A 72,089-nucleotide genomic window follows, 5' to 3' on the forward strand; every position below is an offset into this window, starting at 1 on the left:
CTATGAACGAACTGTTCTTAAGTTTTTAATTTAATACTGTTACCATAATTTCCTTCGTCTTTTATTATTTTATAGAAACGGCGGAGAATACTTTGATCTTTGAAAGGAAATGAGGCATTGTACTTCAGTGCTATGTCAGTTTTTAAAAATATTTCCAGGCTAGGGTTGGTGCCATTCTGCAATAAAACGGATGTCCGACAAAGACAGCGAGAAGCCACCGCACAGATCAGGTTGGGTTGGGGGTTGTTTTGGGGAAGGAGACCAGACAGCGAGGTCATCGGTCTCATCGGATTAGGGAAGGACGGAGAAGGAAGTCGGTCGTGCCCTTTGAAAGGAACCATACCGGCATTTGCCTGGAGTGATTTAGGGAAATCACGGAAACCTAAATCAGGATGGCCGGACGTGGGATTGAACCGTCGTCCCCCCGAATGCGAGTCCAGTGTCTAACCACTGCGCCACCTCGGTCGGTGATCAGGTTGGGGCAGGGCTTGCACGCTGCACGCACACGCGAGCCTTAAGCCACGACACGCGGCAACAGGAACGTTATTGTCTCAGCAATACTGTACTGTACTGATTCTTATGCCACTTTGGCTCAGAAAAAAATGTGGTGTCACCGCCAGACACCACACTTGCTAGGTGGTAGCTTTAAATCGGCCGCGGTCCATTAGTACATGTCGGACCCGAGTGTCGCCACTGTCAGTAATTGCAGACCGAGCGCCACCACACGGCAGGTCGAGAGAGACGTACTAGCACTCGCCCCAGTTGTACGACGACTTTGCTAGCGACTACACTGACGAAGCCTTTCTCTCATTTGCCGAGAGATAGTTAGAATAGCCTTCAGCTAAGTCCATGGCTACGACCTAGCAAGGCGCCATTAGCCTTACAGTGCTTGTATTTAAAGAGTCTCATTTGTATCGTCAAGAGCGATGTACCACAATGATGGATTAAAGATAAGTATTATAGAAGCAACGTACTTTTCTTTATAGCATTCATTACGTATCCTGTTCCAGACCTCACACCAGCCGGCGTGTGCGTACGCGTGCAATTCGGCTACTTCCGAGTGGCGTGGCTGTCTTGCAACGCCACAACAAAAATTCTTATGCCCCTGTTGTTAAAATAGCACTGATCGCTTTTCTCATTTTCTGCTATAACGCAGTATTTCAAACCAATACACACTTTATAGATAAAATTTCTGCTTCTCTTTTTTTTTTTTTTTTTAAAAAAGGAAATATTTTAGCACAGCCGCTATGGCTGATATTTCTGCCCGCGTCTCGTGGTCGTGCGGTAGCGTTCTCGCTTCCCACGCCCGGGTTCCCGGGTTCGATTCCCAGGGGGGTCAGGGATTTTCTCTGCCTCGTGATGGCTGGGTGTTGTGTGCTGTCCTTAGGTTAGTTAGTTTTAAGTAGTTCTAAGTTCTAGGGGCCTTATGACCACAGCAGTTGAGTCCCATAGTGCTCAGAGCCATTTGAACCATTTTTGCTGATATTTCTGTTCGTCGCTCTGTTGATGGTAAGAAATAATAAAGCACCTGTCATAACCGAGATCAAAGAAATACAGAAAAACACAGGTTATTCAGATCGATATACTGATATCGGTTTTAAAGGGGCGATTTTCCCATCCCTACCTCAAATGTCATAAAACATGACCCAGACTTCTACAACATACTTAACGCAGCGACATGGTCCTGAAGTTTTGTATGTCTGCTCGAAGACGCTTCTTGAAAACATTATGGACAGATCATCATACGCCGAGTAACAGGCGACCTCGTCGGAATCTGAAGCGACTGCTACGTTCTCCGATCACAGAAACGGCCGGCGTTTTTTTTTTTTTCCTCCCCTGGCATTTAACGGTTGTAACAGATTCAACCGTCTGGCTAACCTAAGTAGCGTGCCGGTTGAAGATTGACCCCTTTGTGCGAGGTCGGTATATCAGTGCAGTGGCCTCGCTACGGCACGCAAGGCCCACCCTGTTGCTCCATCCAATCTGCCTGTTACTCCTCTCCCTGGTGCGTCGTGCACTGCTCTGTTCCTTAGCCACGCCACATGCGGAATAACACTCGGCCACGCTACGGCCGCACGTGATCTAGACCCTGCGCTAGTTTGGCGAGACGCTAAAACACAGCCACACCCTCTTCGTTTGATTCTAACTTCTACGTCTTCCTCAGTTTTCTGTTTCATTATGTTAGAGTGAGTTAGAAGAGCACACGTGTTTAGTGATCTGTCGAACGCAACACATAATGGCGCTCACGATAAAATAGCGTTTGCTCGTTGTCGAGTGTTATGCGTAGCACTATTCCTGGAAAACATGTGTGAAACTGTCAACGTAAGAGGTTAAGACTGGAACTGCTTCGGCAAAAACCTCCAGCAATGTCTGCAATGCAAAACGTAGTGCCAGTATGGCGCGAAACGGACTCTGTAGTAAATAAACACTGACTGCCCGAAAAGAGGTCGAACACCAGAAAACCTTTCTCAAGTGAAAGAAAGACTGGTACAAAGTCTGAGGAATGTTCAAAGCTGTTTAGCAGTACAAGTGGAAATAAAGAGATCTTCGTGACGAAACATTATCAAAAAGGACCTGCATCTATATCCTTACAGGTACACTGTTGTCCAGATGTACTTTCGCGTGTTGAATTCTGGCGGTGGTTTCTGAGTGAAATGGGATCAGGAGTTCTGGATCTTCAGTTTTGTCAGTTCTTCAGATGAGGCCTTGTTCAGCCTGTCAGTGTACGTGAAACTCACAAAACATGTACCATTATGCATCAGAGCCAAGCATAATCTCAAGATCGGCGTCTGGTGCTCAATGTACGGTGTCCACATCGTAACAAGATTCTTTCACCAAACATTAATGATAACTAGTATTTCCAGAAACTGTTTAATCCGTATGTGCATCAACTCACATAAGATGAACGACTATAAGGATACTTTCTGAAAGATGGAGCAACAGAACATACCACCCTGACAACATTGTCATGAGTGTGTGAAGTATTCGTTGAAGGGAGAAAAGTCAACAGAGGAAATTAAATCTTCTGGCCAAGTCGATGGCCTGATCTCTCTCCCTGTGATTTTGACCAGTTAGGGCAAATTGCACGGTCGGATTTATTCAGGTTTACACAAATCAGTGGAGAAATGCTCTTCCCGGAGCACAAAAAAGGCGATTATGTTCCTGTTTATTTTAAAGACTCTGCCTGAAAAGCCGGGTACCAGTTGCCTCAGTCTACATTCCTCACAACCTTTAAAAATTTTCGCAAAAATTTTGGATGCAAAAATTTTCACGTTTTTTTAAATTTTTTATTTGTTTTTGACATGAAATTCACCTCAAACTCCTACAAGCTCCTCTAACTGTAACTCACTCACACACACTGATCCATCGCTCTAAGTCGCTCGTACCCATCCACTCCCAGTTCCCCTTCTCACTCATTCAGTTCAACTTAGTTGTTATCATTTTGTGTCTCTTTGTCACTGTCTCCTGTATCACAGTCACAGTTCTCTTTGTTCGGTCCTATTGCTACAGTGTCCTCTCATTGTCACTGTCTTCCTCATACTGCTGATACCTCGATCCTTCCATTCTGCCGCTGATGTCTGTTCTCGCTGCCACTGTCTCTCTTCCTCGTCGTCATTGTCATATACTCTGTCTCTCATTATCTATGGCTCTCGCCCACTTCCTCTTTCTCTGTGGTGCTCCCCTCCCCCCACGGCAGTACATCCTTCACTCTTTTCCTTCCATTATTTTGTCACTGTCAATTATCTTCCACTCTGTCCCTCTTTTTCTCTCGCACTGCTATTGTCTCCTTCGCTCTTCCTATAACAACTGTCTACTATTTTCCAGTATTTATTACATTCAATCTCTTTACCACTGCCACTGTCTTTTCTCTCAACATAAACAAGCGCGAATATGTTCGCATGCCAAAATCTTTTTGAAAATTTTGAAAGGCGCTGAGGGAAATAGAATGAGGCAGCTGGTACCCCACTTTCCAGTCGGTCTTTTAAATACATATTCGCATATTTTTATGCTCTGATAGTAGAATATTTTCGTTGATTCCCTTCTTTTCCCTGCTGTAGTAGGACATGTAACACATATGAAAAGAAACATATCGGTCAGTAAAATAATATAGTTTAAGTACGTTAAATTGAAATAACAGAAAATTAATTTTATACCTCAGACCAGATTTTGCTTGCACAAAAATTCTGCATATGCTTCAGTTCTACAACGTGGAGTTCCCAGATAATAATTGAGACATTTTACAGCATATTTCTCAGTGCTACGTCACATTATAAACTAAGATTACGCTACACACAGGATTTTACGTGCTTATTTTACGTAGACATGTAGGGCAACTTTGAACTTCTGTATCCCTTTCAGGGATAGGGATATCAATAACATTTTCGAGATTATACGAGAAGGGGGTATTAAGAATCTATCTTAAAAATTACACACATTTGCTGCTGATAGCCGTCTTGGAATCCGCGGCTCAGTTTTGGTACCCAAAAACCGTGTTTTTAGGGTGTTTCTCGATAACGGGAAAAGATTTTTGAAAATGAGAAACTGGCTCTTCTACAAAAATGCCTAGAGAATAACACCGTTAAAATTTGAGCAATTTGCTGCAGTTTTTCATTATTTAGATTTCGCGTCATACCGGATTTTTCGTGTAGAAGTAGGGTAACTATGAACGTCTGTATCTTGGAAACGGCTAAAGATATCTAGGAAATTTTCAAGGCTCTCCGAGATCGGAAACTTATGAATAAAGCTTAAAAATTTCAGAGGTTGCTGTGCATAGCTGTCTTGCAATCCTCGGCTGGGATTTGGTCCGCTAGTGACGGCGAAAATAAAGTAAAAAAGCCCTTTCTAAGGGGTTTTCCGAGAAATAGCCCATGAACTAATGGTGTCTCCGCACGTCCCATCGAGCCCACCGTAGACTACATCAAATACAAAAAGAACCGACCGATTTGTCCCATTTGCCTAAGCAGGAGGAAGTGTGTAATATTCATACCTTGACCCTGTACTGTACGATAGTGACTCCAAGATGATCCTTCCGTTGGGCATGCAAATGGCCCCCAGTCCAAGGGCTATCAAAAATACTGGATCCTGAATTTGTATGACCAATAGACCCCGAGGTATGAGCACCGGAAAACCCCGTTTTAATGAGCGGAGTTTTGGAATATATAAGGACGCATGCTAGTTCATGCATAACGATAATCCTCAAACGTTGGAAGAGCTACAGAGAACATTGATGCGCTGTTGCTGCTGTCAGTCAGGTAGAGCTGCTTCGCCATCAACGGTGTCAATTTCCAGCAGCTTCTGTACATAAATGAAGGTCAGTCCCGCGTCAGTTTAGTGGTAAGTATGTTGCGGGCCGGTCTTATTTCGCCCATCAGGTCCACAACATTACCTCAATGCCATCGGCTAGCTAGGTGGTAAAGAATCAGTGTACTCATTCCAGTATGTTGCAGCTCAGTGTTGGTCCGAAAAACTGTAAACGTTCAAAATGATAATGGTTACCGCTGTTAAGCAGATTGTGCGATACTTCTTGCACTTGTCGGCTCTTGCAGTCTTGGGCATTGTTCGGGTAATCTTTTTTTCGAAACTCTGATGTATATCGCCAGTCTCACACAATCTATACACTGACGTGAATAGCCGGCCGGAGTGGCCGAGCGGTTCTAGGCGCTACAGTCTGGAGCCGCGCGACCGCTACGGTCGCAGATTCGAATCCTGCCTCGGGCATGGATGTGTGTGATGTCCTTAGTTTAGTTAGGTTTACGTAGTTCTAGGGGACTGATGACCACTGCAGTTAAGTCCCATAGTGCTCAGAGCCATTTTGAACTGGCGTGAATAATTTTTAGTTCGACTTCTCTCAATGATTTTAGAAATTCCAATGGGATGTTATATATCCATTCTGTCTTATTTGATATTAAGTCTTACAAACCTCTGTTACATTCTGATTCTAATACTATTACTTCTTCATCGACCCCTGTTCCTTTTTCTATCACGTCATCAGTTAAGTCCTCTCTCGAAGAGGCCCTCAGTGTACTCTTCCCACCCATCCAATCTCTCCTCTGCATTTAATAGTCAGTCAGAAAGACTCAGCGGAGGAGCGCCTCTGAGGATGTCCAGCGCAGTCCTGGAAGAAATGTCAGGAACAGAAGAGCTCTTGGACCACGACCTCACATCCCGAAAGGTTTGACCAGCACCTATGTAAGAGCGGAATTCCCATTGCGCCCCTAATGTTACCACCTTTGCCTTAATTTCACCTAAGGTTGTTTTGACTTTTCCATATGCTCAATCAATCATACCGACAAGCATTTCTTTTTCGATTTGTTCATATTTCTCGTGTAGCCATTTCGTTGTAGCTTCCTTGCACTTTATGTTTACTTCATTCCTTGTGTATTCCAGAATTTCCCTGAAAAGTTTTGCACTTCCTTCCTTCGTCGGCCAACTCAAGTATTTCTTCTGTGAACCATGATTTCTTCGCAGTTACCTTCATTGTACCTGTGTTACTCTCTCCAATTTCTGTGATTGCACTTTTTAGAGATGTCCATTCCTCTTCAATTGAAGTGCCTTCTGAGCTACCAGTAGCCTCAGAGAATTTCAATCGTATTTCTTCATTCCTTAATAGTACAGTATGCCACTTCTTTCCGTACTGATTTTTCCTGAGTAATTTCATAATCTGCAACTTACTCTTCATCATGACCAAATTATGATCTGAGTCTATACATGTGCATGGGTGCACCTTACAATCCAATACCTGATATCGGAATCTGTGCCTGACCTGCCGTAATCTAATTGAAATCTGGCTGTATCTGTCGGCCTTCCCCAAGTAAAACCTTCTTCTTGTGATCCTTGAATAGAGTTACTAGCCGAAATTTATTGCAGATTTCATTCAATCTCTCTCTCTGTCTCTTTCATACTACTAAGCCCATATTCTCCCGTAACCGTTTGTTTTGATCCTTCCTCTACAACTGACTTCCAATCACCCACGACTATTAGATTTTCATTTCCTTTTACGAACTGAATTAACCGTTCGAAATCCTTACATACTTTCTCTGTCTCTCCATCTTCTGCTTGCGACGTCGGCATGTATATCTCAACTATTTTTGTCGGTGTTCGTTTGCTGAATATTCTGGTGAGAACAAACCTATCACTTAACTTGTCACAGTAGCTCACTCTTTGTCCTACCTTCTTATTCATAACGAATCCCACTCCCTTTATGCAATTTCCTGCTGCTGTTGATATAACCCTTTACCCATCTGACAAGAAATCCTTGTCTTTTTTCCATTTCACTTCACTGACGTCAACTGTATTTATAGGATTTCCCTATTCATTTCTCTGTTCATTATCAAGGATCAATTCGGAGACTAAGTGTCTTCCGGTTCATTTTACCCGTAATGTATCTACAGGGTTATTTTCTAAGTTGTTCCCCTAAAATATTTCTACAACCCTATAACGTAATTCTATTTTCAGCCATATTAACTGCGAGAAAGGTGACACTAAACGAAACATAGTCTCTTTCCATTCATATATTAATTATAGAGACACAGGTGTCAACTTTTTTTAAATAGAACTGTAGTAATTTATGCCACTAGTATCGTAATTCTAAAAGAGACGAATTCAACGGCGTTTCTCTCTACAAAATAAGCTGTTTGCCTATCACGCCAGCTGTAATGACGCCCTTCGCGTTCTGGGACACGACCGTGTCGATATCTGGCAGTGAGCAGAGATGCTTTTTGCGCCGCTTTCAGTCCATTAACGCAGCGGCGGTCGTTGACTCCAGACGCCTCGTGCTCTTCGCAACGCTTCGGCCTTGGTATCGATTGCGCGCCATCCTCGATATTCCGGTCGTTACAGCTACACTCGCCGTTGCTCATGGTTAGCCGAAGCTCTTCGCGTGTAGAGTAGCTTGTGACCGCAATGCGTGGCGCAATTTATGGCGCTATTTATTACAGAGAACAGTGAATGTGCATTTCCCTTTACGGGTCCGAAGGAAGAATTGAAAGAAATGTGATTTATGGTTAGATTAAAATTTCTCGGACTTTGTAATATATCACATCACCCCTCTTTCCGTTTAGTTTCGTTGTTTTATGTAGCGATGTAATCTTTTTCCTCGTCAGGTATACCTTACTATTGATCAGGCTCCCAACTGAGCAAGTTTATCTGCCGTTTCATTTTCAGTTGTTGAAGTAAAAGAAAAGTGGGTGACGCGGACCAAACTTGTCTCCCACTGGCGGATGTTGAACTGAGCGGAGGTAACCGAGACAAATTCACTCACATTTTGTTAATAGTTTAATTAAGTAAAAGATGAGACTCAAAACACCTTGGTGTGCACTACTTTAATTAAGAAACTTGTCAATTATTTTACAATTACGTTATTAGAAGGACAGTAGAAGAAAGCACATCCATCTAAGAAACCAAATATTTCTTCCGACAGTCCCACACAATATGGTACGAGAACTGGCAGTGGAAGCTTTTTTAATGTAGATTTTTGGACAACATGGTTGTGGAGAGAAGCAGCGATTAGTATGATTAATCAATAATTCAAAAACAGTCTTAATCACATTTATTATTATTATATCGCCAACCGGTTTCAACCCGACGTAGGGGTCATCTACTGGGCGTTTACACCATTGGTTGATTGCTGGTGGTGTCTCTCCTGTCTACATAACGGCAGGAAACTATGTTATATAGACAGGAGTGACACCATCAGCAGTCGACCAATGGTGTAAACGCCCAGAAGATGACCCCTACGTCGGGTTGAAACCGGTCGGCGGTAAAATAATAATAATAAATGCGATTAAGACTATTTTTGAATTATTATTTATTTTTTAATGAAAATTCTCTTATTTTTCGACGTAGTCACCTTTTAGGTTGGTTGATTCGTTGGTTGATTAGGGTGAAGGGGACCAAACAGCGACGTCAGCGGTCCCATCGGATTAGGGAAGGATGGGGAAGGAAGTCGGCTGTGTCCATTCAAAGGATCCATCCCGGCATTTGCCCGAAGTGATTTAGGCAAATCACGGAAAAGCTAACTAAATCAGAATGGCCGGACGCGGATTTTAACCGTCGTCCTCCCGAGTGCGAGTCCAGTGTGCTAACCACTGCGCCACCTCGCTCGGTCCTTTTAGGTCGACGTTTCTTCAGTGCCAGAATGTGGCATGACAATTATTTATCTGTCTGTGTCTCAAATCCCGTAAGTGATATCACTAGATATTACACTTCCAAGGGACGTACGTGACCTCATACGGTCAGAACTACACGAAAACGTTTTTAGAATATAAATCGCTTATCTCAGAAATTGATGATGGTCGAAGTAGAGAGGATATAAAATGTAGATGCCAATGGCAAGGAAAGCATTTCTGAAGAAGAAGTGTCAGGAAGTGTCAGGAAGTCGTTTCTTAAAGTATTTGTATGGAGTGTAGCCATGTATGGAAGTGAAACATGGACGATAAATAGTTTGGACAAGAAGAGAATAGAAGCTTTCGAAAAGTGGTGCTACAGAAGAATGCTGAAGATTAGATGGGTAGATCACATAACTAATGAGGAGATATTCAATAGAATTGGGGAGAAGAGGAGTTTGTGGCACAACTTGACTAGAAGAAGGGATCGGTTGATAGGACATATTCTGAGGCATCAAGGGATCACCAATTTGGTATTGGAGGGCAGCGTGGAGGGTAAAAATCATAGAAGGAGACCAAGAGATGAATGCACAAAGCAGATTCAGAAGCATGTTGGTTGCAGTAGGTACTGGGAGATGAAGAAGCTCGCACAGGATAGAGTAGCATGGAGAGCTGCATCAAACCAGTCTCAGGACTGAAGACCACAACAACAACATCTCCGAAACAGTGGTACCAATCATTAACATGCAAAACTGCACATGTTGCCGTGACATGAAGTTCTAAGAGAGGGACATTGATAATGCAAACAAACATAATACTGATATACTTGTATATCATGCTCAAGATATTGCTATCGAATCCTAGAAAAAACTGTCAACTTGTTCATGTGTTCTTCTTTAGGGAGTGCAAACTATACATGTGAAGAATCTTTGATTTTATAAGATAACAATGTGAAAAACCACAAGTAAAGTTATACGATTGTCATCATCAAAACTCCCTCTGTGCTATGCAATCAACTTTGTGGACCGGAATTACCATACGCCTGGCAAAAGGCAGGTTGACGTTGACATTGACGTACGAATATCATCATTTCAAAAACTAATTTGATTGACGTTTGATATTGGACTACTTGAATGCAGAAGATGTTGAATGTGAAAAAGTGACTTTTAGTTAGATGTGCACACTTCTCTGTTTCACTTTGATTCGAACACTTCATCTGCCTCACATCTGCATTTCGAAGACAACGGCGATGCAAGACTACCAGGTCCGTAGGAAAAGTTTGTTATTGAGATGGTGTAATTATTTTAAGCGGAGGCGGTATAACAATAAGTCACGATATTGAAATATCTTGTTTCTTCACATTGCCGGAATTCCTGTCTTAGACTAAATGGTGGTAAGACGCGCAGCTTTGCTTGTGAGTGGCTCATGCCACTGTTTTTGGGATGAGCGATTTATATTCTGAGCACATTTCTCAGCTGTTCGGAGCGTTCGTGGTCACGCAGTTCCCTTGTAAGTGGCCAAGACTCATTGGAACGCGTTGGATGTGGTGACGACCGTCGGCCACTTAAGCCTAAGCGGTTCATGTGTCTCCCTATAGTTCTGGTGAAAACGGATTCCCAAAGACCCATAGTCAAATCGGAAGCGACCTGATTCACAAGAGACCGGCGATCGTTCCGCATGGCTCTGGACAGGCGAATTGACGTCCGCTCTTCAGACACCTGTGGACGTCCTACGCAGTGGTTTAAACGCATGAAAATAATGTCTTTGCGACACTGAGACCCAACGTAGATATAACTGACATCGAAAAATCTAATTGTTGTGTAATTTTCGATATGGTGCCTTGTATCATACACTACGTGCGCTATGTGCCTTCCTGTAACGGACTGCTCAGAGAAAGTGGACAAAATGGTTCCTTACGGCGCACCTTGCTGCAACATTCGGTCGTCATACGCGCCACATTTTTAAATGATATATCGCTTCACTGTGATTTTTAGCCACTCACACGTCAGTTTACTTCTGTGTTTACAAGGACATATCGACTACACCTGGCGATATAACACACCAGATTAGATCGTCCTGTACAGGGCATTTCTCCGCAAATGCTACGTAATTCGCAGAGATCAATGCACACTGCAGATAACAGGCATTACACGGAACTCACAAAGTGTCCGTGCCGCTTGTAATTAGGTGTACGTCGCTCAGAGAATGTAATTAGGATCTTTCAAGAATTTCTAGAAACCTGCAGGGAACAACATGGCGATGTGAATCACCTCTGGTGTCAGTTCCGCAGTGAACAGAGGCAATAGTCTGTGTAATACGTAGTGCTTATTTCTGTTAAATATCTGTTCCGTTGCTGTTGGAATCACCTTGGAGTGTAAATTTCTGACCACAAGTCTGCATTTACATTATACAGACTCTTTCCGTAAGAGCGTGGAAACATTTAACAGGATGTAGAGGCACTGAACAATTTGAGGTGGAGAACCTGTGGTCAGAGAAGCCATCTTAAGGAGATAATAGGAATAAAATCACATGACTGTGTACTTTTTATTTACATTATTTACAGTTAACGGCAATTACCATCATTGTCACAATGAACGTACCATTTGTACTGCATCTTACAAAATGTGCTGAAGCTGACAGCCATCAACCTCAATGCAAGCGTGACACGGCGAACAAGATCCTGACGCACCCTGACAAATACGCCTGGTGTGTTTCGAATCGTATCACAGGCAGCTACAATTCTGGCAACTAATTCCATCTCATAGATAGGTGACTTTAGATATCCCAGCAGGGAATATTCAAGGGGATTCAGGTCAGGTAACCTGGCAGGCCATGGAATAGGAGCTCCCGTTCCAATCCACCTACAACAATCAGTTTCATCCCTCACCATTGGTCAGAGGCTAGAAGCAGCCGGACTATGGAATTGTCGTCCTACGAGTATGTTGACCTTAACGCCACAACGTAAGTGGCTGAGTTTGGAGTGTGCCGTGATTGGGATGCATGGACTACTCATCAACAGCATCTCATTGCGTTCAGCGATGAATTGCGATTCTGCACATCTCCAGATGGCCATAATCGGCGACTACGGTGGCGACATGGGGGAAGGTCCCATTCATCCATTGTTTTGGAGAGGAAAACGATGTTATTTCTGGTGCCGTGATCTGGGGTGTCGTCGGGTATGACTTAAGGTGGCGGCTATTAGTGACTGAGGAAACTCTCACGGCACATCGGTAGATCACGGATGTCCTGCGGCCTCACGTGATACCTCTCATGTGAAACTCTCACGGCACACTGTTACATCACGAATATCCTGCGGTCTCACGTGTTAACCCTCATGTGAAACACTCACAGCACACCGGTACATGACGGATATCCTGCGGTCTCAGGAGTTACCTCTCATGCGAAACTCTCATGGCACACAGATACATCACGGATATCCTGCGGTCTCACGTGTTACCTCTCATGCGAAACTCTCACGCCACACCGGTACATCACGGATATCCTGCGGTCTCACGTGATACCTCTCATGCGAAACTCTCACGGCACACTGGTACATCATGGATATCCTGCGGTCTCACGTGTTACCTCTCATGCGAAACTCTCACGGCACACAGATACATCATGGATATCCTGCGATCTCACGTGTTACCTCTCATGCGAAACTCTCACGGCACACTGGTACATCACGGATATCCTGTGATCTCACGTGTTACCTCTCATGCGAAACTCTCACGGCACACTGGTACATCATGGATATCCTGTGGTCTCACGTGTTATCTCTCATGCGAAACTCTCACGGCACACAGATACATCACGGATATCCTGCGAACTCACGTGTTACCTCTCATGCGAAACTCTCACGACACACTGGTACATCACAGATATCCTGTGGGCTCACGTGTTACCTCTCATGCGAAACTCTCACGACACACTGGTACATCACGGATAACCTGTGGTCTCACGTGTTACCTCTCATGCGAAACTCTCATGGCACACAGATACATCACGGATTTCCTGCGATCTCACGCGTTACCTCTCATTCGAAACTCTCACGACACACTGGTACATCATGGATATCCTGCGATCTCATGTGTTACCTCTCATGCAACAGTCTCATGGGGCAAAGACAACTCTGCTATAAGCATGAGCAGTATCTCCAGGAACTGTCTGCTTGATGATGAGGTACTCACGTCGGCAACAAGATACCCAGATCTGGCCCCGATAGAACGTGGTTCGGACCATCTCGAACGTCAATTCTGATCCAGTGCCAGTCTAGGATACCAAGCAGTTGTGGGTTCAAATGGTTCAAATGGCTCTGAGCACTATGCGACTTAACTTCTGAGGTCATCAGTCGCCGAGAACTTAGAACTAATTAAACCTAACTAACCTAAGGACATCACACACATCCATGCCCGAGGCAGCGGTCGCTCGGTTCCAGACTGTAGCGCCTAGAACCGCACGGCCACTCCGGCCGGCAGTTGTGGGTAACTTGCCTCAGGAGGGGAACGATTTTATGACAACCTTCCCAATTGAATTAGAGCATGCATCCAGGCCAGATGGGGTGCAATATCATAGTGATATGTGGGGTCATACCGTCATATATAAATTGGACTTCAATACGTAAATCACTGAAATAATATTACATAACTTCTCAACGAATGAAGTTTCAGTTCGTTTCCTCTTCCCCTTCTGGGTGCTTCACTTTTTTTGCCAGACAGTGTATTTCACACATGACAATGCAAGAGACCACGCAGTCAACAAATCTATGATAGTATTATAAAAAGTTTTTAACAAGAGGACAGTACTGCGCCAGCGTCATCGAAAGCTGGAGCCACTAAAGTGCCAAATGATGGAGTTAAGCTTCAATATATGACCGTTAAAAACAGCGCTGTTAATGGGTAAAATATTTGTTGATAAATCAAGTGGATCTAAACCTCGCTCCCAGATTTCACTACATTTAGCTCGCTACAAGCCGTAGTGTAGCATTTCCTGGTATAACCACTGCTATCTCTGCATAAACCACAGAAAAATCCATGCACTAATCTTAGGGAGGACCGCCCAGGCTTTTCTTCCCCGAGATTCTTACCTCGCAATCCACAACCGTCCAGTCACCCTCTAAAGCTAGATCAGCTCCTCACCTGAAATCCCCACCTACTAATCATCGAGAAGAAAGCCCAATGAACTGAAACAACCAACAAGTCGCATGTGTAAACTAAATCCCCCAACTATTCCGCATACCTATAAAATATTCATCCGCTCCATTTTTAACCACGCCACTGTTGGATGGCCCTTGTCCATCCAAAATTTTACGATTTCTTCCAAATCCTTAAGTGTCGCGGACTCTACAACACCTTCCCTTAAGCTCTTGAGACCATGAAGTCTGCCCAATCTTCGAGAACCCTGACCTACTGCGGTGTCTCTGTCAACATGTTTCACTTTCCCTCCACCCCCATGCATTCCGTATCCTTTCCCAACCGAATTACAGTCGATCCCTCTCCCGTCCCTCCAGCTATAGCTTTATAGTACCTATCCAGTCCCAAATGATGGCTCCCAATCGCTCATTCCTCGTTAAACTGGCATCTCACTGCGATCCTGACGCCTGTATTCCAGTATCAGTTCCTTCTCCAAGACATACCTCATCCTTTTCCCTCCAAAATACTTCCCAATAGCTCCCACATTCCAATGCTCACTCACTGTACTATGAGTGTACATCATCCTCACGATTTTGTCGATTCACATCACCATCATATTTTCATAAACATCATGATCTAGATATTAACTTCATAAATGTTGTACTTTAATCTGAGATTTTAAGTATCTGAGGATGAAGAGCACCGACATGGGCACTACCAGTCCACCCTCCTCCATTCAACAGGAGGCGATGGGTGCCACGCGGTGGGGAAGGGGGAGGAGGAAGACGGGAAGAGCTGAGTACTACTAATGGAAATAATACCTGAAGCTTGGATGCCAATAGCATAGTCAAAGGCTCTATAACTCGACTTTTACATAAGAGCATGATAGCAACCTATTAAACATCGCATACTTGTATGCTTTCGATTATTATATTGAAACCTGCGCAAAGAAGAATTTAAAGTTTACTTATAATTAAAAAAGTTCAGGTACAGAGGAGGCAAAATAAAGCTGGTCCAGAAAATAACGTAATGCGTCTTAAGGTAGGTAACCCAGCTCACATCATACTTCCCGAGATAGATAAAGTAACATAAAATGTTAACTACTCGGTGGAAATGAATTAGTAAGTGTGGGAGCGAGTGCCAGAGATCTATCAGTCGTGCTCAGAGAGTTGGACGTCACATTGTAACGTTGTTGCTTTAAGTTGCTATGAAAGCGGTGCTGATAGACAATAAAAGCGGGTTAAAAGCTGTGAGCTGTCTGGGGAAGTTAACCTTGCATTACTGCGCAACTGTTTCACCAGGTATGCAGTCTAGCTCACCAAATTCCCAACCAGACTAACATTAATTATAATCTTTTAATAGTCATATGACAACCGGTGATATATATATATATATATATATATATATATATATATATATATATATATATAAGAGAATTTAAATAAAAAGGAATAAATCAGTTTATATTTGGAAATTTATTTTAACATTGATCATTGAAATTTCAGCATATTAAACTTGATTCATAACTAAACGGGTGCCTTATTTAGGATTGTGAAAATGTGAGATTGTAATCTTATGGAACACATAAAATATGGAGCCAAGATTGGGAGACTGCATACAACACTGCATTCATAAAATAACACACGAAGAGCGTTGAAACATATGCAAGAGGAAATTAACCACAACCAACCGATTCAATTTTCTCCCAAAGAAGTTACGTTTGTAGCACAATCCTGTCTGTCATGAAATTACCACACACTGGTATACTAAATTCATACTAACTCTCTGTGAAATCTTCCTGAAAAGAATAGCTGAGGGCTACTTTGATGTGTACACTACATGCTTCACGTGGTCAACTTGGTTTACACAAAGAGTGTAACTCCACAATAATTTTGATAATTAAAATAAATTACATCGAAACGCAATTTACAAAAGAAAAACCTTGAACTGGTTACTATCGTCTTACTATTAACCTGATGGGTCAAACAATTGTATAAGCACGTGGTACTGGTCTCACAAAGTACACCCCACGTGGGTTGAACATAAAGAAAAGTTGCTATATTGAAAAATATTGTCAAGACGAGACGTTATAACCTCACGCACATTCGCATTGAAGATTGATGATGCTAGTTAGAGTTGCTGATCAACACGTGGTTCCACTTTACTCATAAAGTAGTGACAAAGCAACTACCGGAATATATTCTGAACTTCACACTCGAATTACACTGTGTTGCAATTTAAGATAACATTAGATATTTTAGAGCTAAACCTGAAATAAAGGTGATTAAATTTTCAGTTAGACTGAACTTAAGAAATCCATTGTCCTACGGACTTAGCAGACACGCGCTTAGCCGGAGATCTTACCACTTCAGACGCTCGCCACGGACAGACTGCCGTGGTCCCCTCCTGAGGGAAGCTCACAAATACAAACGGAAGTGGCCAGAGGGGCAGCTTCCTATACCAACATGACAAGGGACGGACAGGACCATACTAAGAATAGAAACCTCTCTGATTTTAGAAAGCGTAGCTACCTGTTCCGACGTTGGTCCTACTGTTCTCTAGCAGACAGGCTTGTCTGCTACCCTCAAGCATGCAACTAGAAATACATTTGCTCATTCATCTTCTCACACAGAAGGGAAGGGGGATGACAGTATCTTATCATATACAGTATATAAAAGAAAGTGGATGTAGGTTCCGTATGAGACTGTGTGACATGAATTACATATAAACTGTGTTTTAAAGTGTAGTAGTGTGACAGATCGTTCTTGTTTATGTGTAAAAGTAACACGTTCCACTACTCAGTCTCCTCCCAGATAGTCAGGAACGCCACAGTAAATTTAGAAGAGGAATTTATGCCGTAAATGACAACAGATTTGAGAAATTAACATGAAAGGAATCCAACAGAGACCTTTCAACATGACGTGAGAGCGTGACCGCAGCACCAAATAGGTCCGGTCTCGGAAAGCGAGGCAATTGAAGTAACGAGGTGAGACAGTGCGTATCAACCAGCAAGCAGCTACAGTCCACTGTGGTGGTGTTCTTCACTACAACATGACCCCGAGGTAACCTTTGGATGACTTCACACGGGGAAGAATCACCGGGAAACTGGAAGAAGGACGAAATGTGACGAGTGGGGCCCAGGAGTTTGCTATTGCTAACAGCATTGTTTGACGCGCAATAGCGATGGACCCATTCGAGAGGCGCTGATGACCAAGGGAGAGGAGGTGGTAGACCATAGTCAACTACAGAAGCAGATGACCGCTACGTTATGCAAAAGGCAAGAATCGAATCAATCTGTTGGTCCATCATGGACAGGGGACATCGGCTGATTAAGTAACTGTCAATGTCAATGAAATTCACCAACAGTCGTGTATCTTAAGATGTTATTTTTATTTTATTTTGAAGGCGATCAGTTTCAGAATTTCTCTATGCCATCTTCAGACCCCATATGCATCTCTCCAAATAAACGAAAATGTCGTATAGAGCCTCAAATCTCTTGACGTGATGAATTCAGTCGTTACACTAGTGCTAGTCACCACGTACGAAAATTTATGGCTCTATGTGACATTTTCGTTTATTTGGAGAGATGCATCTTGGGCCTGAAGATGGCATCGTGAAATGCTGAAAGTGGTAGGCTTCAAAATAATATAAAGTAACATCTTAAGATACACGGCTGTTAGTCAATTTTATTGACATTGACAGAATCGAGTCATGTCAAACAGTGGATGCAAGTGCAACCACATTCAACTGGACTGCAAAGGAAACACGCTATCTCAAGATCCACAGTGACACGGCAACTGTGTGGGTGGGGTTGAGGGGGAGGGGTGGAGGGAGAGGAGGTCTCTTCGTCCGGCGAGCAGTAAATTATATTCTGTTGACAACCCGCTCATCGGCGGCAACGTTTGCGGTTTTGGAAAGAGTGTAAGGACTGAACCAATAAGGAGTGGAGTCACATACTCTTCTGTGATGTGAGTTGACTGAGTAGTGATTCTACATGTGCTGTCATATTGCGTGAGCTGTGAACATTTAATGTACCCAGAAAGACTGTCGAACAAGATAGTCCAGGTGATACGGCATGGGGGACACCATGTTACATCGGAATCCTGACCTTCAAATCTTTGAACGCAGCACGCTCACCGGTCAGTGTTGTTGTGACACTGTACTACTTCTCCATTTCCAATTTTTATGTACAAAGGAGCTTGATGACAGCGCAGAGTGTCACGCAAACCGGTCAAATTTGAAAATAGATTTAAACACACGACTGAAAGTGTTACCATTAATTCTCATACTCCCTGCGAGCACATTTTACAGATTGAAACACTGAATTTACAGACTGAAGGTAGCAGGTTTTACCGTTACCGAGGAGCTGCAAATGATCTTCTGTTTGACAACGTTTATGTGTGTCTAAATATTAGGAACTGAATGGTAAGAGTCATTGCATATCAGGGAGCATTCACCTTGACTTCATTTTAACAAATGTTCTTTGTATGTATGATCCAAGTTTCCTCGAGCTATAATGCGAAAAATTACATTCATCTTTAAGTTTTGCATAACAGTCTGTTTTCCACCCTAGTTTTATTTTGATATTCTTTCGTGTTGGTCGATGCAACGGTAATTGTAGCCAAACGATAAGATAAATCAGAATGGCAGCAACTGGATTTACGGTCCTTTCTTTTCGCATCCGAGACATTACATTGACCATCGCGCCTCTTCCCTCGCTGCCCGTCACCCCACGTGGTTAACGTTGTGTCATACAGCTCGACTGGTAGATTTACAGTTCAAAGTGACGAACGCTGCGAGCCATTGCTGCTGGACAAACTGAACGGCGTTTGCTTTCCACTGAAACAACGCCGTCTATGATCTATGCCCCCGGCTCGGATTCCGTAGTGGCGAATCGGGAACAGTCCTATTCAAACAGAGAGAATACCGAGAAGGGCTCACAAATCGCACCAAATAGAGCCCATCAGCGCACTCCATAACAGAGAAGATAATCGCTTGCGCTCTACTGGTGTCGTATGTGACAAAGCAACACCAGAACTTTGTGGATGTAATTCCGCATACCAATTATATGAAGATGATGAAATACGCTATTTTATGTGAGAGGCTGCTGAGAAACCGCAGTCGCAGCTGCATGACTATCTAATGAACACATATTTGCTGACGAATAAACGCCTTTGCAATCATTTCTCTGATTATATGCCGAGGTTTAATCGCAAGGAAATTATTCAGTAGAGATGCAAAGTTAAAATTAGAAGCTAGATAAGTGCTGAGAGTAGATATGGTGGTTCTAAGTCGTGTGACTGAACAAAGTAGCGAATTTCCGTCATAGAATGTAACTATTGTCTATTTTGCGTTATTGACGAATTTCATACATTATGATCTGAGACCACAGATGCGATAGTTCGCGCATGACGTCATTGTGTCCAAACTAACATCTCTATCAGTTGACTAGGGGCGGCATCCAATAAATGTAGACGTCTTCCGGAGTAGTGTTTAATACATTTTGATGACGGCAATTCTAGTACAGGATTATTTATTACAACGGTGAAATATTAAACAACTTTTACTTGCACAGACCACTGACAGGTACATGTGAGGAAGTAATATTCCTTTCAGTTTGCAAAACTGTTGTATAAAGCGAAAAAAAAAGACATTGCGAGCACATTTTACAGATTGAGACAGTGAATTTACAGACTGAAGGTAGCAGGTTTTACCGTTACCGAGGAGCTACAAATGATCTTCTGTTTGACAACGTTTATGTGTGTCTAAATATTAGGAACTGAATGGTAAGAGTCATTGCATAACAATCTCGGAAAAATACGTTATTCGCCAGATATAAAGTCAATGAATGACGAAGACTTTTATATGACGGAATGTTAAAGTCTAGCACACTACAAGCCTTTACTCTTTAATCAATCTTTTTAATATACATTACTGGCCATTATAATTGCTACACCACGAAGATGACGTGCTACAGACGCGAAATTTAACCGACAGGAAGAAGATGCTGTGACATGCAATTCATTAGCTTTTCAGAGCATTCACACGAGGTTGGCGCCGGTGGCGACACCTGCAACGTGCTGACATGAGGAAAGTTTCCAACCGCTTTCTCATACACAAACAGTAGTTAACCAGCGTTGCCTGGTGAAACGTTGTTGTGATACCTCGTGTGAAGAGGACAAATGAGTACCATCATGTTTCCGACTTTGATAAAGGTCGGATTGTAGCCTATCGCGATTGCGGTTTATCGTATCGCGACATTGCTGCTCGCGTTGGTCGAGATCAAATTACTGTTAGCAGAATATGGAATCGGTGGGTTCAGGAGGGTAATACGGAACGCCGAGCTGGATCCCAACGACCGCGTATCACCAGAAGTCGAGATGACAGGCATCTTATCCGCATTGCTGTAACGGATCGTGCAGCCACGTCTCGATCCCTGAGCCAACAGATTGCGACGTTTGCTAGGCAACAACCATCTACACGAACAGTTCGACGACGTTTGCACCAGCGTGGACTGTCAGCTCGGAGACCATGGCTGCGGTTACCCTTGACGCTGCATCACAGACAGGAGCGCCTGTGATGGTGTACTCAACGACGAAGCTGGGTGCACGAATGGCAAAACGTCATTTTTTCGGAAGAATCCAGGTTCTGTTCACAGCATCATGATGGTAGCATCCGTGTTTGTGCGACATCGCGGTGAACGCACATTGGAAGCGTGTATTTGTCATCGACATACTGATGGTAGGGGGTGCCATTGGTTACACGTGTCGGTCACGTTTTGTTCGCGTTGACGGCACTTTGAACAGTGGACGTCACATTTCAGATGTGTTACGACCCGTTCTCTACTCTTCATTCCATCCCTGCGAAACCGTACATTTCAGCAGGATAACGCACTACCGCATGTTGCAGGTCCTGTACGGGCCTTTGTGGATACAGAAAATGTTCGACTGCTGCCCTGGCCAGCACATTCTCCAGATCTCTCACCAATTGAAAACGTCTGGTCAATGGTGACCGAGCAACTGGCTCGTCACAATACGCCAGTCACTACTCTTGATGAACTGTGTTATCGTGTTGAAGCTGCATGGGCAGCTGCTGTAGCTGTACACGACATCCAAGCTCTGTTTGACTAATGCCCAGGCGTATCAAGGCCGTTATTACGGTCAGAGGTGGTTGTTCTGGGTGCTGATTTCTCAGGATCTATGCGCCCAATATGCGTGAAAATGTAATCACATGTGAGTTCTAGTATAATATATTTGTGCAATGAATACCCGTTTCTCATCTGCATTTCTTCTTGGCGCAGCAATTTTAATGGCCAGTAGTGTACTATAGACTGAGGTGACCAAAGCATGGTACAGCGATATCCTCATATACAGATGGCCATAGTATCCCATACACAAGGTATGAAAGGCCAGTGCACTGATGGAGGTGTTATTTGTAATCAGCTGATTCATGCGAGGCATTGCCTGACGTGATTATGGACGCACGACTGGAATTAACAGACTTTTAAAGCGGAAAGGTAGTTGGAGCTGGACGAATGGGACATTCCATTTCAGAATCGTTGGGGAATTCAATATTCTGTGATCCACAGTGTCAGGAGTGCCAAGGATACCACATTTTAGAAACTACGTCTCACCACGGACAACCCAGGGCCTACGGCCTTCACTTAACGACCGAGAGCAGCGGCGTCTGCGAAGAGTTGTCTGCACTAACAGACAAGCAACAGTGCGTGAAATAACCGCAGAAATCAATGTGGGAAGTACAACGAACGTATCCGTTAGGACAGCGTGGTGAAATCTGGCATTAATCGGATACGGCAGCAGTTGATCGACCCGAGCGCCTTTGTTAACAGCACATCGCCTGCTCCACTTCTGCTGGGCCCGCGACCTTTTCGGTTGGACTCAAAACGACAGGGAAGCCGTGGCTTGGTCAGATGAGTCGCGATTTCAGTTGGAGCTGATGGTGAGTGTAACGCAGACTCAATGAAGAAATGGTCCCAAGTTGTCAACGAGGCACTGTACAAGCTGGTTGTGTCTCCATAACGGTGTGAGCTATGTTTACATGGAATTGACTGGCTCCTCTGGAAGTTCGGCTACTTGGAAACCATTTGCAGCCGTTCATGGACGTCATATTCCCAAATAACGATGAAATTTTTGTGGATGACAAAGTGACATGTCGCAGGGCCACAGTTGTTCGCGATTGGTTTGAAGAAAATTCTGGATAGTTCTACTGAATGATTTGGCCACCCATATCGCCTGACATGAACGTTTATGGGACATAATCGAGAGGTCAGTTTGTGCCGAAAAGCCCGCCTGTGTGACCGAGCGGTTCTAGGCGCTTCAGTCTAGAACCGCGCGACCGCTACCTCGGGCATGGATGTGTGTGACGTCCTTAGGTTGGTTTTGTTTAAGTAGTTCTAAGTTATAGGGGACTGATGACCATAGTGCTCAGAGCCATTTGAACCATTTTTTGTGCCGAAAATCCTTCAACGGCAACACTACCGCAATTTCGATGGCTATAGAGGTAGAATGACCCAGTATTTGTGCAGGAGACGTCTAACGGCTTCTTGAGTCCGTGCCACGTCGAGCTGCTGCACTACACCGGGCAAATGGAGGTCAGATACTATGTTGCGAGATGTGCTCTGACTTTTGAAACTTAAGTGTACTTCTTGATACTGTTTCGGTACCGGTACTAGATTAAGCAAAACTCATAAAATATTAACCCTTACTTTGTGCAAGAAGCGGATGTTATAGATAGAAACGAAAAAATGCTCACTTATTATTGGGGAACCGTCACATAACTAAATGCTTCCTGCCAAGCTCATATTTCGTCTTCCACACAACGTCTGAAGTATTGATCCACAGCGCAGTGGACAACGGCGCTCAGGTAGATGCCCTGTTCCTTGACTTCTGTATGGCACTTGACACCGTCCCGCGTTGCCGTTTAATGAAAAAGATACGAGCTTACTGACAAGGGAACCTCTCCATCGCACCCCCCCCCCCCCCCTCAGATTTAGTTATAAGTTGGCACAGTGGATAGGCCTTGAAAAACTAAACACACATCAATCGAGAAAACAGGAAGAAGTTGTGTGGAGCTATGAAAAAATGAGCAAAATATATAAACTGAGTAGTCCATGCGGAAGATAGGCAACATCAAGGAGGAAGAAGCACCGGAGCGTTGTGGTCCCGTGGTTAGTGTGAGCAGCTGAGGAATGAGAGGTCCTTGGTTAAAGTCACCCCTGGAGTGAAAAGTTTAATTTTTTATTTTCAGTTTATGTGACAAACTATTATGTTTTCATCAGTTTTTTGGGAGTGATTATCACATCCACAAGAAAACCTTCATCAGTTTTTTGGGAGTGATTATCACATCCACAAGAAAATCGAAATCGGGCAAGGTGGAAGAATCTTTTTACCCATTCGCCAAGTGTACAAGTTAGGTGGGTCGACAACATATTCCTGTCATGTGACGCACATGCCGTCATCAGTGTCGTATAGAATATATCAGACGTGTTTTTCTGTGGAGGAATCGGTTGACCTATGTTTTCGGTTCCCATTGGAGAGGCACGTCCTTTCGTCTACTAATCGCACGGTTTTGCGGTGCGGTCGCAAAACAGACACTAAACTTATTACGGTGAACAGTGACGTCAATGAACGAACGGACAGATCATAACTTCACGAAAATAAAGAAAGTAAATTTTTCACTCGAGGGAAGACTTGAACCAAGGACCTCTCACTCCGTAGCTGCTCATGCCAACCACGGGACCACGGCGATACTTCGCTTACGCTCTCCTTGATGTTGTCTATGTTTGACATGGACTACTCAGTTTGTATATTTTGCTTAATTTTTCATAGTTCCACACAACTTCTTCCTGTTTTCTCGATTGATCTTTGTTCAGTTTTTCAAGGCCTATCCACTGTGCGAACTTATAACTAAACCTAAGGGGGGTGCGATGGGGAGATTCCCTTGTGAGTATCGGAACAGACCTGCGATTGTATCCTTGCAGATAGAAGTCAACACGTCGCTCTTAACGGAACTACATCGACACATGTAAAGTTAATATCCGGAGCACCACGGGAAAGAGTGATAGAATCGTTGCTGTTTACAATACATATATAAACTATCTAATAGAAAGCGTCGGATGCTGTTTAAGCCTATTCACAGATGATGAAGTTGTCTATAGCAACGTAGCAACGCCAGAAGATAGTAAGAATTTGCAGAACGACCTGCAGAGAATTAATCAATGGTACGGGACCTGGTGGATGACCCTGAACGTAAATAAATGAAACATATTGCGCATATATAGGAAAAGTAATCCACTATTGTAGAGCTACACTATTGATGACAAACAGCTGGAGACAGGGTCTGCCATAAAATATGTAGGCGTAACTATCCAGAGCGCCCTTAAGTGGAATGACCATATAAAACAGGTAGTGGAAAAAGCAGAGACCAGGCTCCGATTCATCGGAAGAATCTTGAATAAATGTAACTCACCCACGAAAGAAGTGGTTTATAAGGCGCTTGTTTGCCCGATACTGTTCATCTATCTGGGATCCCCATCAGATAGGACACGTAGAGAAGATCTAAGATCCAAAAATGGTAGTAGTATTTCGAAGTAATAGTTAGTTAAAATTTTACACATAGTAGATATTCGAAATAGAGTAACGGAAAGTAGTACAAAGGGAATCCAAGGAAGACATAACAGAGCTGCGTTTTGTTTTGAATGTAATATATAAACCAATGTGCAGCATAGTCAGGTCTCTTGAGTTTTTGTTTCCAGCGGTGGGCAGTGTGTTCGCACCTCTTCCGTGGTAGTCGGAATTTTGAAGCCTAATTAAATTGCGTTCTTAGAACTGGATTAGACATTGGAGTGCTGGAGAACAGATTATTTTGGGATAAATTCAGAGACGGAGTCAATTATAGGTGATTGGGTGTACGAACACTGATATTCAAGTGAATGGTGATTGTAAGTCTTCAACGAAACGCTATGATCGTATGCTTATGATTGTGAAGAGATTTATCGGCAATACGGAAACTAGAGTCTGGTCTAGGGGTAGCGTCTTTGATTCATAATCAAAACGTCTTCGGTCCCGGGTTCGATCCCCGCCACTGCCTAAATTTTGATAAATAATCAGCATTGGCGGCCGAAGACTTCCGGCATAAGAAGTCAGCTTCATTCTGCCAACGGCCTTGTCAAAGAGGGCGGAGGAGCGGATATAGGTTCAGCGCACTCTCTTGTCCTAGGGGTGGGAAATTGCCCCTAAAGGCGGAAGAATCAGCAATGATCAACGACATGAGGATGCAGAAGGCAATGGAAACCACTGCATTAAAGACACGTAACGTGTATCCACAGGACATGTGGCCTGTATTTGAAGAAGTGTCATGATGATCTCTCCATTGGCAAAAGATTCCGGAATAGTCCCCCATTCGGATCTCCGGGAGGGGACTGCCAAGGGGGAGGTTACCATGAGAAAAAGATTGAATAATCTACGAAAGGATAACGTTCTACGAGTCGGGGCGTGGAATGTCAGAAGCTTGAACGTGGTAGGGAAACTAGAAAATCTGAAAAGGGAAATGCAAAGGCTCAATCTAGATATAGAAGGGGTCAGTGAAGTGAAGTGGAAGGAACACGAGGATTTCTGGTCAGATGAGTATCGGGTAATATCAACAGCAGCAGAAAATGGTATAACAGGTGTAGGATTCGTTATGAATAGGAAGGTAGGGCAGAGGGTGTGTTACTGTGAACAGTTCAGTGACCGGCTTGTTCTAATCAGAATCGACAGCAGACCAACTCCGACAACGATAGTTCAGGTATACATGCCGACGTCGGAAGCTGAAGATGAACAGATAGAGAAAGTGTATGAGGATACTGAAAGGGTAATGCAGTATGTAAAGGGGGACGAAAATCTAATAGTCATGGGCGACTGGAATGCAGTTGTAGGGGAAGGAGTAGAAGAAAAGGTTACAGGAGAATATGGGCTTGGGACAAGGAATGAAAGAGGAGAAAGACTAATTGAGTTCTGTAACAAGTTTCAGCTAGTAATAGCGAATACCCTGTTCAAGAATCACAAGAGGAGGAGGTATACTTGGAAAAGGCCGGGAGATACGGGAAGATTTCAATTAGATTACATCATGGTCAGACAGAGATTCCGAAATCAGATACTGGATTGTAAGGCGTACCCAGGAGCAGATATAGACTCAGATCACAATATAGTAGTGATGAAGAGTAGGCTGAAGTTCAAGACATTAGTCAGGAAGAATCAATTCGCAAAGAAGTGGGATACGGAAGTACTAAGGAATGACGAGATACGTTTGAAGTTCTCTAACGCTATAGATACAGCAATAAGGAATAGCGCAGTAGGCAGTACAGTTGAAGAGGAATGGACATCTCTAAAAAGGGCCATCACAGAAGTTGGGAAGGAAAATGTTGTGGGTTGGCAGGAGAGCCAATACCGGGTACTAGAGGAAGCCGAAAGGCACGCGTTTTAGCTCACGCAGGCTGGCGTGAGGTCTGGAACAGGACAAGGAATTTAGAAAAACGGACGTAGCTGGTGAAATACTTGCTTTAATCCATAAATGATGAGCGTCGCTCTTGACGGTACATGTTTTACAGTATCAATAGTAACTGGTAATGGGGCCTTGCTAGATCGTAGCAAATGACGTAGCTGAAGGCTATGCTAACTATCGTCTCGGCAAATGAGAGCGTATTTTGTCAGTGAAACATCGCTAGCAAAGTCGGTTGTACAACTGGGGCGAGTGCTAGGAAGTCTCTCTAGACCTGCCGTGTGGCGGCGCTCGGTCTGCAATCACTGATAGTGGCGACACGCGGGTCCGACGTACACTAACGGACCGCGGCCGATTTAAAGGCTACCACCTAGCAAGTGTGGTGTCTGGCGGTGACACCACAGAAAACATAGGTACAAAGAAGGTAGCTGCGAAGAAACCATGGGTAACAGAAGAAATACTTCAGTTGATTGATGAAAAGAGGAAGTACAAACGCCCGCATCTCGTGGTCGTGCGGTAGCGTTCTCGCTTCCCACGCCCGGGTTCCCGGGTTCGATTCCCGGCGGGGTCAGGGATTTTCTCTGCCTCGTGATGGCTGGGTGTTGTGTGCTGTCCTTAGGTTAGTTAGGTTTAAGTAGTTCTAAGTTCTAGGGGACTGATGACCATAGATGTTAAGTCCCATAGTGCTCAGAGCCATTTGAACCATTTTTTTGAAGTACAAACATGTTCCGGGAAAATCAGGAATACAGAAATACAAGTCGCTGAGGAATGAAATAAATAGGAAGTAGAGGAAGCTAAGACGAAATGGCTCCAGGAGAAATGTGAAGACATCGAAAAAGATATGATTGTCGGAAGGACAGACTCAGCATACAGGGAAGTCAAAACAACCTTTGGTGACATTAAAAGCAACGGTGTTAACATTAAGAGTGCAACGGGAATTCCACTGTTAAATGCAGAGGAGAGAGCAGATAGGTGGAAAGAATACATCGAAAGCCTCTGTGAGGGTGAAGATTTGTCTGATGTGATGGAAGAAGAAACACGAGTCGATTTAGAAGAGATAGGGGATCCAGTATTAGAATCTGAATTTAAAAGAGCTTTGAAGGACTTACGGTCAAATAAGGCAGAAGGGATAGATAACATTCCATCAGAATTTCTAAAATCATTGGGGGAAGTGGCAAGAAAACGACTATTCACGTTGGTGTGTAGAATATATGAGTCTGGCGATATACCATCTGACTTTCGGAAAAGCATCATCCACACAATTCCGAAGACGGCAAGAGCTGACAAGTGCGAGAATTATCGCACAATCAGCTTAACAGCTCATGCATCGAAGCTGCTTACAAGAATAACATACAGAAGAATGGAAAAGAAAATTGAGAATGCGCTAGGTGACGATCAGTTTGGCTTTAGGAAAAGTAAAGGGACGAGAGAGGCAATTCTGACGTTACGGCTAATTATGGAAGTAACGCTAAAGAAAAATCAAGTCACTTTCATAGGATTTGTCGACCTGGAAAAAGCGTTCGACAATATAAAATGGGGCAAGCTGTTCGAGATTCTGAAAAAAGCAGGGGTAAGCTATAGGGAGAGACGGGTCAATACAATATGTACAACAACCAAGAGGGAATAATAAGAGTGGACGATCAAGAACGAAGTGCTCGTATGAAGAAGGGTGTAAGACAAGACTGTTGTACATCGAGGAAGCAATGATGGAAATAAAAGAAAGGTTCAGGAGTGGAATTAAAATACAAGGTGAAAGGATATCAATGACACGATTCGCTAATGACATTGCTATCCTGGGTGAAAGTGAAGAAGAATTAAATGATCTGCTGAACGGAATGAACAGTCTAATGAGTACACAGTATGGTTTGAGAGTAAATCGGAGAAAGACGAAGGTAATGAGAAGTAGTAGAAATGAAAACAACGAGAAACTTAACATCAGGATTGATGGTCACGAAGTCAATGAAGTTAAGGAATTCTGCTACCTAGGCAGTAAAATAACCAATGACGGACGGAGCAAGGAGGACATCAAATGCAGACTCGCTATGGCAAAAAAGGCATTTCTGGCCAAGAGAAGTCTACTAATATCAAATACCGGCCTTAATTTGAGGAAGAAATTTCTGAGGATGTATGTCTGGAGTACAGCATTGTATGGTAGTGAAACATGGACTGTGGGAAAACCGGAACGGAAGAGAATCGAAGCATTTGAGATGTGGTGCTATAGACGAATGTTGAAAATTAGGTGGACTGATAAGGTAAGGAATGAGGAGGTTCTACGCAGAATCGGAGAGGAAAGGAATATGTGGGAAACACTGATAAGGAGAAGGGACAGGATGATACGACATCTGCTAAGACATGAGGGAATGACTTTCATGGTACTAGAGGGAGCTGTAGAGGGCAAAAACTGTAAAGGAAGACAGAGATTGGAATACGTCAAGCAAATAATTGAGGACGTAGGTTGCAAGTGCTACTCTGAGATGAAGAGGTTAGCATAGGAAAGGAATTCGTGGCGGGCCGCATCAAACCATTCAGTAGACACAAAAAAAAAAAAAAAAAAAAAAAAAAAAACGGATACTTTTATGTTGAATTAGGACTTTATTCGCTGTATGTGAATTATTAAAGAGTATCGGGACTGAAAATAGTCTGGACCCTATCACACTAGTATCTTTGCCCCTCGTTGTCAAGGTGATACCGCTAATAAACGAGAAGTGAAAAGTAGTGCCCGTTAAAAGACAAAACTTGTGCTGAACAGACATTGAAAGGATTCGAACCTATAATTAATATCGTGTCGTGAGGATTGAGAAGCTTAGATATTGTAAGGCCCAGAGATATATTTAAAATTTATCGGACATTAATGGCAAGGACAGGTTCATAGGAAAGCATATACGAAGGAATGTAGTACTGACTGACGGTTACCATACGGAAACAATACACACTAGGATCAACTCCCCCAGTGTCATCTCTGATTAATTTAAGAAATTAAGCCGCGCGGGATTAGCCGAGCGGTCTGGGGCACTGCAGTCATGTAGGTGCGGTTGCTCCCGGCGGAGGTTCGAGTCCTCCCTCAGGCATGGGTGTGTGTGTTTGTTAAGTTAGGTTAAGTAGTGTTTAATCTTAGCGACTGATGACCTTAGCAGTAAAGTCCCGTAAGATTTCACACACATTTGAAACATTCCCAGTGTTTACTACATTCATAATCAGCTAGTACATAGACAATAATATGTGTGAACATTCAAGGGTTATTGAAGGAAGCTAATAAACCTTTTTACAAACAGATTTAACAGGATTCAACGATTGCCTATAGACTGCTTAAGTAACTAAATCAAAGTACTCATGGAAACAAATTAGTAAAAATAGACTGGAACTTAACTGATATCTCACTCCAGAGTAATAAAAAAAAAAAAACTGTCTTTGGATCCGTCATGGTTGAGAGTGTATGAAATATCTCTGGAAAAACGCGATCAATTTTCAACTGCCAGTTCACACGACTAGATCCACAACGTGATTCAGAGATGTTTTATGCCCGACCCACACTGAAGGGAATGGTCCTTAACTAGCCGGGAAAATATATACACATACGTTTGAGATCAATTCCGCTGCCGGAGTGCAAACGGCGAAGCGATATCTGTGCAGTCGCAACGACGGTGGGTGTGCGGGCATAGCGTCCTCAAAACAAGAACAAGCTATTGTGTCAAAATATGTGAAGATAGCAGTAATAGAAACGTAATGGTACTGAGAGTCCGTTCTAAGAGTCGTCAGGCGCCTTTTCTCTGGTGTTTCGACAGGTATATGCAGTGTCGTTTTTGCGATGTGTAGTTAGTGTCAGCCCAAACAAATGCTGCTCATCACATTTCACGCCCAGTGTCGACAGAAAGCATCGGTTTGCAACCCGTTACGAACAAAATTACTTTTAAAGCGAATTAAATGTGTCCATTCGACAGAGTGGTCCCAATTTAGCCTAATGCGTTACTCGTTTTATCGATGTGTACAGGAACACTGAAACACGAAGAATAATCGTTGTAGCATGGCGGTAGCAGTCAGCGCGGACCAAGGCAGTGCTGGAGTACTGGTTATTCTTCATCTTTTGATGTCCCTATTTTTTACGTATCGGTAAAACGAATACCGCACAAGACAAATTTCAGCCCGCTCTGTCAACGGGCACATAAAATACCGCTTTCCATCGACAATGGGCGTCGTATGAATACGTGATGAGCAGTATTTGTTTCGGGTGACTCCAGCTGTATACTGCAAAAAGAGAAATTTCAGATATGTGGCGAAACGTAAGAGAAAATGCTCCTGACGACTCATGGGGGGGGGGGGGGGGGGACACTATGTAGGGAATTGTCAATACAATCTTCTTTCAGGCAAACTTGAAACAGCAAAATGAAAAGCAACGTCAAAAAAATGAAAATATTGCTTTAGCGTGTGGAATAGCAGTCGCATATTACACTAACCCATTCGAAGGGGCGTTTCATATTTGTATTGTTTATGCATTATTTCAGCTTTTACTTTCATAATGTTACTTTGTTCGAAACTGAAAAAATACAGGGTGTAACAAAAATGTACGCTACATATTGTAGGACGCATTCCTCATCACAGACTAAGAAATTGTAATGTTACTTATAATCCGTCTTCATTGCAAAATATTTCTTCACATGACCGGTTTCGGCTCCTCTAGAACCATCTTCAGATCTGCAATTTCGGTTACGGGAGTAACCCGTCCACACTCAGCAACCTTCACATGCTGCATCACATTGAGTGTGGACGGGTTAGTCCTGTAACCGAAATTTCAGATCTGAAGATGGTTCTAGAGGATCCGAAACCGATCATGTCAATAAATATTTTGCAATCAAGGCGGATTATAAGTAACATTGCATAAAGAGTATTTGCGGTATCTCTGAAGACATTATGTCTGCTTTTGATAAGAAATTGTGTTACATGAACGTGGGTCTGGAAACGCAACATTTTCTCAAACTCATTCATCTTAGCAAACACAGAAGAACAGAACGTTAGAATCATGGGGAACACACACTCTTGGTGACGTCTGGTTAGGTTGTGCTCCGCCAGTGTTTGGTTTTACATGTCTCTGTTGCCATACGACGTACGTAGTTGTTCCAGCGATCAGTGCGACCGTTGCAAGCACACAGGTTACTACGTAGAGTTAATCAAACACTTGGCAGAGATGGGAGATGTTCATTCCATGCATGGATTAGCTGACGGCAATGGAGCTCGCGCTCAACGTTTGTACCGGGAGAGATTTTGCAGGCCGAAGGTGCCCCGATAGGCAATCGTTTGAGGCCATTGATCCTCGTTTTAAGGAACTTGGGGTATTTAAGCCTGATACTCGAGTCCGGGGCGTGTCTAGCAGGGCGAGGACACCGCAACGGGAGGCGGCAGTTCTCCATGCCGCTGACGAAGACCCTGGTGTCAATACAAGACATGTAGCAGCAACACTGAATATTGAGCATATGACTGTCTGGAGAGTGTGACATAAGGATAAGCTGTGTCCACACCATTTATGCGCGCGGAGGCACTATCATAAGTTGATTTTCCTGCACGGATATTCTTCTGAGAATGGTTTTTTTCAGCGAAGTGTCAACCCTAATTTTAGTGCAACAGTGCTGTTCCCAAATGAGGCGCCGTTTCAACAAGATCAGATAGAAAATTTTCACAATCTGCATGTATGGGCAGAAATCAGGCCGCACGCATCTGTTGGAGAAAGTCATCAACTAAGATTTTCTGTCAAAGTTTGGACCGGCATTGTTGGTGACTGGTAGGGCCTCACCTTTCTTCCACCCAGTCTCAAAGGACAACGTTATCATAATTTCGCAGAGAATGATCTAGCTGATCTGTGATCTGTTAGCAGATATGTCTTTAGCTGTGCGACGGAACACGTACTCCATGAACGATGTAGCACCTCATTTTAGTGTTAACGTCTGTCGGCTTCTAAGTAATAGATTTGGTGACAGATGGCTAGGTGGAGATGGACCAATTGCCTGGCCTCCACGCTCTCCGGACCTAAGCCCACTGGACTTTTATTTGTGGGGGTATTTTAAAGCTCTTGTGTATGGAATCCCAGTGCAGGATGTTCAGAATCTTCGTGCCCGATTATGACAGGCTGCGAAACCATACGCAATACTCCAGGGATACATCAGCGCATCCGAGATTTACTACGAGGACGGATTGATGCATGTATCAATGCCCACGGAGGGCATATCGAACATTTGTGAGAAAGAGTTGCATGTTGTATATTGGCCAGTTCTGTTCGTGTTTCCCATGATTAATGAGTTGGATAAAATGAGTTACAACGCGGAAACCAAGTGATTCCCGACTCATGTCCAAATACCATAATTTCTTCGTCTACGAGGGAGGAAAGTGTTCTGCAGTTTGTGCCGTACATTTATATTACACCCCGTATATTCGCATATCCCACGTGAGGAGTTTAAAATCTGCGTCGGACGAAATGCAAGTTCACTATATAAAAAACAAAGAACAACTAAATGCGTATTATCTAAAAGTAAGAAAGATGTTTTACAATTGGATATTTTTGTAATTATTGAACGTTTGCTAGCTAACGAGAGGTTCCAACAAGTGATTTTCACCTCTTGACGTGTAAGACAGTTAATGCTCCGTAATGGTCGCTGATCTGTCATCATCAGTAGGCTATGGTCACTTCAGGTAATACACGCTTGAAGCCTTTTTGGCTAATCAACATCACGACAACTCCTTGAGAATACAGGGATGCTACGCAGTTCCTCTTACTTGCTCTGCTTGCAGCAAGTTGAAGCAGATCCTGGAGCAGACTACCCGCTGCACGTCTAATTAAGTAAGCAAAGTTAAGGCTCTTGCTGGAAGTTTGTAATTAAAATGGTCTTAGCTCATGATAAAGTGTGTCTAGTTGTTTGATGCCTCAGTGAGTACGACAACCAAGCAATTCGTATTTGCTGTTAGTTATCAGCATCCGTGTCCAAAGACAACCTGAAATTAATTTTATTTTTGTGCAGGTGTTGGATGGTAAGGAGTGCTACCACCGTGACATACGGAAAAAGCGATAACTGAATTAGAGATTCAATTGCAAAATATGTAACACTCACAATGCCATGTCGCAAAACAAAGGAAGCAAGCGAAAACTTTAAAGGAAGTTGGGTAAATATTTGTGTGACATATATATTTACGACTACAGTTGAGAAATTCTACCTTAATATTTAGGAAAATGAATGTGCAATAAGATCGAAATGGCTGTTGCTCAATCCTCGCTGCAAAACATACACTACTTCGAAGTTATCTGACTGTATCTCGATTACCTCTGTTTCATTTTTTTTTTCGTACTTCAGTCTTATTTGCAGGTAAGGACACATCAAAACTCCACATCGCCCCCCTCCCCCCCCCCCCTATCTGTATCTGTCTAGGCGCTACAGTCTGGAACCGAGCGACTGCTACGGTCGCAGGTTCGAATCCTGCCTCGGGCATGGATGTGTGTGGTGTCCTTAGGTTAGTTAGGTTTACTTAGTTCTAAGTTCTAGGCGACTGATGACCTCAGAAGTTAAGTCGCATAGTGCTCAGAGCCATTTGAACACACACGCGCCCGCGCACACACACACTAACACACACACACACACACACACACACACACACACACGATCACAAAACGATAAGTTAAAGGGGTAAACGTCAGAAACGTTACTCTTACTGTCTTTCTACGGAGTTAAGAATTTAGTTTATTTAGTTATTTTCTAGAGAGTTAGAGCGCCTTGCTATAATTCAGACAGAACTTTTTTCCATCATGTATCTCATATATTTAAACGAACTGGGTGCACCATATTATATACAATTTTCTATAAGTTTTAGATCGGGAGCTAAAGCCATTCTAAGTTTTAGGGGTGGTTGTAAAATGATGTTCAAAATCGGCGGTGTTCAGATGGATGCGCTGCTTTCGGAACGTTTATCTAAGTGACATGTTCAAATGAGAGCCCATTTTGTTGAATGTATAATTGTGTGTGCGTGCGTGCGTGTGTGCGCTCGAAATCTTCTGTTTGGTTGGTACAAATGGCTCTGAGCACTATGGGACCTAACATCTGAGATCATCAGTCCCCTAGAACTTAGAACTACTTAAACCTAAATAACCTAAGGACATCACACACATCCATGCCCGAGGCAGGATTCGAACCTGCGACCGTAGCGGTCGCGCGGTTCCAGACTGAAGCGCCTAGAACCGCTCGGCCACAGCGACCGGCTGCAATGTCCTCAGTACGATGCAAGTGTCAGTCGTGATCAGAACAGAGTTCTGTGTAGTTGCGAATTCGTTAAGTCGCAGGTAAGTGATTTCGAGCGTGGGCAAATTGTTGGTGTTCGTTTGGCGTGCTTCCGTAACCAAGGTAACCGGAGTACCTGGTGTTTTAAGAACCACCGTACCGAAGATTTATAGTGTATATAGGGCAGCGGATAAACGTTATCCGCTAACTCACAACGCGGATGAAAGTGCGTGTTGAGCGATTGTGACAGACGGTCACTGAAGAGGACTGTGACGTAAAATAAGAAGACGACAACTGCCATAGTCCATGCAGAACTGAGTGTCGCATTCACGAACCCTGTGAACAGACACAAAAAAAAAAAAAAAAATGGCGGGAGTTCTATAAGCGGGAGTTGCAGGACTCAATTCCAAAACCACTCATCAGTGACACAAATGCCCATAACAGAAAAACGTGGTGCTTAAGCCATAAAATGTTGACTACGGAGCAATGGAGGGAAGTCATTTGGTCGGATGATTATTCTTTCACACTGTTCATTTCTTGGCCGGGTTTACATCCCAGGAATGTAACAAGGCAATCGTTCGGTGATGATTTGGGCATCCCTATCGAGGTATTTTACAAACCGCGTGGTTATTTTGCAAGGTCGAATTACTGCCACGGGTTATGTGACCTATTTGGCTGATTAGGTCCATCTTATGGTGCAATGTTTGCTACGCAACAGCAATGCTGTTTTCAAAGACGTCCGGGTCCCTGTTCTCAAAGGACGCATAGTCCACGACTCGTTGAAGTGAGCACGAGGATGAAATGTCGTATCTCTCCTGGCCACCACAAACACTATATCTCAATATTATTCAGCCTTTTTGGTCTACTTTGGAGTGAAGTGTCCGTGATCCCTATCCATATCCACCACCGTTAACTGAACTTACCACTGTTTCGCAGCCGGCCGCTGTGTCCGAGCGGTTCAAGGCGTTTCAGTTCGGAAACGCGCTGCTGCTACGGTCGCAGGTTCGAATCCTGTCTCGGGCATGGATGTGTGTGATGTCGTTAGGTTAGTTAGGTTTAAGTAGTTCTAAGTCTAGGGGACTGATGACCTCAGATGTTAAGTCCCATAGTCCTTAGAGCCATTTGGACCATTTTTGTACTGTTTCGCATGAATACTGACTGAAGATTCCCATGAAAACCATTCAGGACCTGTATTTATCAACTGCGTGAGGACCGAAAGCTGTTTTGAATGCTAACGAATTTCCTGTACCGTAGTGGGTATGGTAATGTGTTTCTGCTGTTTCCAGATTTTTGTACAACTCCTGTAGACCCAACTTCCAAGTTGAACCAGAACTCGACAACCCGAACGAATTCAAAAGTAATAGCAGTGTACATGGCTACAACCCTAGGAGAAGGGATGATCTTCACTACTCAAGGTTAACTCTAACTTTGGCTCAGAAGTGGGTAAATTATGCTGCCACAAAAGTCTTTGGTCGCTTACCTAATAGCATAAGAAGTCTGACAGTTAGCCATATAGCATTTAAAAGGAAATTAAAAGAATTTCTTAATGGCAACTCCTTCTACTCATTAGATACATTTTTGGATATAGTAATAGGGTAATTTCCCCCCAACACCCCCCCCCCCCCAAAAATTAAAAATATTAAGTGTCATGTAATATTTTGTGTAATGTAATATCTTGTATAGACACCTTTTATTAATCTGACACGTTCCACACCATTACGAAGTCTCGTATTCATGATCTATGGAACAAGTACTAATCTAATCTAATCTAAATAGACCGACAAACTTTCTGAGGTTGCAGCATGGACCAAAATAAGAAAAAAAACATTGACTCTAAGATGCATACCTTACGTGCAATGAGCATTTTTTTTCAGTAGAAGAGATGTGTTTCACAGTAGTGGAGATGAACAAGTATTCATAGTTCTTAAGATAGGCTTTTTAGGGCCCACGTTTAATAGAATTTTCGTTTTGGTCGATTATGGATAGAAAACAGCTTTCGGTACAATGGAAGTATCTCACAAGACGGATCTCCAAAGAGTCGTCAGACGCATTTTGTCTGGTGTTTCGACAGATATTTTATAATTTCGTTTTTGAAGTGCATAACTGGATTCAGCCCGAACAAATAGTGCTCATCAAGTCTTTCATTCGATGCGAGGGTCGACCGAAAGCGTCAGTTTGTTTCAAACAAAATGATTTTTAAAGTCGAATTCGTTTAATCGATACTCATTAACAGGGACATTAAAACATGAAGAACAAACAGAAGTCCAGCAGCGACAGACCACCCTGGCCCGCGCTGACAGATACTGCCACATGGCAGCGCTCCTCAGTCCTTGCTGGAGTACTGGTTATTTTTCTCCGTTTACTGTCCCTGTTAGTACACATCGACAAAACGAATATAGCACAAGACTAATCTGTGACCGCTCTATCAAATGCTCAGGTAGGATTCCGCTTTAAAAATAATTTTGTTTGCAACAAAGCGACGCATTCCGTCGACTATCGGCGTCTAATGAAAGACTTGATGAGCCTCATTTCGATGGGCTGGCTCCACTCATAATAATAGAAAGGTTAACTCTTTCTTTCTACGGGTTTAAATCATAGTTTATATAGTTTATAGATAGTTACAGCAACAAGTTATAATATTTTGAATAGAACATTTTTAGAGTTCCGTACCTCAATCGATAAAAATGGAACCTTTGAAGAATCAGTCTGTTATCCGCTCGCCTGTCTCTCTGTCTGCCCGACTCACGAACTGACAGGCGTATCAAGTTGAAATTTATGTCACAGACTACGAACTGTATTCCCTTGGCGATGTACGAAGTTAAGGCTTCTACAATAATGTAATCAAAAGAGACGACCATTATGTCACACATTTTGATACGCGCAAACTGAATCATGAAAACCTACAGGGCCCTTCCCGCTGACTTAGAATCTCTAGATTTGACAAGAAGCAAAAAATGGTTCAAGTGGCTCTGAGCACTATCGCACTTAACTTCTGAGGTCATCAATCACCTAGAACTTAGAACTACTTAAATCTAACTAACCTAAGGACATCACACACATCCATGCCCGAAGCAGGAATAGAACCTGCGACCGTAGCGGTCGCGCGGTTCCGGACTGAAGCGCCTAGGACCGCTCGGCCACTTTGACCGGCTTTGCAGCTGTACGACACTTTCCCTGAACCCTTCCAAAAGCATTGCCTGACATTAGTTAACATTTAAAGAGCGCTGTCATTAGGTATGCCAAATGGAAAATTTGTCCAAGTGTTTCTGCAGACTTTTATGATCGTCCAACGACGTTGCTTTCCTTTACACATAAAATGGTTCAAATGGCTCTGAGCACTATGTGACTTAACATCTGAGGTCATCAGTCCCCTAGAACTTAGAACTACTTAAACCTAGATAATCTAAGGACATCACACACATCCATGCCCGAGGCAGGATTCGAACCTGCGACCGTAGCAGTCGCGCGCGGTTCCTTTACACATCAGCGAACGGTCTTATAGTGCTGCCAATCCTGTCTGCTAAATTGTTCATCTATATTCAGAACATCAGAGACCCAGTTTACTTCCGTTTCTGTGGGACCTTCGCCATCCAGTATAACGTTCTGGGTGCTTTTAGAGAAAACTCCTGCAACTGGTAACGGTCCCCGCTGATATCCCGTGCATGGCGTATCCTATCTGTCTACCATCTACCCTATCTACCTGTCCTTGTAGAAATCTAAAATATGGAATCTACCTCTCGACTTGCAACCACACAGAAGAAAAACCTTCTACTAGGTGCCTGTTGGAAAAGAGATTAACATAAACATCATATCCGCCCTTTTTATTGCTCATGAAAAAAACACATTGCATGTTGTACCAGTACACATCGAAACCTTCAGAGGTGGTGGCCCAGACTGCTGTACACACCGGCACCTCTAATACCCAGTAGCACATACTCCTGCATTGATGCGTGCCTGTAATTGTCCCACTCCTCAACGGCGACTCGGCGTAGATCCCTAGGAGTGGCTGGTGGGTCACGTCGTCCATAAAGAGCCCTATTCAATCTATCCCAGGCATGTTCGATAGGGTTCATCTTTGGAGAACATGCTGGCTACTCTAGTCGAGCGACGTCGTTATCCGGAAGGAAGTCATTCACAACTTGTGCACGAGGGGGACGCGAATTGTCGTCCATGAAGACGAATGCCTCCCCAATTTTTTTTTTTTTGTCATCAGTCTACTGACTGGTTTGATGCGGCCCGCCACTAATTCCTTTCCTGTGCTAACCTCTTCATCTCAGAGTAGCACTTGCAACCTACGTCCTCAATTATTTGCTTGACGTATTCCAGTCTCTGTCTTCCTCTACAATTTTTGCCCTCTACCGCTCCCACTAGTACCATCGAAGTCATTCCCTCATGTCTTAGCAGATGTCCTATCATCCTGTCCCGTCTCCTTATCAGTGTTTTCCACATATTCCTTTCCTCTCCGATTCTGCGTAGAACCTCCTCATTCCTTACCTTATCAGTCCACCTAATTTTCAACATTCATCTGTAGCACCACATCTCAAATGTTTAGATTCTCTTCTGTTCCGGTTTTCCCACAGTCCATGTTTCACTACCATACAATGCTGTACTCCAGACATACATCCTCAGAAATTTCTTCCTCAAATTAAGGCCGGTATTTGATATTAGTAGACTTCTCTTGGCCAGAAATGCCTTTTTTGCCATAGCGAGTCTGCTTTTGATGTCCTCCTTGCTCCGTTCGTCATTGGTTATTTTACTGCCTAGGTAGCAGAATTCCTTAACTTCATTGACTTCGTGACCATCAATCCTGATGTTAAGTTTCTCGCTGATCTCATTTCTACTACTTCTCATTACCTTCGTCTTTTTCCGATTTACTCTCAAACCATACTGTGTACTCATTAGACTGTTCATTCCGTTCAGCAGATCATTTAATTCTTCTTCACTTTCACTGAGGATAGCAATGTCATCAGCGAATCGTATCATTGATATCCTTTCACCTTGTATTTTAATTCCACTCCTGAACCTTTCTTTTATTTCCACCATTGCTTCCTCGATGTACAGATTGAAGGGTAGGGGCGAAATACTACAGCCTTGTCTTACACCCTTCTTAATACGAGCACTTCGTTCTTGATCGTCCACTCTTATTATTCCCTCTTGGTTGTTGTACATATTGTATATGACCCGTCTCTCCCTATAGCTTACCCCTACTTTTTTCAGAATTTCGAACAGCTTGCACCATTTTATATTGTCGAACGCTTTTTCCAGGTCGACAGATCACTCCCCAATATGATGCCGATATGGTTGGACAATCGGTATGATGATGACATTCACGTATCTTACAGCCGTTACGGCGCCTTCCATAGCCACCAGCGCGGTATGTCGGCCCCGTATAATGCCACCCTAAAACACCTTGCTGTACTCCCTGGACAATGTGTCCAAGGCATTCGTCATGGGCGTGTTTAGTGGCATCTTTGAACAGTCAAAGGGACTGTGTCTGTGATACAATATCCACAGTCAACGTCTATCTTCAGGAGTTCTGAGAACTGGGGTGATGCAAAACTTTTTTGATGTGTGTAGTATGAGTATTGATGGGGACAGGGGGGGGGGGGGGGCGTTCAATTTGATACGTTCGCCGATACGGCGAGACACTCCGTTTTGGCACGTCATGGCACTTGGGCCATACGTGGAAAGCCGTCCACTCAGGTGCACCAAATAATCTTCGATATCCAGTCAACCTGAGTCACACACTGCAACCCTACACCCTTTCTCATGGTTGCTCACAACTCATTGCTCATTGTGGTCCACGATCCACTCACAATAATGTAACCACCGCCCATGTTCGACATCAATTCGCAGTAACCACTCACAGACGACCTACGACGTGTAGCAGGGCTAGAAGTGGAGGGTGTATACAGCCTGTCGCGAGGACTCCAAAAACATTTCAGTCGTTGTCATAATGTGTAAATGAAATGATTTATCTGACATACAAAAGGCCATGTTCATTGGATTTCAGGCCAAGTGTTGGAATATTTCCGAAACGGCTAAGTTTGTAAACTAGTCGTGTGTAGCCTTGAGTAAAGTAAATCGTGCATGGCATAATGGTGCCATCCAAAACTGGTGCCGAGGTAGCTGTAGTACAGCACAGGCCACAGATAACATGGGTGGCGACGGCTAAGGAGATGTAAAGAGGCGAACAGACGCGTAACTGTTGAGCAACTGACCGCCCAGCTGAACCAAGGGGCTACCAACACTGTCTTCTCAACGACCATTCAGCGAGCGTTCTGCACATGGTCCTACGCAGGAAGTGGTTTATTCATGTACCCATGCTGACAGCTGTTCATCGGCGACGAAGGCTGGAATTTGGACATCAGTCCGGCAACTGATCGTCCACTGAGGAGCGACAGGTGACTCACATTTCATGCTCCTTCAGACAGTTACCCGTTGGCGTATACGATCGTTGGAAGGGTTCAGGCAGGAGGAGGGAGTGCTGTGGTCTGGGGAATGATTTCGTGGCATTTTCTGTAATGATCTCGTCATTCTGGAAGGCACAATGGATCAACACAAGTATACGTCTACCCTTGGGGACCATCATCCCTACATGCAGTTTCTTTTAACTCAGCACGATGGTGTGCACCAGCAGGACAATGCAGCGCGTAACACAGCTTGCAGTCTACGCGCGTGGTTCCAGGAGCGCAAGGATCAGTTTACTGTATTCTCCTGACCACCAAGCTAACCGAATTTATACCCAATCGAGAGTCTGTGGAACCACATCGATCGTCCTGGTCGCACCACAGATCCTCAACTGAGAAACCTAGCACAGCAGGCCACAGCACTAATCACCAAGGCTCCACACCCCTGCCAGTATCTTACAGAGCCTCGCTGACGCTCTTCCTGTACGTCCGAACTGCAGAAGGTGGTTATTTAGGATTTTGACAAGTGTGTAAGTACATCTTCGACATTATGTCGATAAACCCTACAGAGGCGCCTATTCGCCTCATCTTCCATTAAGCCAATAAACTAGTTGTTCGCAAGTGTTATGTCACAGGAAGTATGAGCTCCGTATCCACATCGAATGCATAAAGGCGGCATACATGGCTCACACTTCTTCATGCAGAAAACAGAACTGTCAGTATCCAAATAAAGCAGCTATCTTCAAAATTGGTTCAAATGGCTCTGAGCACTATGGGACTTAACTTCTGAGGTCATCAGTCCCCTAGAACTTAGAACTACTTAAGCCTAACTAACCTAAGGACATCACACACATCCATGCCCGAGGCAGGATTCGAACCTGCGACCGTAGCGATCGCGCGGTTCCAGACTGTAGCGCCTAGAGCCGCTCGGCCACCCTGGCCGGAAGCTATCTTCAAAATGAGTGTTCGCAATATCACAGTAGAGCTGGTACATAGAGAGTTTAGAGAAGTTTCATATGCGCTTACTAACCGTAGCAAAACAGGCGAAAGTAGACCCCTGACAGCTTCAGTGGACTTCGCGCTGCTGCTTCGCCCGTCTGCCTCGACCAGTCAAGTAATGCGTCTTTGTATACTCCTCTTCAACAACATCTGAGTGTTGTCGTAGCTCTATAGACTACTGCAGACGTGTTTGCATTTCACAGTGGAAAGCTGGCAACAGTGCTACAGTGCTATGACTTTCCAGGGATGTTCTTTCGTCGACTCGACTGCAGACATGTCCGCAGTCTAACCTTCGCCTTCTTCAGAGCCACACATTCATCAAGAGAAATATCCACCGTTTAATTATTGCCTGGTGTCCGCCCCTGGTAGCTGACTGGTTTGCCGGCGCGGTAGCTCAGCGTCTTTGGTCAGAGGGTTAGCTACGCTCTGTAATATAAAAACTAAGTGAACGGATCAATGAACAATCTGAACGGGTGTCATGAGATTTCCGCCCCGAACTTATACAACTAACAAAATAAACAAAATGAGATCAACAAAGAATTAAAAAAAAGTGGTCAGCGTGACGGAATGTCATGCCTAATGGCTCGGGGTCGCTCAGGGACTGGATGTTGTGTTGTCCTTATCATCATTTCATCCCCCTCGACACGCAAGTCGCCGAAGTGGCGTCAACTCGAAAGACTTGCACCAGGCGAACGGCCTACACGACGGGAGTCCCTAGCCATACGGCATTTCCATTTCCATTTTTGCCTGGTAATCAGTTTTTTGGTTGTAGGCTTATGGAACATGTTTTATGTGTACGCATCATGACATTTTTGATGAACGAGGATATCCTTCACGAAATCAACATGGATTCCAAAAACGGAAACCATACGAAACTCGGCTAGCTCTGTTCGTCCAAAACGGTTTGTATGTATGTTATGTGTGTCGTTGACATATTTTAGATGTGGAAATACTGGAATACATACCTTTCCATGATTTAGAGAAATACTTTTGAACGTGGCACAAGGAATTCAGATCTTTTGGATACTTTTGGGATTCGCTTCTTCATTTTAATGGACTGTAAAGTACTGGGATGTAATTCTTGGATAGGGGTGGGGAGGTGGAGAATGGGGAACGGATGGGAAGTGTGAGGAATGTCATGTAATATATAGGAGAACATGACTGGAGCCATCTCCGATTGTGATGTTAGAGGGATGTGGCGTCCACCTGTCACTGTCCGAGCCTCCAGCGGACTATAGACGTAGATATAGAAGAACCGCAAAATAACATTCTAGCTAATCTTCTTTGAAAATTATATGTATGTATCTTTGTCACAAACCCGTGAGATCCAGTCTCCATGTTTCTAAAGTCTTCAGTTAATAACTGAGTGTTGTTCCTACATAGATTTTGACAAAATTTGAGTATAGATCTGTTTACCAACTAAATTCTTTGCAAATAAACTGTACAAGAAATGTTTTGTATTGTCTATGCACCTGTTGAAAAATGTGAGCTTAAATTCGAGGGGAGCAGGAAGCGATACAATAAGCCTTGTGGCACTAAAAAGAATTATTTTATAGTGAAATAAAAACAAAAGAATAACCAAAATGGAACAGTCTGTTTGAAAATACACATATTTGTGCATCTGTAAAATCATAATTCGCTGCCGAGTAACACCGAATAACACCGAATAACACCGAGCCAGGTGGCGCAATGATTAGCACACTGGACTCACATTCGAGAGTACGACGGCTCAAAACCGCTTCCGGCTATCCAGATTTATATTTTCCGTGATTTCGCTAAACCGCTCTAGGCAAATTCCAGGATGGTTCCTTTACAAGGACACGGCCGATTTCCTTCCCCGTCCTTGACACAATCCGAGCTTGTGCTCCGTCTCTAATGACCTCGCTCGCTGTCGACGGGAAGTTAAACCAAATCTTCCTTCCTTCCTTCAACACTGAATAACGTATTGTTACACTCCACGTTGTTACACTCCATGCGCAGTAACATTCTTGGATCCTCCTTGGTATGATGTCCATAGAGTGGTAGAGTTGTTGATGCCCAAACGTGTCCCACTTTTCGATGCAGCCCTTCTGGGATCACTCAGTGTGAGAGATGGGCCCTAGCACAGCAAGTTTCAACTGGTCATAAGTACTGTCAGTTTGGTTCGCATCAGTAGGCCATTCGATGCAGTGAATTCGTGCCTCCTGTAGGAAGGTGACAAGAACCCAGCACCATTCAAAATGGTTCGAATGGCTCTGAGCACTATGCGACTTAACTTCTGAGGTCATCAGTCGTCTAAAACTTAGAACTAATTAATCCTAACTAACCTAAGGACATCACACACATCCATGCCCGAGGCAGGATTCGAACCTGCGACCGGAGCGGTCGCTCGGCTCCAGACTGTAGCGCCTAGAACCGCACGGCCACTCCGGCCGGCCCCAGCACCATTGATCCAGATTCAATTTCATGTACTGCATTGTCCACGTGCACCATGGTATTGGAAGTATGGTGTAGTTGCTCACAACCGATGTCCAGGGGCAAGAATGATATCGTGGAGACGGTTGCATACTGTTTGTCAACAAAGATTTTCCAGTTGCCACAAAAAAGGTAGCGCATAACTCTGATCAGTCCTCCTTTACGAGCCGTAATTATTAGACATCGGTCATCAGCTTGCGTGATTCATCGCGTGCGACCATTGCAATGCAGATTGATTTTCTGTGTCTGATAGCAGTTGAATGTTCGAATGATTTCACTCTAGCGTATGATAGTTCGGCAGTTAACTGTCTTTGCTGACGTCTATTCTTTTAGTAAAGTGACAATGTCCGCACCTGAAATGACTCTTCAGGGTACGGTTATAGAGTGAACACTGTATGTTGGTTGTGACTGGAGACACAGTGCTATTTGGCCGTGCGGTTCTAGGCGCTGCAGTTTGGAACCGCGGGACTGCTACGGTCGCAGGTTCGAATCCTGCCTCGGGCATGGATGTGTGTGATGTCCTTAGGTTAGCTAGGTTTAGGTAGTTCTAAGTTCTGGGGGACTGATGACCTAAGATGTTAAGCCCCATAGTGCTCAGAGCCATTTTGAGCTACAGTGCAATTCACAGGTACTGAAAATGTAAATTTATTTTGACTTCAGTACAGAGGAACTACTTGGATACCGAAGTGAGTAATGTTTCATATCTAAAAAGAAAAAGAAGACATAAATTAAGCAAGTCATGGGAGTAGTGTAAAACTATTAGCAGTTTACGACGTAAACCAGTTTTCTAGAAACACATTTAATCTTCTTTCGACATCGTTATAGATATGACATTATAGTAAAGCTCCTTCGTTTCTTGTTTGAACTAGAAGCAGGTCAATAATGATGCATGTGAGGGTCTAACCATAGTACTTTATCCAAACAATCCTTAAGCATGGTCCTGAATCTCTGAGAAATATTTCATAATTTTCTTCCAGAAGATCAAACCAATTTGCCAGCGAGGTGCTCGGTCTTATCAAGTCAGAATGTCCCCAAAAGTGAAATGGTTTGGTAGGAGGACGATGTCGCTGCACAATGTTTGTTATATTGTTCAAGGCGCGGAAGAAAGGCAGTATGGGGGAGGCGGTGATTGAGGAACTACATTAATAGTTACAAAAAGTCAAGGGGATTCGTAATTTGAGATGATTCGTTTCTGCACAACTAATGTGGATGCCCAACAGTCCCTCCGATCCGTATATAAAGGTGAAAATAGAAGATCAGTATCACGTATGCCTGTCCCTTTTCTCTTTAACCTATTGTTTTGGGGGGAAACCGACAGTAGAGATTAAATCCGACATTATGCTTTCCCTTTTGTTTGCAGGGAGACTACAGTAACTACTGTAATCCTTGATTTCAGAGATTTCCTCAATAATTTTTCTATTGGTATACTGAGCCGCCCCCCCTTCTCCAGCACGCCTTCTGTATATGAAATTCCATAGCAAGCCAGAGGCATTCTTTGCGTTACTTTGGCAAGACAGTGGCGGCTTTAGGAATTCTGCAGAAAGGAATGCGCCCTTCTTCAGGCCATTGTAAAACTGAGTGGGAGCGCCATTTCCTCTGACACTGTCCCTCGCATTTCGTGGCCGACAGAAGATTTTACAATAATGGTAATGGTATCTACGTAAAATAAATGGCAATACTTTGTCCGAAATACTTTTTATAATCTCAGTTTTTGGCAGAATGTGGTTTTTTTTGTATTGCAACAGAAACTGAACCCTTCGCAGGAAATTCGTGATAGCGATTTAAACAAAGTGCAGCCTTTGAGGGCTGGAAGCAAAAGGCGTTGATTTGCTGGGTATTCACGGACGAATTAAAGCAATTAATGGCAATGGGCGTACTAGCGTGAGCCACAGCCTGCATTAGATAAATGTCAGTAATCAACATGTTAGAATACTCGAACCACACGACGAGTAGAAAGCGGGCATCCACTGTCAAGATGTAATTGTACTAATGCCTTCACCTATCCTGAACGGTGAGTTGATAATTTCATCAAAAAAGTATGAACATCCTACTAACAAAAATTTATAATAATAATAATAATAATAATACACTGCTCTGCAAAACTTAACGATGAGCTGGTCTGTGGCTGACGCTGTCGCTGAGCCAGATGCTGTCGCCTGTTCTGTTTAAGAGGAAACCACTCAGCCTGCAAGATCCGGACAATCACGGAGGGTGGGATTATTGATAGTTGGGAGCTCCAAAGCTAGACGCGTTATTGTACCCCTTAGGGACATGGCTGCCAAGAAAAGAAAGAAAACCAATGTGCACTCCGTTGCAGCATAGTCGACAGGACCTATTGCGGACCTCTGCTACAGAGCCACGTGGAGGGTCTGAATCAAAGGCTCAGACGGTTCTACGGTTCTGCGACCGTGTAGGCTGCATAATCCTCGACTTGCGCCAGTGAGTGGTTGGGTTTCGGGTTCCGCTGAATAGGTCAGGTGTCCACTATACGCAGGAGGCGGCTACACGGGTAACAGAGGCTGTGTGGCGTGGACTGGGCGTTTTTTTTTTAGGTTAGAGAGTCCCGTAGAAACACAAGAAGGGCTTCAGTCACAAAGAGTGCAGGCAGAACACAGGAAGAACGTAGATACAGGAAGCAATGGTGTAACAGTTGCAAATTGTCGTAGCTAGAGGTTCAAATGGCACCGAGCACTATGGGACTTAACTTCTGAGGTCATCAGTCCCCTAGAACTTAGAACTACTTAAACCTAACTAACCTAAGGACATCACACACATCCATGCCCGAGGCAGGATTCGAACCTGTGACCGTAGCGGTCCCGCGGTTCCAGACTGTAGCTCTAGAACCGCTCGGCCACACCGGCCGGCATTGTCGTAGCTGTGTTGGGAACGTACCAGAGCTCCAAGCGCTAATAGAAAGCACTGATGCTCAAATCGCTATAGGCACTGAAAGCTGTCTAAAGCTGGAGATAAGCTCAGCCGAAATTTTTGCGAAGAACCTAACGATGTTTCGAAAGGACAGGCTATACACGGTTGGCAGTGGCGTTTTTGTTGCTGTTAGAAGTAGTTTATCTTATCGCGAAATTAAAGTACATAGTTGCTGTGAGTTAGTATGGGCAGAGGTCTTGTTGGCAACCGGAACAACAATTCAGATGATACTCTTGCTGAAAGGTTCAAAGAAAACTTGAGTTTGAAACACGTACCAGACTCATACGCTTATAGTTGGTGGTGATTAATTTACCCTTGCTATATTGGCGAAAATACGTATTTAATTCCGGAGGTACGCATAAAACATCGTCCGAAACTGTGCTAAACGCATTCTCTGAAAATTATTTCGAGCAGTTAGTTCATGAGCCCATGCGAATAGTAAACGGTTGTGAAAACACACTAGACCTCTTGTTGTTGTTGTTGTTGTTGTTGTTGTGGTCTCAGTCCTGAGACTGGTTTGATGCAGCTCTCCATGCTACTCTATTCTGTGCAAGCTTCTTCATCTCCCAGTACCTACTGCAACCTACATCCTTCTGAATCTGCTTGGTGTATTCATCTCTTGGTCTCCCTCTACAATTTTTACCCTCCACGCTGCCCTCCAATACTAAATTGGTGATCCCTTGATGCCTCAGAACATGTCCTACCAACCGATCCCTTCTTCTAGTCAAGTTGTTCCACGAACTTCTCTTCTCCCCAATCCTATTCAATACCTCCTCATTAGTTATGTGATCTACCCATCTAATCTTAAGCATTCTTCTGTAGCACCACATTTCGAAAGCTTCTATTCTCTTCTTGTCTAAACTATGTATCGTCCATATTTCACTTCCATACAAATACTTTCAGAAACGACTTCCTCACACTTAACTCAATACTCGATGTCAACAATTTTTTTTTCTTCAGAAACGCTTTCCTTCCCATTGCCAGTCTACATTTTATATCCTCTCTACTTCGACCATCATCAGTTATTTTGCTCCCCAAATAGAAAAACTCATTTACTACTTTAAGTGTCTCATTTCCTAATCTAATTCTCTCAGCATCACCTGACTTAATTCGACTACATTCCATTATTCTCGTTTTGCTTTTGTTGATGTTCATCTTATATCCTCCCTTCAAGACACCATCCATTCCGTTAAACTGCTCTTCCAAGTCCTTTGCTGTCTCTGACAGAATTACAATGTCATCAGCGAACCTCAAAGTTTTTATTTCTTCTCCATGGATTTTAATACCTACTCCGAATTTTTCTTTTGTTTCCTTCACTGCTTGCTCAATATACAGATTGAATAACATCGGGGAGAGGCTACAACCCTGTCTCACTCCCTTCCCAACCACTGCTTCCCTTTCATGCCCCTAGACCTCTTAGCAACAAATAATCCTTAGTTGATAACGAGCATCAAAACGGATACAGGGATTAGCGAACACAAGGTTGTCGTAGCGAGATTGGTTATTGTAACCCTCAAATCCACCAAAAATAAACGAAAAATATACCTATTCAAAAAGCAGATAAAAATTTACTTTACGCCTTCCTGAGAGACAATCTCCATTCCTTCCAAAGTAATGATATAAGTGTAGACCAGATGTGCCTTGAATTCAGAGAAATAGTATCAGCAGCAATTGAGAGATTTATACCAAATAAATTAACAAACGACCGAACTGATCCTCCTTAGAACACAAAACGGGTCAGAACACTGTTGCAGAAACAACGAAACAACATGCCAAATTGAAACAGACGCAAAATCACCAAGCAGATCTTTTACAGAAGCTCAAAAGTTAGCGCGGTCTTTAATGTGAGATGCTTATAACAGTTTGTTGATGTAGATGTAGATAAATTAAGATAACATACGTACTATTCGTTGGTCATGAGTAAAAGTGCGGGAATTTATTGCCAGAGTCCCCTAGCCCTGCACTGAAAGCTGGTTGTCACACAGCGTGAGGTCGATGTGACTATAGCGCCTAATGCGTCTGGCCTCGAAATACGAGGCAATTGAAGGAACGGGAAAATACAGTGTGTAACATGGCGAGTAGTTACCGTGCAATATTGTGGTGTTCATTGCAACATGATCCGGAGACAACATCTGGATGACTCCACACGGAGAAGAATCATCGGGAAGAAGGACGAAGAGTCACGAGTGCAGCTGAGGAGTTCGCCAACGTTGTTTCATGTGCATGGAAAGCACTCCGTCATCAGCCCACAAGTGGCCCATCGGGACCATCCGACCGCCGTGTCATCCTCAGATTCGGATGCAGATAGGAGGGGCGCGTGGTCAGCACACCGCTCTCCCGGTCGTTACGATGGTTTTCTTTGACTGGACCCGCTACTATTCGGTCGAGTAGCTCCTCAGTTGGCATCACGAGGCTGAGTGCACCCCGAAAAATGGCAACAGCGCATGGCGGCCCAGATGGTCACCCATCCAAGTGCCGGCCACGCCCGACAGCGCTTAACTTCGGTGATCTTACGGGAACCGGTGTATTTCATGTGCATGGGGAGCGCTTCAAACCATCGGCGCCGCTGCCCCGAGAGCAGATGGCCGACCGCAGCCAACTACAGCTGCAGATAACTACTACATTGCGCATCAGGCAGGAAAGGAGGAGGAGGAGGAGATTAGTGTTTAACGTCCCGTCGACAACGAGGTCATTAGAGACGGAGCGCAAGCTCGGGTGAGGGAAGGATGGGGAAGGAAATCGGCCGTGCCCTTTTAAAGGAACCATCCCGGAATTTGCCTGAAGCGATTTAGGGAAATCACGGAAAACCTAAATCAGGATGGCCGGAGACGGGAATGAACGGTCGTCCTCCCGAATGCGAGTCCAGAGGCAGGAAAGGACCCCCCTCATACATCGAATACAATTGCACCCACAGGTAACAGGACTGCAAGGAACTTACGCTCCACAGTGACATGGCGAATGCATGGACGATGGTCTGTTCCGCCAGCGCCCAGTACACCCACACATCGACAGCGCCGTTTGCAATGGTGCGAAGAGCATAGGGACTGGACCAACGAGGAGTGGGGTCGCGAACTCTTCTCGGATGAGAGCAGATACAGTCTGAGTAGTGTGATTCTGGACTACCCTCGTATGGCGAGAGGTGGAAACATGTAATGCACCCAGTAACACTGTCGAACACAATCATTTTGGTGGTCCAGGTGTTTGATGTGGTTAGGCATAATGTTGCATGGTCGTATTAACCTCACCGATCAGCGTTATTCTGACACTGTACTCTTCCCCATGTCTGTTTTTTTCAGAGCAGCATTCGCCGCATACTCCACTTTAACGGATGATAATGCGTGAACTCATCAAAGTCCGAAGGTGGAAGAGCTCTTGGAATGAGGATATTCGCAAAATAGACTGGATTGCTCGTTCTTCCGACTTAAATGCCATCGAGCACATGTGGGATGTGTTGTGCAGCACATCCTCATACAGCAACGACCATCCGGCACTTATGAACCGCATTAGTAGAGGAGTGGAACACTGTACCACAAGAACTCTTTACCAACCGTGTGACCAAGGCAGCAAGCTGCAAAGCGTGCACTGCCGTCCGTGGTGATCACACGCCCTATTACAAACCACGTCCCGCATTCTGTTACGTCCAGGAGACAATCAGAAATCGCAGTGACGCCAGTGTCGGGAACATCTGAGGTCATCAGTCCCCTAGAATTAAAACTACTTAAACCGAAATAACCGAAGGACATCACATACATCCATGCTCGAGGCAGGATTCGAACCTGCGACCGTAGCAGCAGCGCGGTTGCGGACTGAAGCACCTAGAACCGCTCGGCCACAGAGGCCGGCTCATTATTTCATTCAGTTACCTTCTGTACTATAGCGTAGCAGTCTTTTCGATATATAGACTAAGTTTCATCCAGCTATTTTACTTGTCAGTGACACACCGTGCGAAACTTACTTACGTTATTAAGTTTTACCCACCAATGTATTTGACCAAACTTACTCTTGTTGAAAGAGTCAGATCTGTTGCAACCACGTTAATCACTTCGTTACGGTCTTTTCCTTATATTTTGTAAATTTATTCTTCTGGCCTTGCTGGAAATAATTATTCTTGCATTTCCAGAATAAAATAACCACTCATTATGTATAACAACTCTCCTATCGAACGTAAGAATTTCCAGAACGAAAGGTTTTAACTTGAAATGAAGAATCTTAAGTTTGTCAAACGTAGCAGTCTATTGAAAATATATGTTACATAGAAGTGCATGCTGTTTTGAATACTGGTTCCGGCTGTGTCCTCAACACAGTTTTTCTGTATTGTTTTCAGCACGTTCCTTTTAAACAAGCCCATTATGTCAACAGCAAATCTCATAAGCGAGCATACACACACGGTAGTACATGAATTCGCAGTTCATGAAACAGATGCCTACGTACGAAATCTTCGTGACTTAACAAGACGTATTGCTTGTATTGTCAGTTTGTGGATTAAAACTACTGTGTCACTGGTTATGCACGATCTTCTAATATAAGAGAGCAACATTCAGCTTTCTGCAACAAGATGTGAATATGACACGACTTTGACGGAAGCCTACCTACTTCATTATACTTTACAAGAAAGACAGTCACTCCAGTATCCCGACAAATAAAAAACCACACTATCTTTTTTAACATGTTGCCTACTGCTCACCCAACTCTTACAAGGAGAGGTCTCCAACGGTGGAATAGACTTTTTGAAACCATCTATATACTTATGTAGTTTAAGATCCCAGGTATCACACACTGCAGCCATTGAAAGTGGTGGGCTCTCATTTGCGAGTAACTGTGTGCATTGAGTAGCGTTAATAAGTTTCACCAGGTATCCTGGTGGCGTGGTGTTGTTGGTAGCAGAGTAGCTTCACATGCAGGATGTTGTGGGTTCGAATATCGTTAAGTGCAATATTTTTTTTTATTTTTAAATTTTTATCAAATTTACTTTGACCATTATTTTTATTCAATTAATTGACTTAAACGTATTTTTTTATTTTCATTCCTCTGTCAAATAATCTTAATCATAATATCAACTTCTTTATTTGCTCTCATTTTTCTTCCCATAATTCTTTTTTCACTTGAAATCTTTGTTCATGTGTTTTTAATTAATTTTATGTATTAATTTCGATTTAATTTCTTTTGTTTTATCAACCTGTTTTATTGTCCATGTTATTGCGTTCATTACATCTATTTCTCATTTTGTTTCAATTTCGTTATACTTTTAGCCCTTTTTTCAGTTAAATCTTCATCTGCGTTATTTTGTCCGTAGCACAAAGGTTATGTTTTAAATGTTTGTATGACGAATACAATGTAAAAAAAAATTCAACACGTGGCAACGAAAAATACATTTTTAACAGCAATGCGCAGTCAAAATAAATAGATTATTGCTCTTTTGTTCTTTAGCTGATAGAACGAAATTTTCAAATAAATGAATATTATTATAGATGAATGTCATTAAATTCATATTCACAAAAATTCCGGTTGGATAAAGTACGATATAAAGAAAAAATGAAACAAATGAAAAATTTCATACTGTCTTTAAAATAACGTGACAAAGGAATAAAAATAAAAAATTACGATTAAACCAATTAACTGAATAAAAATAATGATCAAAGTCATTTTGATGAAGATATAAAAATAAAAAAAATTACTGCACCTAACGTGAGTCGAACCCACAAACTGTTGAATGTGAAGATAGTATCATAGCCATTTACTCACTACCGACCTACATATCACTCTTTTTTCTGAACCACACATGAACGTGACAGATGTCTATAAACTAAGTAAATAAGCAAAAGCTGAATCTTCTTTTGCGTAGAACTCATGCCTTATGCTTTATATCGAATTGGCTGCCTAGTATTCCTACAAGAAAGTGAGAAAGAAAGCTGGTTAACAGTGTTAGGTACATGCACGACAAGATCAGGAAGCATAGCAGCAAAGTTAATTACACGAAAAATTCGTAAACACTGTTAAACAAATATATTGAAGCTGTTACACTTCACAGACGGACAAGAAGATGAAGTAAAAACTATGTAATAATTTGTCTTTTTAAAATCAGAAAGATACGGCCGAAACAAAATCCTGTGGTAAACTTTTTGTTCATATGTGGGTCCACAGCCTACAAGACATTTGTGAAAGATAACGTTGCCTGTAGTAGTCTATACGATTACCTTCATTCGCTGTGCGATTGGTCAGTTTTGACTCCAAGAAGCTATCAAGCTCCTAAAAAAATATATGGACGTGGACGAGTACTACATTAAAAATATATACACCATGGACTATCATCAAACATAACTACAATTGTGTTTACAATCCAGAGAGGTAGTCTTTCTTACTTATACAGAAGCATTAGGCAGTATACCTTACGGGCTGCGGCATATGATCGAAAAATCCATTCCATATCTTCATCCATTCCTGGAATAATACGTCTGCAGTGCAATATGAGATTGGAAACGTTGTCTTAGTAGCAAATAACCATGCAATCTCATGTATGAACTGGAAGACTTCTACATGCAGACTGAGGCTGAAATCAGCTGTTCTAATTTCTAGCAAATAATACAATCAAAGATAAGATAGATCACTACTGATAATATACTTCTTTGTATATTACATGTTTTTCAGGTGTACCACGAAGTATAAGTTAATCTTACGTGTAAAAACAGACTTTATGAAACATATGTTACAACATTAAAATAGATTAATGAAACATTTGTTACACTGTCAAGGTCGTATATGTGAAATACACATATAAAACAGTATTTAAACATACTGAAAGTAGATGTATATTGCATGCATTTTAAGTGACAAAGATAAGGAACGGTTATAAGGATGACATAGCATGGCGATAAAATAATGCGTGTAATCTTAGTAGGTAAAAAAAAAAATAAAAATAAAAAACATTGGGATCGAGAGGGTTGGATACAGTCACATTCTTTATCTAAAATCAATTTATGTACCCATGGTACAGAAATACATCAGCCCAATAAAAAATCGTAAATGTATACAATTCCTGCCTTACACTTATACGTATTCCTGTCATTAAACATGTGAATGTACACATAATTGTAGTTATGTTTAATGATATCCAACGGTGTATACATCTTAGATGTCACACTTTTCCATATCCATGTATTTTTTGTAGGTGCTTGACAATGACTTCGAGTCGAATTTACCCAGTCGCATAATAAACAAAAGATATAAGTCTACAGCCTACTACAAACAGTGTTTTCTTTCACAAAGTCCTGTGAATAGCCCAGCACGATGCAATTTACTTAAGATGAGAAAGTTCCGCAAGAGACCTGCGACTATGACGTTAACTTGATAGGACTTCAGACAGTGCTGAATAATCGCTAGAAATGGACATTGTAGGCGGAAACGCAGTTCCTTCTAGTGAAAGTATCGGGCATGGTATCAGTTAACCTACTTCACTGCCAATTCATAATTTAATAAAATTTACATACCTCTCGATTTTTAAATTACAGACTAATGCATTGTATGCAGGTTGAAATGGCTCAAATGGCTCTGAGCAGCACTATGGGACTTAACATCTGAGGTCATCAGTCCCCTAGAACTTAGAACTAAGTAAACCTAACTAACCTAAGGACATCACACACATCCATGCTCGAGGCAGGATTCGAACCTGCGACCGTAGCAGTCGCGCGGTTCCGGACTGAAGCGCCTAGAACCGCTCGGCCACAGCGGACGGCCAGGTTGAAAGGACAGTAGTAAACCTATGACGAGGTGCAGTTTATTGTAACAGTCAACGACATCTATGATTGGAACAAGGGTTTCATGAGGGACTGTAAGTAAAATATTTTATGGCAGGGCAGTACCTTAAACACTCCGGAATGTATATAATAACAATGAAGAGCCAGGTAGTGTTCAAACACAGGCTTGCTACTGCTGCTATCGAAAACTGAGACGTATTTAGAAAGCCTCCAATAATTCAAACTCATCTCATGGATATTGTACGATCTGAAGAAATCACAAGGAAGTGTTTGTCTGTTTTCCACAATGTTTATTTTAGTTGATAGTGTTCTGCGAGGTTAAATTTTTAATGTTTTTAAAACTGTGATCAAGCATCATGTTTGGGTTCGAAATACCAGTTTCTCACTGTTAGTCTTGCTAAACCAGGTAATAACTGCTCCCCAGGTTCAGAGAAAAATGGTATCCCGTTTTTGCGCAACATGCGAGTGCATTAAATGACAATAGCATGCCGGTAAAAACATTAAGAAACAAACCGCTCCATTAAATTTCGGGTGCAGCCACAAAATTCAGCTTGTTTTTCTAATGTTGCGACTGTATATCATTCAGCCATCTTCAGAGTGCGCCGAAAGGCCGACGCTCCAGCACTCGCTCCGTCCTTTTAAACTCACTGTCCGCGAGAATCAATTAAGTTCATATATATATAATGAATGTCTCCCTTACCTTTCATAAGACGTAGAGAAAACAAAATATTTCACTGCAGAGAAGCGCGCGCAACTGTCACCACGAAACTCGCTGACAAAACCATAAGAAGTCATTGGTCACTTTACGCGCCCCGTTCGCTATAGCCGTGTATATTCTGCTGTGGCAACCAGCACGTACTGATTCTTACAACATTATCAAACCACAGCTGAAATGTGTGGAAATGTATAAGACTGATTTAACTGGTTTGACAAGTCTGACGATGAAGTAATAAAATGTCCACTGCGTCCACAAAAGCTGGACTTCAATATACTATAAGACAAAAAGAAGTGATTTACAGACAGATTTACAGACAAACAAATGATTACATTTGTACAAAAATGGGATGTTTTATTTAAGAGAAAGAGCTTCACAAATTGAGCAAGTCAATAATGCGTTAGTCCACCTCTGGTCCATATGCAAGCACTTATTCAGTTTGACATTAATTGATAATGCTGTTCGACATCACTCTGAGGGAGATCGTGCCAAATTCTGTCCAATTTGAGCGTTAGACGTCAAATTCCCGAACGGGTTGGAGGACCCTGCCCATAATGCTCCAACGGTTCTCAGTTGGGAAGAGATGCGGGGACCTTGCTGCCAAAGAGAGGGTTCCCCAAGCACGAAGATAAGCAATAGAAACTCTCCGAGTGTGCGGGCGGGCATTACCTTGCTGAAATGTAGGCCCAGGAGGGGTTGCCATGAAGAGCAACAACACGGGGCGTGGATCATAGAAGCCGTACCGCTGTGCTGTAAGGGTACCGCGCATGACGAGGGGTCCTGGTATGAAAAAGAAATGGCATCCCAGACAGTCATGTTGATTCCACCACTGTCCAGAGCTTTTCCAGACACGTCTTCGGCCTGGATTCGCATTGACCGGAGTAGAATTGTCTTCAGTGATGAGTCCCGCTTCTAATTGAGTCCCGATGACCAGCGGAAACGTAACTGGAGACGTCCCGGACAGTGGTGGGATACTAAACTTACTGTCGTCTGTCATACGACCCGAAAAACAGCAGTGATGGTCTTGGGTGCCATTTCTTTTCATAGGAGGACCCCTTTCGCTGTCATCCACGGCTCCCTTATAGCATGATATTTTACGCCCCATTTCGTCGGCCTTCATAGCAACCAATCGTGGGCTTACATTCTAGTAAGATAATGCCCATCCGCACACAGCAAGAATTCCTACAGCTTGTCTTCGTGCTTGCCAAACTTCATCTTGACTAGCAGGTTCGCCACGTCTCTCCCTAATTGAGAACGTTAGGAGCATTATGGGAAGGCCCCTCCAAGCAGGTCGGGATTTTGACGACCTAACACGCCAGATGGACGGTATTTGGCAGCATATCCCTCAGGGGGACATCCAACAACTCTGTCAATCAGTTGCAAGCCGAATAAGTGCTTGCATACAGGAGAAAGGTGGATAAAGGCGTTACTAACTTGCTCAATTTGTGAAGCTTTATTCTACAGAAAAACATCTATTTTTTCTGAAATAATAATTATTTGTTTGTCTGTACAACTGCACCATCTCTACTGATTTCCGCTCCATTCCTTTTTTTTTTTTCTTAGAGCTGGTATGGCCTGTATTTACACTACTGGCCACTAAAATTGCCACACCAAGAAGAAATGCATATGAGAAACCGGTATCCATAGGACAAATATACTAGAACTGACATGTAATTACATTTTCACGCAATTTGGGTGCATACATCCTGAGAAATCAGTATCCAGAACAACCACCTCTGGCCGTAATAACGGACTTGTTACCCCTGGGCATTGAGGCAAACAGAGCTTGGATGTCGTGTACAGGTACAGATGCCCATGCAGCTTCAACACGATACCACAGTTCATCAAGAGTAGTGACTGACGTATTGTGACGAGCCAGTTGCTTTGCCACCATTGACCAGACATTTTCAATTGGTGAGAGATCTGGAGAATGTGCTGGCCAGGGCAGCAGTCTAACATTTTCTGTATCCAGAAAGGCCCGTACAGGGCCTGCTACATGCGGCCGTGCATTATAATGCTGAAATGTAGGGTTTCGCAGGGATCGAATGAAGGGTAGAGCCACGGGTCGTAACACATCTGAAACGAAACGTCCACTGTTCAAAGTGCTGTCAATGTGAACAAGAGGTGACCGAGACGTGTAACAAATGGCAGCCCGCACCATCACGCCGGGTGATACGCCAGTATGGAGTTTACAAACACACGCTTCCAATGTGCGTTCACCGCGATGTCGCCACACACGGATGCGACCATCATGATGCTGTAAACAGAAACTGGATTCATCCGGAAAAATGACGTTTTGCCATTCGTGCACCCTGGTTCGTTGTTCAGTACACCATCACAGGCGCTCCTGTCTGTGATGCAGCGTCAATGGTAACCGCAGCCACGGTCTCCGAGCTGGTAGTCCTTGCTGCTGGAAACGTCGTCGAACTGTTCGTGCAAATGGTTGTTGTCTTGCAAACGTCCCCATCTGTGGACTCAGGGATCGAGACGTGGCTGCACGATCTGTTACAGCCATGCGGATAAGATGCCTGTCATCTCGACTGCTAGTGATACGAGGCCGTTGGAAGCCAGCACGGCGTTCCGTATTACCCTCCTGAACCCACCAATTCCATATTCTGCTAACGGTCATTGGATCTCGACCAACGCAGCAGCAGTGTCGCGATACGATAAACCGCAATCATGATAGGCTACAATCCGACCTTTATCAAAGTCGGAAACGTGATGTTACGCATTTTTCCTCCTTACACGAGGCATCACAACAACGTTTCACCAGGCAACGCCGGTCAACTGCTGCTTGTGTATGAGAAATCGGTTGGAAACTTTCCTCATGTCCGGACGTTGTAGGTGTCGCCACCGGCGCCAACCTTGTGTGAGTGCTCTGAAAAGCTAATCATTTGCATATCACAGCATCTTCTTCCTGTCGGTTAAATTTCGCGTCTGTAGCACGTCATCTTCGTGGTGTAGCAAATTTAATGGCCAGTAGTGTAGGGAGGGGGTGTTCGAATCCCATTCTATATAGTTTTCGTTCTCTCAGACAATTTCAACGGTTTTTTGTTACCGACTATATATGAGATATACGTAAGCCGTGTAAGGACTTGGAACGTCTCCAAGAGCAGCGCCCGCCTAGAGAAGAACGCCAGCTGCACAGCTAGCAGCGGCCGCGATGTACGGCCTCCTTCCTGCGGCCCGGGGTCCCAGCAAGTTATGACTGCCGCCCTGCCGTCCCCAGCAGGTAGAGGATCGGCCCTGGCGCCTTAGGAAGCCCACGCCCGCCTCCGTAAATCCCACGGTCAACATCATTCGGAGGCTAGCCTTCCTGCCGAGGCGGTGGCACCGACTACAACTGCCCGAATTCCTCTGAAGATCCAACTCATCATTTTCGCAATCCCGGCATTTCAAGGTTTGAAACACTGCTGGTTTGTACACTGACGGCAGCTAAAATTGCAACTACATGAAAGTGGAACGCAACAGACGTCAGACTGAAACGAAGTATAATTCGTGGAGACGCAAATGATTACTATTTCAGTGCAGCCTTACAAAGTAGATAGGAATACACTGCATTTTCTCTTTTGTCTCTTCTTAGGACGCCCAACATATCAGTTCCCTTAATGTATATATTTGTATATTAACGTAGTGAGACGCCTAAACCCGCAGGACAGGATAGGACAGGTAGTTTAAGTTGTGGAAAGGGACCAAATTAAGCGGCTGTCAGTTAATTTCGAACATACAGCCTTTTATTTGATCAAACATTACAAGAGCTAAGAAATTAAAAAAAAAACACACACACACAGCTTTAGTTTTGAAACTTAATTAGCGGCTAAATGCGCCGTACAATCTCGTGCCTTAAGGGCAAGACCACTAATTTAAAAACGGCTGAAAGCCAATAACTTAAAGCTCAACTAAAAATCAGAAATTTAAAACGCAAAGCCTTATCTTAAAACAGTTCCTTAATTATGCTGAAGGGCCAAAGAATCTGACACTTCAAACAACTTAAAATCAAAATCGGCTGAAGGCCCAACACTTAAAACTCAACAACATTAATTTAAAAGAAAATACCAAAGGCTTTACGTAAAACAGTTCTTAAATTAGGCTGAAGGCCCAAACCATCTGACGCCTTAAGGGCAAAACAACCTTAATCTAAAAATCTGCTAGAAACCATACAAATAGAAACAACAAGAACAAACAAGAAAAGGCAGTACACCCAAGGGCGCTCAGAAGTTCCGAGGGTCGGCCTGGAATTCACGGAACGTACCTTGAGTTAGCAAATGGACAGTTATCGACCCGATCAGTGGTATGCCGGGAGTGTAATGACGGTGACAGTTGTAGAGGCTTTCCTGAACTTGGCACCAGCGAGAGGGCCACGATTGCTGACAGTAATGAGCCCAATGATAGCAGGTGACACGGTGTGGTTCCATATCGACTTTTCAGACTAGTGTCAGTTCAGTGTACACCATCACGATGGGTGTATCCGTCTGTGGAGGCTTTGAGGAGGACTAAATTTTCCAGACTGCGTTCATCATCATCATCGCGTGTGCCCAGCACCTTGTATGACAGTACGCAGTGCCATTTCAAACGCGACACTATCATATCTGATTCCCATACTTGGTGGTTTGGTCAGTACCCTTTGCATTTATGACGTATTAAGTGACGCATCTTTGAGATCTTTGTGAGATTATCTTTCAACAAGATCACATGTTAACTTTCCACTGCTCGACTGTTGCCATTGCTAGCTCGTTCTCCAGATCTGTTAACCACTGAAAACTTAGGGTTGTGGGACCGTGAGAGACCAATGGCAAATTATGACTGATGAACCCTGACAAAGAGCTGAAGCAGCCTGGAATTATGTGCCCGTCATCCAAGCTCAGTTTAACTTTAGGTCCAGTTGGGTTACAGCCGTTGTTTCTGCCAAAGGTAGCAGCACTGACTCGCAGATTTCGCTATATGTAAAGGTAGTACCTGTTCCCGAAAGAACAGATACCATTGATGACCGTGCAGCTTATCTAGAATGAAATGATAATTAAATCGACACCCTAGCTGCAAACTGGCGTTGATATACATCATTGGGGACATATTAAAATGTGTGCCCCGACCGGGACTCGACGTATATCAACGCCAGTTTGCAGCTAGGGTGTTGATTTAATTATCATTTCATTCTAGACAAGCTGCACTGTCATCAATGGTATCTGTTCTTTCGGGAACAGACACTACCTTCATATATAGTTAAAACATGGCTATCCACCCATTGACATTCTTGTGCGAACGCACACGCTATGCCCCAACTCGTACGGGACTTGGTAGATTAACCTGAAACGAGAAACGAGTGTGATTGGCAACCACCTTTTCGGCGCACTACGAGTGTAGTTGTGTGGACATGCTGGGAAAGTGGGTCTCACGGGGAGCGTGCAAGGGATAAGTCCCTGCAAGCGCACTATCCTCTGTGCCTTCGGTGGTTCAGATGGATAGAGAGTCTGCCATGTAAGCAGGAGATCCCAGGTTCGAGTCCCAGTCGGGGCACACATTTTCAACATGTCCTCAGTGATGTATATCAACGCCCGTTTGCAGCTAGGGTGTCGATTTAATTATGATTTAATCACAGATTTCGCATCTTGTGTGCTCCAAATCACATAAAAATTTAATAATGTGTAAGACAAAAGAAAACGACGCACCAAGAAGGAATTATCTAAATGGGACGTAAGTCGGTACATGTGACGCACATGCACAGACAAACAAGTGACTACAGTTTCAGGAAAACTGGATGAGGATTTGTTGAAGAGAAAGGACTTCACAAATTGAGCAGGTCAATAAGGCGTTGATCCACCTGCGGCGGCGCGGTTCTTTCCGTCCCTTTACGACGGACCTGCACGTACCTGTGAACATTGTCTCAGCAGATCATCAGTAGGAAAGCCGAGTGAAACCCATTGTACTTCGACGTGAACCAGGCTGCAATTTAAGTCACTAATCTACGTTTCTGGAGAAAGTTTTCACACAAATGAAAGGTTGGAGATTTTGTCCTCAACTAATATATTCTGAAACTTAGGTGAACAAGTATCACTGCCAAGTCCGTGCTAGTTCTAACACAGTCACTCACAATCCCTTTCACTCACGTTAGCAAGTTTATGGTGTTGCATTTCCCGAAAACGTAATAGCTACAAAAATATTGATTGTTTTTGATTGAGAATGCTCTCCAAATATTAAGTCTGTCGGCACCAAATGCAGTCACAGTTTTAAGCCACCGACCTGCTCAATACGCCACGCGGAATATATGTCGTTTTTCGTCACAAAATTCACTTAAAATTTCCGAAATTTCTACACGCCCATCGGAATGATTATGCCGTCACTTTACTACAATTTTGATGTATGAAACACTGCTAGATCCGGCAACTTAGCATTTCCATCGGAACTACTACTACACACGTCCGATCTGTTTCATGGCTAGGCTTCCACTCTTCTCTAGAATACTCTAAGTCTTCTCTACCAGCAGAGAAAGGCGCGCGAAGAATACTGCTTTACCATTGGTCAGTTTACTCAACAGCCAATAGCAAAACAACACTCTCCAGCGTCAATCCGCGCTTTTCATCAATAACCAATCGCAAAATAGTAAACCTAACGACTGCACTTTTAACCGACGTAATTATCTAATATGCTAAAGTTTTGCTTATGCATAAAGTTATTTACTATTGTTATTTATACCTGAATTAACTTTCCCTTTACCATAAACTTACTTTACAAATCTATTCTACGAAAATCCCCTTTGTCCATATCCATACTTGTTCGAAATGTTCCCCCACTAAATCCTACTACATAACTCGTTAAAGAATTACCTTCATATTAAGCTTAAACCACACTCACGCATCATTCATACTGCTAAAACACACTTATAACATTTTACGTACAAAAAAAGACATAATAACACTTTATGAAAATACTAGAACAGTTTATGAAAAACATTCTATTACTTTAGTGCACTCTAGTGGGCACAATCGAAACTAAAATCACAGTCCCCCATATCCAATATTGTCCTCTATCGGCTGATACATAAACTACGTGCGCGTCCAGTCTCACGTCACCATCGGCCACTATCCAGCTCTGAGACACATCTCCCACTTAACCGCCTCCAAAGCAAGATCGTTATACGGCGCTACGCCTCACAGCTCTGGACCTTATGCAGACGGGTATTTGGCTTGGCGTTGATTGACATAAATGTTGGACGTCCTCCTGAGGGATATCGTGCCAAACGCATCCAGCTGGCGAGCTAAATCGTCAAACACTCCACTGCCTGGAGAGCACTGTCCACAATGCTGCAAACGTTCTCACTTGGGGACAAATCCGGCCACCTTTCTGGCGAGGATGGGGTTTGGCAAGCACGAATACAAGCGGCAGAAACTCTTGCCGTGTGCGGATTGGCGTTATCTTGCAGAAATGTAAGCGCAGGATGGCATCCGACGAAGGGCAGCAAAACAGGGCACAGAATATCATCGTACTGTAAGGCTGCCGCGGATGATAACCAAAGGGGCCATGCTATGGAAAGAAGTGGCACCCCCGACCAGCACTTCTCGTTGTCGGACCTTATGGCCGAAGGCAGTCAGGTTGATACCCAACCACTGTCCTTGGCGTCTCCAGAAACCTCTTCGGCATGATACCTCATTGAATGGAGTAGAATTATCTTCAAAAATGGTTCAAATGGCTCTCAGCACTATGGGACTCAACATCTTAGGTCATAAGTCCCCTAGAACTTAGAACTACTTAAACCTAACTAACCTAAGGACATCACACACACCCATGCCCGAGGCATGATTAGAACCTGTGACCGTAGCAGTCCCGCGGTTCCGGACTGCAGAGCCAGAACCGCACGGCCACCGCGGCCGGCATAATTATCTTCAGTGATGATTCCCGTTTCGAACTGAGCCCCGATGACGAGTGAAAACCTGGCTGAAGACGTATTAGCGTCATAGAATTATGCATATTTGGGCTTTGGACTAACTCTGTGAACGGCCCATCTTTATACATATATGGAAAGTAAGCAGGAAAGAAAGAAATTGGTTTTCAATACCTGTGCTCCAGCATATTTCGCTGTAATTGGAAATGCGGCTTTCGGCGATAATCCATATTACCGGTGATACAATAGACAGTAATCGATGACTGCGCTGTGGTTTGCCGCAGCGTAGGTACGATTTGTAAAATTAGCGGCTGAAATCTAATGACAATTGGTTTTCAAACAAAGCTTCGTTTCAGCTCGCTGTCAATAAGTAAACGAATGAAAAATGCGTAACGCATGTGAGCGAACCCGCTGTGGACACAAGCTGATTTTAAAATCTAAATGCAGATTTGCGCGACAGATGGTGTAATTATACAAATATGCGTATATTGGAGCGCCGAATGATTGCAAACATCGGAAAAGTGAATTTGTACATTGTGCGCGCGTGTGTGTATTCGCGCTGGCTATGGTATGAATGCGCGTTCATGTCTTCAAGTTCATTAATTTATGGACGCAGGACAAGAGAAAAGAGGCGTACTTTGTTCGTAAACATTCCGACAAAAATAATTTTCCATGTTATCCTGGTTCACTTAGAAGTAGAATTGTGAAACGACTGCACATTTAGCCCCATTATTCTTTAAAAATACTTGCTTTCGTCGACCCATTGTCACCCACTTGTGACTTCCAACTACGATTTGGGATATTTACTCAGCATTGTTGACATTGTGAACTCGAAATATGCTTACAGACTGCATTTGGTTGTTGTCCGTTTATTTTCTGTACGGACCAAACAACACAAATTCCTTAATGTAAGTTACAATAGTAATTGGAGACTTCTGAACCCACTCAATAGATTTACAAGCATTTCCCATATGTAAACAAAGATATATTCTCGAAAACGAATTGTTCTAGGCGCACAGTCCGGAACCGCGCGACTGCTACGGTCGCAGGTTCGAATCCTGCCTCGGGCATGGATGTGTGTGATGTCCTTAGGTTAGTTAGGTTTAAGTAGTTCTAAGTTCTAGGGGACTGATGACCACAGCTGTTAAGTTCCATAGTGCTCAGAGCCATTTGAACCATTTTTTCGAAAACGAATTAATGGCTTACTTTCGCTTTTAGAGCGGCAGCAGCTGGCGTGTGTTACACACCTTAAATTGTACTTTAGATTGTCTGGTGAAGATTGTCTCACATAGATAAGACTATCAACAAAGTGCATCACACGTTTTTTTATATTTTTATCGAATTTTTAAGAACTATCGCTTGTGAGTTGCACAGTTCTGTATAATATCGCACTGAAGAGCCAAAGAAACTGGTACACCTGCCTAATATCGTGTAGGAACCCCGCGAGCGCGCAGAACTGCCGCAACACGACGTGGCATGGACTCGACTAATGTCTGAAGTAGTGCTGGAGGCAACTGACACCATGAATCCTGCAGGGCTGTCCATAAATCGGTAAGAGTACGAGGGGTGGAGATCTTTTCTGAACAACACGTTGCAAGGCATCCCAGATATGCTCAATAATGATCATGTCCGGGGAGTCTGGTGGCCAGCCGAAGTGTTTAAACTCAGAAGTGTGTTGCCACTCTGTAGAAATTCTGGACGTGTGGGGTGTAGCACTGTCTTGCTGGAATAGCCAAAGTCCGTCAGAATACACAATTGACATGAATGGCCGCAGGTGACCAGAAAGGGTGCTAACGTACTTGTCACCCTTCAGAATCGTATCTAGACGTATGGGGTCCCATATCATACCAGTTGCACACGCCCCACACCACTGCAGAGCCTCCACCAGCTTTCTGACATGCAAGGTCCACGGATTCATGAGGTTATCTCCTTATCCGTATACGTTCACCCTCTCTATATACCGGGTGATCAAAAAGTCAGTATAAATTTGAAAACTTAATAAACCACGGAATAATGTAGATAGAGAGGTAAAAATTGACACATATGCTTGGAATGACATGAGGTTTTATTAGAAAAAAAAGAAAAAAAAGAAAGTATTGCTAGACGCGTGAAAGATCTCTTGCGTGCGTCGTCACTTTCGTCATGCTTGGCCTCCCAGGTCCCCAGACCTCAGTCTGTGCGATTATTGGCTTTGGGGTTACCTGAAGTCGCAGGGGTGTCATGATCGACCGACATCTCTAGGGATGCTGAAAGAAAACATCCGACGGCAATGCTTCACCATAACTCCGGACATGCTTCACAGTGCTGTTCACAACATTACAGATATTGTTGAGGAATGATGGTGGATATATTGAGCATTTCCTCTAAAGAACATCATCTTTGCTTTATCTTACTTTGTTATTGTAATTATTGCTATTCTGATCAGATGAAGCGCCATCTGTCGGACATTTTTTTGAACGTTTGTATTTTTTTGGTTATAATAAATCTCCATATCATTCCAAATGTGTCAATTTGTACCTCTCTATCTACATTATTCCGTGATTTATTCACTTTTCAAATTTATACTGACTTTTTGATCACCCGGTACTTTGAAACGAGGCTCGTCCGACCAGGCAACCTGTTTCCAGTCATCAACAGCCCCACATTGGAGTTGATTGGCCAGGCAAGGCGTAAAGCATTGTGTCGTGCAGTTATCAAAGTTACACGAATGGTCATTCGGCTTCGAAAGCCCAAGTTGATGATGTTTCGTTGAATGGTGCGCACGCTGACACTTGGTGATAGCCCATCACTGAAATCTACAGCAGTTTGCGGATCGGTTGCACTTCTGTCATGTTGAACGATGCTCCTCAGTCGTTGTTGGTCCCGTTCCTGCAGGATCTTTCTCCGGCCTCAGCGACATCGGATATTTGATGTTTTACCGGATTCTTGATATTCGCGGTACACTCGTGAAATGGTCGTATAGGAAAATTCCCACTTCATCGCTACCTCGGAGATGCTGTGTCCCACCGCTCGTGGGCCGAATACAACACTACGTTCTCACTTAAATCTTGATAACCTGCCATCATAAAGCAGCAAGCGATCTTACAACTGCGCCAGACAATTGTTGTCTTATATGGGCGTTACCGACTGCAGCCCGCATCTCGTGGTCGTGCGGTAGCGTTCTCGCTTCCCACGCCCGGGTTCCCGGTTTCGATTCCCGGCGGGGTCAGGGATTTTCTCTGCCTCGTGATGGCTGGGTGTTGCGTGCTGTCCTTAGGTTAGTTAGATTTAAGTAGTTCTAAGTTCTAGGGGACTGATGACCATAGATGTTAAGTCCCATAGTGCTCAGAGCCATTTGAACTTTACCGACTGCAACGCCGTATTCTGCCTGTTTACATAATTCTGTACTTGAATACGCATGCCTATATCAGTTTCTTTGGCGCTTCATTGTGTTTTCTCTGTGATTAACATGAAGATTTTAAACTGACGTTATTTTGTTATTTTCAGGTATGCAGAAAGCGTTAGACACACTCCTTCTGATATAATCACAACAAAACCTGGAGCGGTAAGTACGTTACCAAATTATGAAAAATAAAAATAATAAAATCAATTTGATCTAGAAATTACTTTACCAGTTATTTAATGTACAGTACCAAATCCTCCAACCATTGTATCAAATATTTACAGATACGACATCCCACATGAGTTACTCGTATTTGCATCATTCAAGTGCACCTTATGATGAGTATCGGATAAGGAGACAAATTAGTGTAGTCATTACACTTAATTAGTATTGTATGGGATCAGAGATACCTCAGAGTTGTTGCGCAGGAAGCTTGATAGCAAAAAGCATTATGATGACGGTTGAAACAGGAAAACAGTTGACAGTGTAGAGCCCCGAAGAAACGTTGGTAGGAGCAACAGTGCACGAACGGATTGAACAGTTCAATGAAGGTAGGAAGAAATTACCTACGAATCACGTGAACTCGATCGTATAATAGCTGTCACTCTCATGATAACGAGCAAATTCCTCGTCGAGCCCTTCAAGGTAAAAGCGATGTCGACCGGCCACCACGTCATCCTCTGCCTTGAGGGGCCATGAGAATGCGTTATGGAGGGGTCGTGGCCAGCACACCGCTCTCCTGGTCGTTGCGCCGACTTTCCAGAACTTGGAGCCGCTGATTCTCATTCAAGGAGCTCCTCAATTGGAATCACGAGCCTGGATACACCCCGTACCAGTCTTCCCCCCCCCCCCCCCCAAGGACAAATCCTTGGCAGTGCCGGGAATCGAAACTGGGTCCTCCAAGGTGCAGCGACGAGTTCCGACCGCTCAGTTATTGAGTCAGTCACCCTTTCCAGTAATGCAGCCTTTTTTTTTTGTGGTTTTAGGGCGCACAACTTCAATGGTCATTAGCGCCCTGACTACTCTAAGAATGCACCGCGAGGCACAAGTTGACAACAACAACTAAAAGGGAAAACACGATAAAAGACAGACTGACAGGCATAGGATTAAAACATAGCATCATCAAATGTCCTTAGAGAGGTTTGTCAAATTGATAAAACGAAAAACACGAGCAGCTGCTCGTGGGTCATCCGCTAAAATGTCATAAAAAGTACTTGGCAAGTTAAGATCTAGACGCAGTGTGTTAAAATCGGGACAGGACATTAAAATGTGTCGAACCGTCAGCAAGTGCCCACATGGGCAGAACGGCGCCGGCGCAGCCGTCAGCAGATGGCGATGGCTGAACCGGCAGTGCCCAATTCTTAACCGGGCCAAAACTACCTCCTCCCGCCGAGAAGGGCGTGAGGACGACGTCCAAGCCACGGGAAGAGGTTTTAAGGCCCGAAGCTTGTTGTCTGTAAGTGCAGCCCAATCGGCATGCCACAGCGATAAAATGCGCCGACAACTGACCCTGCTAAAATCGGACGAAGGGACACAACAAGAAGCTGTCCGAGGCTGGAGGATCGCAGCCTTGGCCGCGGCATCTGCAGCTTCGTTCCCAGGGATACCGACATGGCCAGGAACCCACATAAAGCTAACCGGAGAACCGACGTCCACCAGCTGCTGAAGAGAGCGTTGGATCCGGTGTACGAAAGGGTGAACCGGGTACGGATCACTGAGGCTCTGGATGGCGCTCAGGGAGTCGGAGCAGATGACATAAGCAGAATGTCGGTGGCGGCAGATGTAAAGAACAGCCTGGTAGAGGGCAAAGAGCTCAGCTGTGAAGACCAAACAATGGCCATGGAGCCGGTATTTGAAACTTTGTGCCCCGACAATAAAGGAACACCCGACCCCGTCATTGGTCTTAGAGCCACCTGTATAAATGAAAGTCATGTTGATGAACTTCGAACGAAGTTCCAAAAAACGGGAGTGGTAGACCGAGCTGGGGGTAACCTCTTTTGGGAGCGAGCTGAGGTCAAGGTGAACGCGGACCTGAGCCTGGAGCCAAGGTGGCGTGTGGCTCTCGCCCACTCGAAAGGTTGCAGGGAGTGAAAAATTAAGGTGTCGAAGGAGGCGACGAAAGCGAACTCCAGGGGGTAGCAGGGCAGAGACATACAACCCGTATTGACGGTCGAGAGAGTCGTCAAAAAAGGAACGATAAGACGGATGGTCGGGCATTGACAGTAGCCGACAGGCATACCGACAAAGCAGTATATCGCGCCGGTAGGTGAGTGGCAATTCGCCAGCTTCAGCATGAAGACTCTCTACGGGACTAGTATAAAATGCTCCGATCGCAAGTCGTAAACCCCGATGTTGTATGGAGTTGAGGCGGCGTAAGATGGATGGCCGTGCAGAGGAGTATACGAAGCTCCCATAATCCAGCTTGGAGCGGACGATCGACCGATATAGACGAAGTAGGACGGTTCGATCCGCTCCCCACGACATACCACTGAGAACACGGAGGACATTTAAAGAACGGGTACAACGGGCGGCCAAATATGATACATGTGGAGACCAGCTAAGTTTCCTGTCAAATGTAAGGCCTAAAAATTTGGTTGTCTCCACGATTGGGAGAGCAACGGGATCGAGTCGTAAGGACGGTGGGAGAAACTCTTTGTAGCGCCAGAAGTTAATACAGACCGTCTTCTCGGCAGAAAAACGGAAGCCATTGGCGACACTCCAGGAGGAAAGACGGTCAAGAGAATGCTGAAGACAGCGCTCCAGGACACGTGTACACTGCGCGCTGCAATAGATGGTAAAATCGTCCACGAAAGGGGAGCCTGATACATCAGCTGGGAGGCAATCCATTATTGGATTGATCGCGATGGCGAAGAGAGCGACGCTCAAAACTGAGTCCTGTGGCACCCCATTCTCCTGGCGAAAGGTGTCGGACAGGACAGAACCCACACGTACCCTGAACTGTCGATCCATTAAAAAGGAACGAATAAAAAGAGGGAGGCGACCGCGAAGGCCCCATGTATGCATGGTGCGGAGAATGCCCGCCCTCCAACAGGTGTCGTAAGCCTTCTCCAAATCAAAGAACACAGCCGCGGTCGGGCGCTTCCGCAAGAAGTTATTCATAATGAAGGTCGACAAGGTAACCAGATGGTCAACAGCAGAGCGGCGCCTACGAAATCCACATTGTACATTGGTAAGTAGGCGTCGAGACTCGAGCAGCCAAACCAATCGAGAGTTAACCATTCGCTCCATCACTTTACAGACACAGCTGGTAAGCGAGATAGGTCGATAACTGGAAGGCAAGTGCTTGTCCTTCCCCGGCTTAGGAATCGGGACAACAATAGACTCGTGCCAGCATGCGGGAACATGTCCCTCAATCCAGATGCGATTGTATGTACGAAGAAGAAAACCTTTACCCGCAGGAGAAAGGTTCTTCAGCATCTGAATATGAATAGAATCAGGCCCTGGAGCGGAGGACCGTGATCGGCCAAGACCAGAGAAGGCAAGGAGAAGAAGGCAATGAGAAAGCAAGGAGAAGAAGGCAATGAGAAGGCAAGGAGAAGAAGGCAATGAGAAGGCAAGGAGAAGTCAAGGGAAAGAGTAAGGAAGACAGTGAGGTGGAGAAGAGCAAAGAAAGGAACCAACAAAAGGAAGGAAGAAACGAGAAGTGAAAAACCAAAAAGACCACAATTATAGGTCGTGGAACCGTCCGTCTCCGGACGCAGGCGCTAACTACCCCCGTGAGGGGGATGGACTCCTTTTAGTCGCCTCTTACGACAGGCAGGAATACCTCGGGCCTATTCTAATTCCCGGACCCGCAGGGGGTAATGCAGCCGTGCAAATCATTAGCTAATGGAATCTGACACGGCAGTGGAGGTGGGCATTGGTGCCACCGGTGCAGTCATCCAAAAGTATCTGTTGCTGAGCAAACTGCATGGTTGGCTTCGATTGTATGTGAACAGCTTCTGAATCGACATCGAGTGCAACACGATGCTTTACTGGAATCAGAGCTCATGGTTGGTGACCCACGATCGTACTACTTTACTCAACAGACCAACTGAGATCCAATGGAATGACGCCACTAAGGTCCCCCGACTTCTAAGTGTTAAAAGCTAGCTTATGGCAATAAACTAATTGTGCACATGGTTTGTTTGAAGCAGGTGATCACAGTTAACAGTGAGTAGCACTACACAATGTTTATAGGGAACATACGAAATCCTACTCGGAAGAAATGACGCACTGTGTGCTCATGTTATTGTTTTGAACAATAGCCCCCGATAAAATATCACTGGGACAGGGGTGGGGTGAGGGCGAGCAGTATTCCGCCCTTGTTACCTAACCTCCCTGAAATTTACTTTTGTTTGGATAGAAACTAACAGCCATTTTATGTCCTACTAGCTGACAAACCCAGCTTTGACCAGGTATTCATTCTGCCAATTTTCTATTGGATCCGAAGCGTTACTATTTGTAGAAAAAAATCTACATAAATGAATCCGACATTCACACACTCGTCTGTCAAAATAGTAACTAATTAATATTAATCAATAATACTCGGTGTTTCTGTACGCCAGACGCAGCTGCTAAAACGTCTCTCTGG

This window comes from Schistocerca cancellata, chromosome 3 (genome assembly GCF_023864275.1).
Source record: "Schistocerca cancellata isolate TAMUIC-IGC-003103 chromosome 3, iqSchCanc2.1, whole genome shotgun sequence".
Lineage (NCBI taxonomy): Eukaryota > Metazoa > Arthropoda > Insecta > Orthoptera > Acrididae > Schistocerca > Schistocerca cancellata.